General features: G+C 48.9%; 3 protein-coding genes across 3 annotated transcripts; 1 reads left to right on the top strand and 2 right to left on the bottom strand.

Moving 5' to 3' along the window:
- Positions 1 to 43,669: 43,669 nt before the first annotated feature.
- Positions 43,670 to 49,728, bottom strand: LOC123127855 (hsp70-Hsp90 organizing protein). Its single transcript, XM_044547709.1, has 7 exons — positions 48,667 to 49,728; positions 45,385 to 45,673; positions 45,160 to 45,245; positions 44,500 to 44,723; positions 44,339 to 44,405; positions 44,193 to 44,252; positions 43,670 to 44,109 (listed from the first exon to the last, which is right to left on the bottom strand). Exons 1-7 carry the CDS (start codon positions 49,570 to 49,572, stop codon positions 43,996 to 43,998), a joined length of 1,746 nt encoding a protein of 581 aa, XP_044403644.1. The 5' UTR covers positions 49,573 to 49,728; the 3' UTR covers positions 43,670 to 43,995.
- Positions 49,729 to 49,984: 256 nt separating this feature from the next.
- LOC123127856 (vacuolar-processing enzyme beta-isozyme 1) lies at positions 49,985 to 55,351 on the top strand. The gene is made up of 9 exons (XM_044547710.1): positions 49,985 to 50,416; positions 51,293 to 51,457; positions 53,003 to 53,159; positions 53,239 to 53,324; positions 53,398 to 53,597; positions 54,008 to 54,056; positions 54,132 to 54,338; positions 54,664 to 54,870; positions 54,957 to 55,351. Exons 1-9 carry the CDS (start codon positions 50,192 to 50,194, stop codon positions 55,137 to 55,139), a joined length of 1,479 nt encoding a protein of 492 aa, XP_044403645.1. The 5' UTR covers positions 49,985 to 50,191; the 3' UTR covers positions 55,140 to 55,351.
- Positions 55,352 to 55,359: 8 nt separating this feature from the next.
- On the bottom strand, positions 55,360 to 57,415 carry LOC123127857 (plasmodesmata-located protein 8). Its single transcript, XM_044547711.1, has 3 exons — positions 56,566 to 57,415; positions 55,706 to 55,807; positions 55,360 to 55,617 (listed from the first exon to the last, which is right to left on the bottom strand). Exons 1-3 carry the CDS (start codon positions 57,401 to 57,403, stop codon positions 55,613 to 55,615), a joined length of 945 nt encoding a protein of 314 aa, XP_044403646.1. The 5' UTR covers positions 57,404 to 57,415; the 3' UTR covers positions 55,360 to 55,612.
- Between the last annotated feature and the right edge of the window lie 14,096 nt (positions 57,416 to 71,511).

Raw genomic sequence — 71,511 nt, 5'->3', positions numbered from 1 at the left:
ATAACACCGATATGACGGAAACTAGGGCGGCAAGAGTGGAACAAAACACTAGGCGAGAGGCCGAGCCTTCCACCCTTTACCAAGTATATAGATGCATTAAGATAACAAGGCGATATAATGATATCCCAACAAGTAAATAATGTTCCAACAAGGAACGGTCTCCAATCTTCACCTGCAACTAGCAACGCTATAAGAGGGGCTAAGCAAAGCGGTAACATAGCCAATCAACGGTTTGCTAGGACATGGTGGGTTAGAGGTTTGACATGGCAATTTGGGAGGCATGATAAGCAAGTGGTAGGCATCGTAGCATAGGCATAGCAAAAGAGCGATCATCTAGCAAAGCAAAGATAGTAGTGATTTCGAGGGTATGATCATCTTGCCTGCAAAGTTGTTAGAGTTGACTGGATCCTCGAAAGAAAACTCAACGGGCTCCTCATTAGCAAACTCATCTCTCGGCTCTACCCAAACAAGACAAACAAGAAACAAGGACACAATCAACCACGTGCAAGGCTCAACCAATATGATGCAAAGATGGTATGCTATGCGGGATGCAATATGGGATGCATATGCAAGATTTGACAAGGAATGCATGAACCTGGCCTCAACTTGTAAATCCAAGTGTGCCACTGGAAAGATGAGATGAAATCGCTTGAAAACGATATAAAGAACACCGGAGTCGGAGTTACGGTTTGGGAATGGCAAGCAATTTAAATATGACCATGTTCTGCGATTTACAGCAAGTAGCCATCTAAATGCAACAAGATGAACATGCTACAGCACCCAAACATGGCATCAAAATACATGGCAGGGATCCATTCATGATGCTTAACAAAAGACTAGCACTGAGCTATGGCCAATTCATCCATTAACAGGTTCAAACAAGCATGGCAAAAATGCATTTGGTAAACAGATTTCAGACTTAGTGAAATCAACACTTGTCTAGAATTTCAGATCAGGTAGCCCACTTTGGAGCATGAAAACTATATGCTACAGGACCTGAACATGGCCAAGTAAAGAGGCATGGAGCTACTCAAAGAGATTAACAAAAGTCCCTTAGTGACCTTGAGCCAAAAGGGATCAGAAAATACATTTGCAAGCATGTGAACATGGCAAAAACATAATCAGTTCTCAGACTTAGTGAAAACTGGAGCATGCTGAAACAGATATCGAGTAGGCATGTTTACGAGCTCGATGCACTCACTACAGATCAAGTAGTGACAATCTAAGCATACAGCCATCAAGAATACACAAAATACAAGCTAGACATGGCAAGAGCAATAACATAGCATGTATGGATCAACTACAACATCCTCGGCAAAATTGCTAACAAGTAGACAATCTGCCCAAATTCACGAAATGACAAAAGTAGAGCTCGATTGACTCAAGCTAGGGTGCTCCATAATTTCAAACAAATACATGGATGGATAGAGCATTACAAGATTAACAAAACATCCTTACTGATCATCCTTAAAAGAGGCACGGATCGCTAGGAAACAACATGAACATATGGCATATTGAGATAAACAGCTCAAGGACTTAGTGGAAATGCTAAGTCCCTGAAATCAGCATTAACGAATGCACCACTTTGTAAGCTTGTGCTAGTCACCACACACATCACAAAAATACATGGGTTGCACCTCTGGATAGATGGCAAAACATATAACAAAACTCATGTAGAACTTCTGGGCATATCATGCACACAATAATCATGGCAAAAAATGACAAATATCTAAATGGAGCAGCAGATCTGACAATTATCTCAAATAGTATTCTTCTAAAAGCATTTAGGGCATCAAGATGAACTCAAATGAAAATGATGCAATGAGATGAAATGATGTTCTCTCTGAGACGAACATTTTGATATGCTACATGCCCAAAATGGATCTACGGATGAGAAGTTACGGCACGATGAATAGGGCAAAATATCTAGGGTTTGAGGCAAAAGTCAACCGAGTTTTTGGATCTGGATCCAGATCTGGCCGCACGGGTTACGAGGTTCGCCGGAGAGGGACTTGAAGCTCACCGAAGTTCGTCGGGGAAGAAGGCCGGGGCGAGGGTGGCCGGAGCGGGGCGCTGCTCACCGGGGCCTTGGCCGGCGTGGAGGAGGCGTGTCGTCGGCGGCGAGGCCTCAGGGAGGCGGCGGCAGGCGGCGTCGGGCGGTGAGGCGAGGAGGCACGGCGGCCGGCGACGAGGTGAAGCAGGGCGGCGGTCGGCGGAGTCGGGAAGACGAGGCGGCGCGTGTGGGAGGCCGGTCGGGCCGGTCGGGCGACAGGGAGGGCCGGCGCTGGGCCTTCGGGCCCGTGTCGGTGGCGGCGGTGAAGTGGGGCGCCCGCTGCCACGTGGCGTGCCCCGGTTGGCAGCGGCGGTTTTGTCCGGTGGGGGTCGGACGTGTCCGGGGGCGGTGGTGGATGGATCTAGGGTTAGGGGGAGAATGGAACCGCGAATTTCGGAGGGTGGTCTTTATATAGAGGTAGAGGGAGCTAGGAGTGTCCAAATGAGGTGCGGTTTTCGGCCACACGATCATGATCAAACACTCTAGATGATGGAGAGGGTTTTGGTGGGTTTGGGGCCAACTTGGAGGGGTGTTGGGCTGCAACACACACGAGGCCTTTTCGGTCCCTCGGTTAACCGTTGGAGCATCAAACGAAGTCCAAATGGTACGAAACTTGACAGGCGGTCTACCGGTAGTAAACCAAGGCCGCTTGGCAAGTCTCGGTCCAATCCGGAAATGTTTAATCCCCACACATGAAAGAAAGGTAGAAATGACCACCGGAGGAGAACAGAGCGCCGGAATGCAAAACGAACAACGGGGAAAAAGCTCGAATGCATGAGATGAACACATATGCAAATGCAATGCACATGATGACATGATATGAGATGCATGACAACGACAACAACACACGGAGACAAAAACCCGAACCCGAGAAAATAAAATAACTTAACGCCGGAAACGGCAAGAGTTGGATTACATATTGGGAAAATCATATCTGGGATGTTACATTTCCACTAGAGACAACGAGGCAGAGGTGGAAGTGCTCACTGGAGTTATTTATTTTGCTTCCCCCAGATTTCCTGACATCACGGTCCCACACCATTGTCAACCTATGTAGTACTAGTCAATAAACGAGATAATTGCACAAGAAGCGGCCGACATCTGGGACCAAGCAGCTCGAGCAGTATTTGTGTTTTTGAGGTGTGAGCACTACAGAGTTTTTCGATGTTTAGCCCAGATATTAATTTTTCTCCTCTGAACAACAACGAAAACATCACTGCAGGTATTAACTGGGTGGCTGTGGCCTGTCTAGCCCAGGCCAGATATCCAGCCCAGATATTAATTTTTTTCAAGCTGAAAATGGCTAGCCCAGCTATACTTTTTTTAGGAATACCCAGGCAAGGTCAAGTTGTTATTCTCCGCCCCGCTGGGCTGCAAACCTTTCCCAGGAGGGATGCATTAGGCTTAACAAGAAAATGGGCTTTAAGAAATAATAAATGGGATGTAATTATAAAAACTGGGCAGTAACTATAAAAAAATGCACCAAACACGTGATTACTTTATAAAATATTATTTTTGGATATTGAAAATTTTAATTTCATTAATTGTTGCGAGCGCAATGTTTCATTGGATTTTTATGTAATATAAATTTATATTGAAACTGTATTTAATCTGACTAGAAATTTCGGGATAAAAATATTTCGGATCCCATCAAAATGTGGGAAATTTTATTGAATTCTGTTTTGAACGGTTGGTTGAAATGGGTTGTACTTTTAACAAACTGTAAATGGGCTGTAGTAAATTCAATTAGAATTCAAAAATGGGCTACACATTCTTACAAATCTCAAATGGGCTATAAGTTCTCTGCCACATACTTCTGGCCTTACTAAGTTGACGCGTCCCCTAAAAAATAGAGTTGACACGTATGCAAGGCTTTGTCAACTTATAGTCAACACACGGTTCTAGCAGCAGTGGCCGTTGGATGTCCATCCAACGGATGCCGTGCTTCTTCTTCAATCTCGGTTATTCTAGCTTCACCCACCCAAAAAATGATTCCTCCCCCTGACATCTGGGGTACACCGTTTCAGAAGCTGACCTGTGGGCCTACTAAGTTGACGTACCAAGGGCTTTGTCAACTTAGTCAATATAAACGATTCTAGCTGCAGTGAGCGTACGATGTCCATCCAACAGCCATAGTGCTTCTTCAACCTCTGGTCTTCTTGCTCCAGCCGCCCAAAGTAGCGCCGGTCGTGCCGCCTGCTCCTGCCTCCTGTGGCCGGCTGTGCTGCCGTGGAGGCCTCACCGCCCCTACTATTCCCACCGCTGGCCAGGCCCTATGGCGACGGCAGCCTCACACTGCAGCCGATGAGTGAACCCTCATACTCCTCTCCGCGTGGCCATCCACTGCCGCGTCTTCACCGGCTCCGTGTCGTCGCCTTCCTAGGCCTCGCCGTCGTCCACCGCCCTGGTGCTCTCGGCGCGGCGTGGTCAACGTGGAAGGAACGACTTCCATCGGACGTGGACTGTACATGGAGAGGCTGACAGGTGGGTCCACGGCGGCAGCAAGGAAGTGCCTCCTTATTATGCGGAAAATAATGATTCCTCCACCTAACAGTAGGGACCCACCGGACGGGCCACCAGTATTTTGCGAAAAAATTGTTTCCCCCTGACAACTGGGACCCATCGGACGGGCCACCGTATTTCAAGAAAAAAACGCCCCCCCGCCGTCAGCTCGGACCCACCGAAAGTGCCTCCTTATTACGCACAAAAAATGAATACTCCCCCGGCTAGCTGGGACCCACCTTGCTGGGAGGCTGACTTGTGGGCCTACTAAGTTGACGGGAATGAAGGGCTTAGTCAACTTAGTCAATATGAACGATTCTAGCTCCAGTGACCGTACGATGTCCATCCAACGGCCGTAGTGCTTCTTCAACCTCTGGTCTTCTTGCTCCAGCCGCGCAAAGCAGCGCCGGTCGTGCCGCATGCTCCCGCCTCCTGTGGCCGGCTGTGCTGCCGCAGAGGCCTCACCGCCCCCTACTATTCCCACCGCTGGCTAGGCCCTGCGGCGACAGCAGCCTCACACCGCAGCTAAACCAGTGAACCCTCATAGTCCTCTCCGCGCGGGCTTCCACTGCCGCGTTGTCCCCTTCCTAGGCCTTGCCGTTGTCCACCGCCCTGGTGCTCTCCGCGCATCGTGGTCAACATGGTCAAGGAACGACTTCCATCGGAAGAGTACTATACGTGGAGAGGCTGACAGCTGGGTCCCCGGCCACAGCACAGTTTTTTTGTGATTTGCCAAGTAAGTCGCTTTGTCAGGCCTGTTGGGTTGCAAATCTTTCAAGACAAGGAGAGATTTCATTTGGCTGGCCGAGAAAATGGCCCATCAGTAATGAGAAATGGGATGTACATTTTTAAAACACATCAAACCGGCAATTAGTTTCAAATATCTTATTTTTCATTTCAAGATTTTAAATTACATTAATTTTTATGCGTGGAGAATTTGTTGGATTTTATATTGATATACATTTATTTTTAAAATCAGTTTGAATGTGAGTCAAAATTTTGGGATTAAAAACAGTTCGACCGCACCGAAATATGCAAAATTTCGTATAATTTTTTAACCGTTGCCATAATATGGGCTGTAATGCTAACAAAAAGAATATGGGCTCCAAAAAAACCTTAAGAATTAGCAAATGGGCTGTAAATTATTAGAAATAATGGCAGATGGGTTGTATGCTGTTTTCCACAGATTTGAGGCTTTCCTAAAAAAAGGTTGACGCACAAGCACTAACTGTTGGATGTCCATCCAACGGTCGTCGTGCTTCTTCAATCTCTGCTCTTTCTGCTCCAGCCGCTCAAACAAGGGCCGGCGGGACTGCCTGCTCCCTCTTCCTCGTGGCCGGCTGTGCTGCCGCGCAGGCCTCACCGCCCGACCGTACTCCCATTGCTGGCCTAGCCATCCCTCTACTCACACCCACCTGCTGTTATTCTCCGGCGACAGCAGACGAACCAGTAAACCCTCATACAATCATACTCCCCACCGCGTGGGAAACAACTGCCGAGTCTTCCCTGCCTCTGTGTCGTCCCCTTCCTAGCCCTCGCCGTCGTCCACCGCGCTGGTGCTCTCGGAGCGGCGTGGTCAACGTGGTCAAGGAACGACTTCCATCGGACATGGACTATACGTGGAGAGGCTGACAGCTGGGTCCACGGCCGCAGCAAGGAAGTGCCTCCTTATTGCACGGAAAATAATGATTCCTCCACCTGACAGCTGGGACCCACCGGACGGGCCACAGTATTTCGCGAAAAAAACGTTTCCCCCTGGCTGCTGGGACCCACCAGCTACATCTTCGCATGCAAGGAAGTGCGTCCGGGCAAAAAAAAACGATTCGCCCCCTGACTGCTGGGACCCACCAGCTACATCTTCGCAGGCAAGGAAGTGCCTGACAGTCGGGACCTACCTGGTTGAAGCATACGTAGCGTTGTCATTCTGGTCGCAAATGTGTACGTACATATTGGTTGATGTAGAGGCGCGCACGTGTCGTAGTAGAGGCGCACACGTGTCGTAGTAGAGGCGCACACGTAGCATGTGCACGTACATACAGCGGCCAGGGTGCAAGAAAGAAAATACGGCCACGTATGTGTACATACGGGCGGGGTCTCGAATGCCTACTCGCGCATACGTACGGCCAGGGCTCGTGTACATTTCTGGGTCAGAACGAAGAAACAACGTCGTCGTCGTGTTCATGGGGAGGCAACGGAATGTGTCGTGTTCATCGGGAGGGCTTGGACGGAACATGCGATGGAAACGAGGCCTGGCGTACCGCACAATGGAGGAAACGGACCTCCTACATTCGGAACGGGGTCCTGTTGATCGGGAGGGGTCTGACGTACCGCAAAACGGAGGAAACGGACCTCCTACGGTCGAAACGGGGGCCCTATTGATCGGGAGGGGTGTGGCGTACCGCAAAACGGACGAAACGGACTTGTGTTGGAGCGCTACGGTCAAAACGGGGGTCCTGTTCATCAGGAGGGGTGTGGTGTATCGCAAAGCGGGACTCCACGGGATACTGTTCATCTCCACCGTCGACCCCCTCCAGCCTCCATGAGCTACTGTTCATCCACCGTTGACCTCCTCCAGCCTCCACCTGCGACTGTTCATCCATGGGCTCCTGTTCATCCAGCCTCCACCGCGCGCTACTACACCGGCTACTGTTCAACCAGCCCTCTCCACGGGCTCCTGTTCAACCACCCCCACGGGCTACTGTTCATCTTGTCCTCCACCATCTACTGTTCATCCTGCCCTCCACGGGGTGGTCCTGTTCATCCAGCCCTCCACGGGGTCTTGTTCATCCAGCCCCAACCGGCTCGGTCGATCGGGGTCCTGTTCATCCAGAGGCAACACCACGGGGTCCTGTTCATCCACCCCCACCGGGAACTGTTCATCCAACCCCCCCCCCTCCCCGCAACGCTCACTGTTCATCCAGAGGCAGCATCAATCGGCTTCAGTTAGCAGCAGTAGCGAAGGAATCGCTTGATCGGGTTCAGTTAACAGCCATCGATCCATCGCTCGGGTTCAGTAACGCGTAGCCTGCAATGCAATCGCTCGGGTTTAGTTAGAGCCCAACGCCTCGCTCGGGTTCAGTTAGAGCCAATGCCTCGCACACACGCGCGTACGTGTACAAGAGAAACGCGCATCGCTCGGCCCCCGACCTCCCACCGTAACCGGGAACTCCCCGAAATTTTCCTCGCCCTCGCTTCTACCACGGTTTTTTCCGTCATGGACGGCCCAAAGAATGTCATGCAGCTGCGTCTCCGGCCCGCCCAGGATGAAAAGCCCATTTTCTGCCATGATTTTTTGTCATAGAAGTAGGAGCCCACCACATCTATGATGATACCAGGTTTTGTCACAATTATCGTCATAGAAGTGTCATATGTATGACAGAAAAAAAATTCATTCGGCCCAAAATGTCACGGATGTGTCTTTTTTTGTAGTGATTGCAGGAGCAGATGCAGACGTTATGAACGTTTGGCAAGCTCGGTATGATGACTACTTGATAGTTTAGTGCACCATGCTTTACAGCTTAGAACCGGGACTTCAAAAACCGTTTTGAACACCACAGAGCATATAAGATGTTCCAAGAGCTGAAATTGGTATTTTAGACTCATGCCCGAGTCGAGAGGTATGAGACTTCTGACAAGTACTTTGCCTACAAGATGGAGGAGAATAGCGCAACCAATGAGCATGTGCTCAGAATGTCTGAGTACTACAATCACTTGAATCAAGTGGGAGTTAATCTTCCAGATAAGATAGTGATTGACAGAGTTCTCTAGTCACTATCACCAAGTTACTGGAACTTCGTGATGAACTATAATATGCAAGGGATGATGAAAACGATTCACAAGGTCTTTGTGATGCTGAAATCGGCGAAGGTAGAATACAAGAAAGAGCATCAAGTGTTGATGGTTAATAAGACCACTAGTTTCAAGAAAAAAGGGGCAAAGGAAAAGAAAGGGAACTTCAAAGAATGGCAAGCAAGTTGCCACTCCTATGAAGAAACCCAAAGCTAGACCTAAGCCAGAAACTGAGTGCTTCTACTGCAAAGGGAATGGCCACTTGTCGGAGTAATGGGCCACGTGTAGGCTAACCCAGGCCCAAAACCTTTCAAGACATTGAGGCAGACTACGCCCCTCGAGACCCCAGGACGAAGAGCCACCTTCTGAGAGTCGGCAGCGAGGCGGCCGGCTGCCCACTCGCGGCCGAGTCCTAGGGACGACTTCAGGATGAGCCGAATCCTGACTGGCGACTTCCAGAGAAGCCGGTCTTGGGGAGTCGGCCCGCGACGCCAACAAACCCCATGCCCTCATAAAGAGGGACGGGGCGGGGAGTGGCCACAGTAAGGTCCACTCCCACCCCTTTTCCAAGGGCAGGCGTGGCTATAGTACGCCGTACCCGCGGAGATCTCCGCGCGGCGCGACACTATTGCCATGACGGCCCTGACATCAGCCCCAGGGGGCGGAGCCCTGTGCCCACGACGGCCTGCTGGTACGACCCATGGATGATGGGTCCCACTAGTCAGCGGGCGTACGGAAGACGGCGAAAGCACCACCAGTCGGCCCGGATGGGAGTCGGCCACCAGAAGTCGGCCGGCCCCTCCCACGGGCCCCACGCGCCATTAATCAGACACGACAAGTAGTGGCCACAGTGATCGCCCGCCAGACGGCGGAGCTGTCGCCACGACCTCATGACCGAGCCTGCATCTTTAGAGGCACGGCAATAGTAATCTGTAGCTGGCAAGACCCGCCCGTGGCGGACGCGGCATGTCGGCTCCGTACCGAGCCAGTCGGCGGGCCCCAGGAATCGGCGGATAAGACGGCGGCCAGAGAGACTGACGGCTGGGCCCGCGCCCAGCCGGATTACCATTGTACCCCTGGGGGGTAGGCCTATATAAACCCCCCAAGGGCATCCATGCAAAGGGTTGGAATCCATTAGCACTAGACCAGATCATATAGGAAGGAGAGAGCTAGCATTGCCTTCTCCTACCTCCAGGAAACAACTCAAGGAGCAACCGTGCAAACACTTTGCCATAGTGATCATGCGGAGACCCCGTAGAGCAGCAGTAGGGGTATTATCTCCCCGGAGAGCCCTGAAGCTGGGTAAGATTCGCCGGCGTGCATGTCTTCGCCTTATCCCGTTTCCAGGCACCGGCGACGTTCTACTCGCCCCCACCATGATAAGCCATCCTTTGGCATATGTCGCACCCAACCCCCGACATTTGGTGCCCACCGTGGGGCCTGGTGCACTGTCGTCCGGAGACCTGCTCTGGACGGGAACCCTTTTTCTCCCTGGCGAGCGCAGCCAGCCCGACACGCCAGACGGAGTTTGCACTGACACGCTGCACGGCATTGAGATCGCCTATGCAGCCAGCTGCCTCGCCGATCTTGTCGGCGAGGTTTGCCTCTCCGACGAACCTGCATCCAACACAGGCACGGGCGGCCCCGAGAGCCTCCTCGCGGGCCTCCTCGACCAACTCCACGTCGCCGACGAGCCAGCCGTGGACTTGGAGTCTGTAGGCACCACCGACCCGATGCTGCTCGACTCCGACACCACGTCGCTCGACGTGTTCCCCACCAATGTGGTGGTCTATGACGAGCCTCTCCCTCGCGCGGAGAGCGACAGAAGCACCGTCATCGAGGTGCTCATCATCGGTCATGATGAGCCTCCCGGCGGAGGAGCGCATGACCCACTTGGCGCGACACTACAAGACCTGACTGCGCCCATTCCGGAAGACGCTGACGCGGAGACGTTGGAGGCACGCCGCCTTCAGCTCGTCGAAGGCGCGAAGAAGCTGCCTAGCATGAGACGCTTGTCAGAAGCCTACCAGCGTGAGATGGATCGCGCTGTGGGTGGCTCGCCAGCCCTAGCTGGGCCCAGCCGCCTTGGCGCGGTCCAGCAGCGCGGCGTGGCCATCGACAACCTGTTCGGGGCAAATAGCCCTATGTACGCCACGCCTGCAGAGAACATTCGAGCCGCCCAGGCGGCGGCGGACGAGCTGGACAACTTCGAGGGCGAAGAGCGCCGCCTGATAATGGAGCGAGTCCAGCGGCTCCTCGACGCGGCTGCTGCGCAGAACGAGGCCGGCTGCCGCACGGAGGCGCCGCAGCGGCAAAACGACGACCTTCGCCGAGATCAAGGCGCGACGTCTTGGACGCCGACTGGTGGCGCCCGAGGAAGGAAAGACAAGGATCCGGCCGTCAGCCACAGTCAGACTCACATTACCATAGAGCGCGACCGAGACGGCCGCCCGAGAGCAGTGGAACGACGGGACGACTGTCCACCTCCTCCTCCTCGCAAGGAAAGGCGAGTCTCCCCGCCGCCTGTTGACCATCCACTCTCGGCGACCGCCTTGGCCGCCAAGAGGGAGTCGGAGAAAACGATGCCCACCACCGGATCGACCGACTTCACCGATCCCTGGCGCTGGAAGAAGAAGACGAGTTGGGTCCGCCTTGTTTCAGGCCCCGCATTCGAGACGAGCCCTTTCCCAAAGGGTTCACGCTCCCAAGAGACATGCCCAAGTACACCGGCTCCGTGAAGCCGGAGGACTGGCTGGTTGACTACTCCACGGCTGTCAACATAGCGAACGGCACCAAGTGTGTCGCCGTAAAATATGTTCCGCTCATGCTCGAGGGCACGGCCCGGACATGGCTGAACAGCTTGAAGCCCCGTAGCATCAACAGCTGGGTCGACTTCACCGATGCATTCGTCCGCAACTTCACAAGCACATACAAGCGTCCTCCCAAGCCTCGTCAGCTTTCCTTGTGCATGCAAGGCCCCAATGAGTCGACTCGTGACTACCTCACGCGTTGGGCCGAGCTTTGGAACTCCTGCGAGGGGGTGCACGAGGTGCAGGCTATCGAGTACTTCACCGCCGGGTGCAGAGAAGGCACCCTCCTCAAGCACAAGCTCCTCTGCGACGAGCCAGAAACCCTCGACGAGCTGCTGATCATAGCAGACAAGTATGCCACGGCTGACTCCTCCATGAAGGCGGAGATTCAAGTTAGCGCGACTGGCAAAGTGGCCCCTCACGCTCCTAGAACTCCGGCAGGAGACGCCAGTCGGCGGCAACAGCAGAACAACCACAAACGCAAGGCCCCGCAGCCGGCAGGTCGCGACAGTTGAAGACCAGTAGACGGATGGGCAGCCTCCACCCAAGCGACAGAAAGGTGGCAAGCCCAACTGGTTGTCGGCTTTCTCATACGAGCAGACTATGGATGGTCCTTGCAAGTTCCATAGCGGCGTGAAGCCGTCGAATCACACCACCCGGAAGTGCCACTAGCTCACCAGGATCGCCAAAGGAGACGACCTCCTACCTCCCCCGCCTGCTGGGCAGTAGCCTCCGCCTCCGCCCCAGTAGCCGGCTGTCAGGCCAGTCGGCGCAGTACAAGACGAGTACCCCGAAGAGCATGGAGCCTACGTGATATTTACCAGCATGGCTAATGATCGATGCAGCAGGCGGCTGCAGCGACAAGAGGTGAATGCAGTAGCATCAGAGACACCAGAGTTCATGCATTGGTCCGAGAAGCCTATCAGCTGGAGCAGGGCTGATCACCCAGAGGTGATGCCGAGTCCGGGCTCTTATGCCTTGGTATTGGATGCCACATTTGCCACGGATAGACGAGCTGCTCGTTTCTCGTGAGTTCTGATAGACGGAGGTAGCAGCATCAACATCCCGTACAAGGACACCATGGAGAAGTTAGGAATCAAGCAAAGACAACTTCAGAACAGCCGGACTGTGTTCCACCACATTGTTCCTGGGCTTTCCTGCTCACAAATCGGCAAGATCCTGATGGACGTCCTCTTTGGAGACAAAGATCACTTCCGCCGAGAGTCAGTTTGGTTTGAGGTGGTGGACCTCGAGAGCCCATACCATGCATTACTTGGCCGACCCGCCCTGGCCAAGTTCATGGCGGTCCCCCACTATGCCTACCTCAAAATGAAGATGCCCAGTTCCAGGGGGATTCTGACCGTAGCCGGCGACTACCGGAAGTCGTTTGCCTGTGCAGCTAAGAGTAGTCGGCTGGCCGAGTCCTTGGTGATCGGGGCCGAGAAGCGTCTCCTTGACCGGGTTGTGGCGATGGCCGGCAAGCAGATAGAGGTGTCACCTAACCCAAAGGAGTCGGAGGCTGAGGGTTCATTCAAGCCGGCCAAGGAGACAAAGAAGATACCCTTGGATCCGGAGCACCCAGAGAGGTACGTTGTCGTAGGCGCAAACCTCGACAGCAAATAGGAAGGCGAGCTCGTCGATTTCCTCCGTGAGAATTAGGACATCTTCGCATGGTCCCCCGAAGACATGCTAGGTGTGCCGACGGAATTCACCGAGCACAAGTTACATGTACGATCTGATGCAAAGCCGGTCACGCAGCCCTTGCGCCGCCTATCAGAAGAAAAGAGAAGAGTTGTCGGAGAAGAGATAGCCCGACTCCTAGCAGCCGGCTTCATTATGGAAGTATTCTTTCCAGAGTGGCTAGCCAACCCGGTCCTGGTACTGAAGAAGAACAAGCAGTGGCGAATGTGTATTGACTACACAAGCCTCAACAAGGCTTGCCCCAAGGACCCGTTTGCTCTACCAAGAATTGATCAGGTGATAGACTCCACAGCCGGATGCGAGTTGTTGAGCTTTTTGGATGCATATTCAGGATATCACCAGATCAAGCTGAACCCAGCTGACTGACTGAAGACCGCCCTCATCATGCTGTGTGGAGCCTTCTGCTACCTCACCATGACGTTCGGCTTGAGGAATGCCGGCGCCACCTTTCAGCATTGCATACAGAAGTGCCTCCTCAAGCAACTCGGCAGAAACGCCCATGTCTACATGGACGATGTGGTGGTGAAGACGGAAAAGCGTGGAACACTGCTGGAAGACCTCAAGGAGACCTTTGAGAACCTGCGCTGATTCCAGATCAAGCTCAACCCTGAGAAGTGCGTCTTTGGAGTACCAGCCGGCCAACTCCTTGGCTTCCTGGTCTCTGAACACGGCATAGAGTGCAACCCTGTAAAGATCAAGGCCATTGAGAGGATGGAGGTGCCCAGCCGATTGCTGGACGTGTAAAAGTTCACCGGATGCTTGGCGTCCATCAGCCGATTCATCAGTCGGCTGGGCGAGAAAGCTCTCCCCTTATACCAGCTCATGAAGAAGACCACTTTTTTTGAGTGGAACCACAAGGCGGACGAAGCTTTTCTCCAGTTGAAGAAGATGCTGACTACTCCACCCGTTCTGGCGGCTCTGACTCCTAAGGAACCTATGCTCCTGTACATCGCCACCAGCCGGGTAGTCAGCACAGTCATTATAGTGGAACGCAAGGAGGAAGGCAAGGCACTACCTGTCCAGAGACCGGTATGTTACCTGAGCAAAGTACTGTCGGCCTCCAAGCAGAACTACCCCCACTACCAGAAGATGTGCTATGGCGTGCACTTTGCCGCCAAGAAATTGAAGCCTTACTTTCAAGAGCATCCAATCATTGTGGTCTGCACGGCCCCACTTGCCGAGATCATCGGAAGCCGAGATGCTTCTGGCCGAGTGGCCAAATGGGCCATAGAGCTGGCTCCCTACACCATCCACTACCAGCCCCGCACCGCCATCAAGTCACAAGCACTGGCCGACTTTCTCGTCGACTAGGCCGAGACCCAGTACCTACCTCCAGCGCCCGACTCCACCCATTGGCGGATGCATTTCGACGGCTCCAAGATGCGCACCGGCTTGGGAGCCGGCGTTGTCCTCACTTCTCCTAAAGGCGACAAGCTCAAATACGCACTGCAAATCCATTTTGCCGCCTCCAACAACATCGCCGAGTACGAGGCGCTCATTCACGGGCTCCGGCTTGCCAAAGAACTTGGCATTCGCCGGATCCTGTGTTATGGCGACTCGGACTTAGTGGTACAACAGTCGTCTGGCGACTGGGACGCCAAAGATGCAAACATGGCGAGTTACTGTTTCCTCGTGCAGCAACTTAGTGGGTATTTCGAGGGGTGCGAGTTCCTCCATGTGCCAAGAAACGACAACGACCAAGCAGACGCCTTGGCACGAATCAGCTCTACCCGACAAGCAATACCATCCGGCGTCGCCCTTCAACACCTCCTCAAGCCGTCTGTCAAGTCTTCACCAGAATCAGACTCCATCTTTGTGCCGGCTCCTCCTGAAGAAGTCGGATCCGACTGCAGAGCCCGGGCAGACGGTACGGGGATTTTGGCAGACGGCTCCAAAGCCGCCACAGTCGAGGCCGGCCCAGGGACTGCAGAACCCGGCCCGAGGACTGCGGCGGCCGGCCCGAAGACTCCAGAACTCGGCCCAAGAGCTGTGCCAGGCAACCCGGGGACTTTGTTAATCCAGCAAGCAGTTGCTGACTCCAGCCTGCCGCCTCCCAGCCCAGCCGCCCTCGTCCAAGTCGCAGTTCTGGCGGTCGAAGAAATAGCAGCACCCTCATGGGCCTAGCCCATCCTCAAATTCCTGGTGAGCAAAGAGCTGCCGACTGATGAGACCTTAGCTCGGCAAGTACAACACCGAGTGGCAGCCTACACCATAGTCAACAGAGAGCTGGTCAGGCACAGCGTCACTGGTGTCTACCAGCGCTGCGTAGAGCCAAAGCAAGGCCAAGCAATTCTCAAAGACATCCATCAAGGCGAGTGCGGCCACCATGCGGCTTCAAGAGCACTCGTCGCCAAAGCTTTCTGACATGGTTTCTTTTGGCCAACGGCCTTAGAAGAGGCCAAGGAATTGGTCCAAAAATGCAAAGGGTGCCAGAAGTTCCGCTCCAAGCCGCATCAGCCGGCTTCTACACTCAAGACCATCCCCATTGCCTGGCCTTTCACAGTTTGGGGTCTAGACATGGTGGGACCATTCAAGACGGCACGAGGTGGCTTAACTCACTTACTTGTCGCGGTGGACAAGTTCACCAAGTGGATAGAAGCGAAGCCAATCAAGAAACTGAACGGTTCGACTGCCATGACTTTCATCTCCGACATCACAATTCGGTACGGCATACCACACAGCATCATCACCGACAACGGCATGAATTTTGCCAAAGGCGCCTTGGCCCGTTTCTGTGCGACACAGGGCATCCGGCTGGACCTAGCATCCGCCGCCCATCCACAGTCAAACGGCCAGGTGGAGCAAGCAAACGGCCTCATCCTATCCGGCATGAAGCCCCGACTGATCGAGCCTCTGGAGCGCTCGGCTGGCTGCTGGCTCGACGAGTTGCCAGCCATCCTATGGAGTCTGCACACGACTCCAAACAAGTCAACCGGCTTCACGCCTTTCTTCCTCGTCTATGGTGCTGAAGCCATCATCCCAACGGACATAGAGTATGATTCCCTGCGAGTCACCATGTACACCGAGGAAGAAGCAGAAGAAGCACGACAAGACAGCGTCGACCTGCTGGAAGAGGGCTGGCTGTTGGCACTCAGCCGGTCCAGCATCTACCAGCAGAGCCTGCGCAGATACTACAACAGGAAGGTCAGGCCGAGATCTTTCCAGGAGGGCGACCTCGTGCTCCGATTAATCCAGCGAACAGCCGGCCAGCACAAGCTGTTGGCACCTTGGGAAGGCCCCTTCATCATCAGCAAAGTGTTGGGCAACGACTCCTACTACCTGATCGACGCTCAGAAGCCCCGAGCACGCATGAGGGACGACTCCGGCAAAGAGACAGAGCGGCCATCGAATGCAAATCTCCTCCGAAAATTTTACAGTTAAACGTAGTATGTATCACGCTACCTTTTGTATTAAAAGTACCAAGACTTCGGGCCCCCCGAGAAGAGCTCGGGGACTGCCCTCTTTTATCTATATGATAAGAAATATGCCTTCGAGTATGTTACTCTTTGTTATGCCGCTTGGCACCGGGTTCGACTAGTCGGCCCGGGGACTTGCCGACCTGCGCTATGAAATGCTTCCTGCAGCCGGACAAGTAGTGTGTGGCGTCTAAACCGTCTCTTGCCAGAAGCCGCAGCTCGCAGAGCGACTGTCTGGTGGGCAGGAGTAAGGAAGAATGGGCGTCCACATGAAAAATGGCTAAGGACTCAAAGCACAAACCTAGCTTAAGGCCGGCTTCCAGCCTTTTTTCGCAAACCGACTCTTGAATAGTTGGCTTGCCGCCTTCTATCCGACTTGTTAAACAACTCTAAAAACGGCTAAGTACTTGCCTTCCCAAAGTGACCAAGAATTTGATCCAGCAGCAGTCCGCAGAGCGGCTGTCTGACTGACAAAGCCGACAACTGAGGGAAGACGGCAAAGGAAAAAGCCAAAAGAACAATGAGCAAGAAAGATAGAAGTCGGATGAATATTTACTAACAAAGGCCCTTGGCCGAATCTTCGAGCAGAATTTCAAAATACACCCCGCGGGTGGAATTGTGCGAATTAACAAGTTCTTCAAAAACTATTAGAACAGATAAAACAAAGACCAGGTGGCAGCCTAGGGGGCGGCAGACGGGTTTGGAGGATCGGAGGAGACGGCGGTGTTGGATATTGGGGCGGCCGGCTGGGCGGTCTCGTCTTGATCACCTCCGGCAGCAGTCGGCTCGGGCGGGCACGGCTCGTTGCTAGAGGCACGGTCAAGCTGAGGCTGGCCGTCCGCTCCGTCTTCCGGTGCCTCCGTCTCGCTCCCGTCCTCCGCCTCGTCTTCCTAATCGACGCTGGAGCCGATCACCTCTGCCGAGTTCTCGCCGTAGTCGGGGTTCAGCCCAAACCACTCCGGCGGCACCTCCTCGCCATCTTCAGCCCGCTCGGGGACAAAGATGCTGGTGTCAGTGTACTCGGCGATCGCCGCCGCACGCTTGACAAGGGCGTCTTCCACGACTGCCAGCTCCGACTGGGCCTCTGACTGGAGTGTGGCCAGCCGGTCTAGGTCCAGCTCCGGATACCACACCTTGACGAATTCCAAGGCTTGGCGCACTCCGGCCCGGGCCGAGGAACCCTTCCAGGCCTCAAGACGGCCAGCCGCGACCTTCAGCCAGTCGGCAGTCCGACTGGGGGTGCACGGAGCCTGCACGTCTGGCCACAGGGTAGCGATCGCTTGGGCGCTGACACATTGAAGCCGGCGCAACATCTGGTGGGCCGGCCGTAGGCGAGCCCCAATGCTCAGAATATGCTCGTCAAGAGTCCGAGGGGCATCAGCGGCGATCTCCGCGCCACCCGCCCTCCGCTCCTCGCGGTCGGCCTCGATAGCTTGAATCGCGGCCTGCGAGTGGCCGGGAAAGAAGTCTGCCAAGACGGAAAGAATGAAGAACAAGTCAAAAAAACCAGGAGTCGGCTCGACATATAGTCGGCAGCTCGAAGAAGGAAAGCAAAGATGCTCACCGTCGACGAGGTCCTCGATCTCGTGGAAGCCGGAGACCAGCATTGCCTCCTTGTCGGTCCAGGAGGAGCGCTCTCTCGCGAACTCGGCCCGGAGGGCGGCTTCCGCCTCTTCCGCCTCCTTCTGCGTCTTCGTAAGAAGCTCCTTCTGCTCTGCCAATTGTGCGGCCAGCAAATCGCACTCTGCGGCGAGCTTGCTGCACCCCTCCCCCTTGGCACGCAACACGGAGTTGGCTTCGCTCAGCTGCTGTTGAAGAGTGGCGTTGGCCTCTGAAGAGAAAGAAGAAAGAAGGCGTTAAGTCATCAACGAAGAAGGTCACCGGGGAGATTCGGCCCGACTTCTCAGCAGTCGGCCCGAATCTCGGGGACTACAGCCCGCGGGTGCGCCAGCGCGCCCCCGTAAAGAAGAAAAAGGACTCACTCCGGCTCTCTGAAAAGTCGGCAGTCCGCTTTCCCAGCTCTTCAACGTTGCGGTTGAAGGCGGTGACACGGAGGTTGTGATAGTCCTACAACAAGTATTTCAGAACAAAGGTTAGTACCCGGAACTTACCAATTGGAGTTCCGGGCCGCCTGCTCAGCAGCCGGCCCAAAACTCGGGGACTACACCCAGTGGGTGCGCTGGCGCGCCCCCATAGAGAGGAACAAGAAAACAAGCATACCCGGATGGCTGCCCGCGACACCAGGTGCAGTTTTGGATGGCGTCGCTCTCTGCTCGCAGCTTCGTCTGGACATCCAGAAGCGCCTGGTTCAGCGGGCCCGTGCCACCTCCTCGTACCCACCCAATAGGCGCGGCGCTCATCGCTTCGGCGTCTGGAATCGTCGAGCTGGCGGTGTCGGTCTCCAAGGGGCATGGCGCCGAAGTTGCCATCTCAAGACGGCGGCGCGTTGGCGAGCCGACTTGAAGGAGTAGCCTTGCCACGGCCTCATCTTCAGTCGGCGGCAAGGGCGGATCCGCCGGCTGTTTGCCTTGCACGCTTCTAGACGGCGGCGGGGGGCGGCTGTGGCAGCACGACCGCGTCCAGCATGGGGGCGTCGCCGCTGCCCCTCTCCACGATCGGGAACTCGCCACCGGCTTCCCCTGACTACCCCATGAACTTCGGGGGGGGGGCGGCACGGAGTTCAGAGGGGTGACGAACACCGCCGACCGCCGGGGCGCGACTTCCTTGGCTGGCCGCTTTGCCGCAGCGGCGGCCTCGGCCGCCTCCAACTTCCTCAGGGCGGAGGCCTCCGCCTTCTCAGCCTCCGCTTTCTCTCGGCGGGTGGCCTCGTCCTCCTCGCGCTTCTCCCACGCGTTCTGCTCCATCGCCTCCCGAAGGTCGGCGGCGGGGTCAATCCGCCGAGTGGTGGTAGACGTCTCCACCGACCCCATAACGGAGGCGGCGGGAACCCTCTCAAGAGTGAGGGGAGCCCTGAGGCGAGAAAAGCATATGAAAAACTCAGACAAGATCAACAAAGTGAAAATAAAGATAAGGGATGGAGGCGCTTACGCAGAGACCAGCGGCGGCTTCTTCACTTCCTTGCGGAAGCGGCTGGCTTCGCGGCCGCCTCTTCCTGCTTGGTCGCGGCGGCCACTCCCTTGAACTTCTTCGACCGGCCACCAAGCGTACTCGGCCCGGCCCAGCGCTTCTTCGCACCGCCTTGAGCGTCCAAGCCGGCGGAGGAACTCGCGCTTGGCTGGCCGGCTTTTGGCTGGTGATGCGGGATGACTTCTCCCTCGGCCTCGTCGTCAGGCCAGTCGGCAAAAGTGGCCGAAGGCCTAGAGCCGCCTGCTTCTCCTCCTCCTCCTTCGGCGTCGGCTTCCATGGCCGCCGCCCCCAAGTCAGGGTCGTCGACGTCGCTCTCCGCCCGATCGGGGACAAACTGACGAGCCGGCCCCGTGGTGCTAGCCGAAGGAGGGACGAGAGGGTTCTGATTCAAAACCAAAAACAGTCAGGCTTGACAAGTCGGACTCGGCAACAAGAGAAACAGAAGAAAAAGGAAGACGACTTACAATAGGCGGGGGGTTGGCGCGCGAATACGGCTCCTTACCGAACCGCCAGTCCACCGAGAGACCGCAGTTCGTGATGTAGTTCACCGTGTTCGCCATCTCCGCATGAGGCATGTCCTTGGAGCACATCCGACTCGGGTCCCAATGACCGCTCATCTGGCAGATCAGGTGAGGTCGGCCTTGGAGTGGAAGGACTCGGCAGGCCACGAAGGCGGCCAGCAAGTCGGCCCCGGTCAGGCCCTCCGACTGCGTCAGCACTCGGAGTTGCGCGACGGCGGCGGCACCAGCGGGAGACAGCGTCCTGGCTCGGTGTGACCAGCTGGGGAGCCTTCCAGCCGGCAGGTTGACCCAGTCGCCTTCTGGGGCGACGTTCTTCACATAAAAATATGACCGCTGCCACATCTTCACCGACTTAATCAGTGCGATGGTGGGAAACAGATTGTCGGCCACTGATCTCCGCATTGCGATGAATGCACCGCACTGGGCCGGCATGCCGGCGACGTGTGTGCCGAGCTTGGACTGGAAGAACTCACCCCGGAGCTCGATGGTGGGGAGAACGCTGAGGAAGCCTTCGCACAGGGTGGCGAAGGCAGCCAGCAGTACCACTGTGTTCGGAGTAAGGTGGTGCGGCTGGAGCCCGTGGAACTCCAAGAAGGAGCGGAAGAAGCCGCTCGCCGGCAGTCCCAGGCCGCACATGAGGTGCGAGCGGAGTATGACCCGCTCGCCCTCCTCCGGCGCCGGCGATATCTCTCCCTCCGGCGCGAGATGGACCCGCACTAAGTCCCTGCCAGGCAGCCGCCGTGTCTGGCGGAGGATCTCGATGTCGTCGTCGTCAACCTCGGAGCCATTCCACACTCCGGAGTGAACAACAGGAGGCGCAGCGGCGGAGGAGGAGCTCATCGCTGCGGGCGCGGCATGGTTCGGAGCAGCAGCGGCAAGAGGAAGAAGAAGCAGGAAGGAGCGAAAGGAAGTGGGGAGAATGGGCGCGCATGCTTCGCCGCCCCCCTTCCCCCGCCTACTTCTAGGCTCGTGGGCTGAGAAGTCGAGGGGGCGGTCGTGGGATTAACTGCGCCCGGGACCCCACGACCCCCACGATTTACCACACGAAGTTACCACGTGCAATAACCGCGCGGGAACCCCAACCGTCCGTGCGGCCGCAACGGATCCGTTCGCATGCTTAGGCGCGGTAGTGGAGGGCCCCGCCTATAGACCTGTCATGTCGCGCGCATGGGTGATCAGACTAGCTCCGCCACGTGGCGCCTCGCGATGGGTCAACCACGGGCGGCAACCCGGAAGCTTATCAGGCATGCCGCCTGAACTCCGCCGCAACGTTCAAACTTTTTTAGGGGCAAGTCGGCCTTGAGCAAGTCCGACTCCAACAAGTCAGCTTGACAGAAGACGGCTAGCGAAGCCCAGATCTAACAGTCGGAGAGAAGAAACTGTTGAGGCTCCACGACATGTCGCCCTCGAAGCCTCACCAGCTTCGGGGACTACTATCGGAGTAATGGGCCACGGGTAGGCTAACCCAGGTCCAGAACCTTTCAAGACATGAAGGCAGACTACGCCCCTCGAGACCCCAGGACGAAGAGCCGCCTTCTGAGAGTCGGCGGTGAGGCGGCCGGCTGCCCACTCGCGGCCGAGTCCTAGGGACGACTTCAGGATGAGCCGACTCCTGACTGGCGACTTCCAGAGAAGCCGGCCTTGGGAAGTCGGCCCGCGACGCCAACAACCCCATGCCCTCATAAAGAGGGACGGGACGGGGAGTGGCCACAGTAAGGTCCACTCCCACCCCTTTTCCAAGGGCAGGCGTGGCTACAGTACGCCATACCCGCAGAGATCTCCGCGCGGCGTGACACTATTGCCATGACGGCCCTGACATCAGCCCCAGGGGGCGGAGCCCTGTGCCCACGATGGTCTGCTGGTACGACCCAGGGATGATGGGTCCCACCAGTCGGCAGGCGTACGAAAGACGGCAAAAGCACCACAAGTCGGCCCGGATGGGAGTCGGCCACCAGAAGTCGGCCGGACCCTCCCACGGGCCCCACGCGCCATTAATCAGACACAACAAGTAGTGGCCACAGTGATCACCCGCCAGACGGCGGAGCTGTCACCATGACCTCATGACCGAGCCTGCGTCATTAGAGGCATGGCAACAGTAATCTGCAGCCGGCAAGACCCGCCCGCGGCGGACGCGGCCTGTCGGCTCCATACCGAGCCAGTCGGCGGGGCCCACCAGTCAGCGGGCCCCAGGAGACGGCGGATAAGACGGCGGCCAGAGAGACTGACGGCTGGGCCTGCGCCCAGCCGGATTACCATTGTACCCCTGGGGGTAGGCCTATATAAACCCCCAGGGCATCCATGCAAAGGGTTGGAATCCATTAGCACTAGACCAGATCATATAGGAAGAAGAGAGCTAGCCTTGCCTTCTCCTACCTCCAGGAAACAGCTCAAGGAGCAACCGTGTAAACACTTTGCCATAGTGATCATGCGGAGACCCCATAGAGCAGCAGTAGGGGTATTATCTCCCCGGAGAGCCCTGAAGCTGGGTAAGATTCGTCGGCGTGCATGTCTTCGCCTTATCCCGTTTCCAGGCACCGGCAACATTCTACTCGCCCCCACCATGATAAGCCATCCTTTGGCATATGTCGCACCCAACCCCCGACACCACTGGAAGCGGAGCTACCCCAAATACTTTGCGGATAAGAAGGATGGCAAAGTGAACAAAGGTATATTTGATATACAGATTATTGATGTGTACTTTACTAGTGTTCATAATAGCCCCTGTGTATATGATACTGGTTCAGTTGCTATGATTAGTAACTTGAAACAGGAATTGCAAAATGAACAGAAACTAGTTGAGGGCAAGGTGACGATGTGTGTTGGAAGTGATTCCAAGGTTGATAAGATCACCATCACACACTCCCTTTACCTTCGGGATTAGTGTTGAACCTAAAATAAATGTTATTTGGTGTTTGCGTTGAGTATAAATATGATTGGATCATGTTTATTGCAATACGGTTATTCATTTAAGTCAAAGAATAATTGTTGTTCTATTTACATGAATAAAACCTTCTATGTTCATACACTCAATATAAATGATTTGTTGAATCTTGATCGTAGTGATACACATATTCATAATATTGAAGCCAAGAGATGCAAAGTTAATAATGATAGTGCAACTTATATGTGGCACTGCCGTTTAGGTCATATTGGTGTAAAGCGCATGAAGAAACTCCATGCTGATGGGATTTTGGAATCACTTGATTATGAATCATTTGATGCTTGCGAACCATGCCTCATGGGCAAGATGACTAAGACTCTGTTCTCCAGAATAGTGAAGCAAGCAACTGACTTATTGGAAATAATACATACTGATGTATGCGATCCGATCAGTGTTGAGGCTCACGACGGGTATCGTTATTTTCTTATCTTCACAGATGATTTGAGCAGATGTGGGTATATCTACTAATGAAACACGAATCTGAAACATTTGAAAAGTTCAAAGAAATTCAAAGTGAAGTTAAGAATCATCGTAACAAGAAAATAAAGTTTCTACGATCTGATCGCGGAGGCAAATATTTGAGTTACGAGTTTGGCCTTCATTAACAATGTGGAATAAGTTTCACAACTCATGCCACCTGGAACACCACGGAGTAATGGTGTGTCCGAATGTCGTAACCATACTTTATTAGATATGGTGCGATCTATGATGTCTCTTACCGATTTACCACTATCGTTTTGGGGTTATGCATTAGAAACAGCTGCATTCACGTTAAATAGGGCACCGTCTAAAAATCCGTTGAGATGACACTGTATGTACTGTGGTTTAGCAAGAAACCTAAGCTATCGTTTCTTAAAGTTTGGGGTTGCGATGCTTATGTGAAAAAGTTTCAGTCTGATAAGCTCAAACCCAAATCAGAGTAGTGCGTCTTCATAGGATACCCAAAATAAACTAATGGGTACACCTTCTATCACAGATCTGAAGGCAAGATCTTTGTTGCTAAGAGTGGATCCTTTCTAGAGAAGGAGTTTCTCTCGAAAGAAGTGAGTGGGAGGAAAGTAGAACTTGATGAGGTAATTGTACCTTCTCTTGAATTTAAAAGTCGCTCATCACTGAAACCAGTTCTAGTGATGCCTACACCAATTAGTGAGGAAGTTAATGATGATGATCATGAAACTTCAGATCAAGTTACTACCGAACCTCGTAGGTCAATCAGAGTACGTTTCGCACTAGAGTGGTACGGTAATCCTGTTCTGGAAGTCATGTTACTAGACCATGACGAACCTACAAACTATGAGGAAGCGATCATGAGCCCAGATTCCGCGAAATGGCTTAAGGCCATGAAATCTGAGATGGGATCCATGTATGAGAACAAAGTATGGACTTTGATTGACTTGCCCGATGATCGGTGAGCCATTTAGAATAAATGGATCTTCAAGAGGAAGACGGACACTGATAGTAGTGTTACTATCTACAAAGCTCGAATTGTCGCAAAAGGTTTTTGACAAGTTCAAGGTGTTGACTATGATGAGATTTTCCCACTCATATCGATGCTTAGAAGTCTGTCCGAATCATGTTAGCAGTTGCCGCATTTTATGAAATCTGGCAAATGGATATCAAAACTACATTCCTTAATGGATTTATCAAAAAAAGAGTTGTATATGATGCAACCAGAAGGTTTTGTCAATCCTAAAGGTGCTAACAAAGTGTGTAAGATCCAACGATCCATCTATGGACTGGTGCAAGCATCTCGGAGTTGGAATATACGCTTTGATGAGTTGATCAAAGCATATAGTTTTATACAAACTTTTGGAGAAGCCTGTATTTACAAGAAAGTGAGTGGGGCTCTGTAGCATTTCTGATATTATATGTGGATGCCATATTGTTGATCGGAAATGATATTGAATTTCTGGATAGCATAAAAGGATATTTGAAAGGAGTTTTTCAAAGAAAGACATCGGTGAAGATGCTTACATATTGAGCATCAAGATCTATAGAGATAGATCTAGACGCTTGATAAATTTTTTCAATGAGTACATACCTTGACAAGTTTTTGAAGTAGTTCAAAATGGAACAGTCAAAGAAGGAGTTTTGCCTATGTTGCAAGGTATGAAGTTGAGTAAAGACTCAAAACCTGACCACGGTAGAAAATATAAAGAGAATGAAAAGTCATTCCCTATGCCTCGGTCATAGGTTCTATAAAGTATGATATCCTGTGTACCACACCTATTATGTACCTCACCATGAGTTTGGCAAGAGGGTACAATAGTGATCCAGGAGTGGATCACTGGACATCGATCAAAATTATCATCAGTGGAATAAAGAAATGTTTCTCAGTTATGGAGGTGACAAAGAGTTTGTTGTAAAGAGTTACGTCGATGCAAGCTTTGACACCGATCTGGATGACTCTAAGTCTCGATCTAGATACATATTGAAAGTGGGAGCAATTAGCTAGATTAGCTCCATGTAGAGCATTGTAGACATATAAATTTGCAAAACACATAAGGATCTGAATGTGGCAGACCCGTTGACTATACTTCTCTCACAAGAAAAACATGATCACACCTTGGTACTCTTTGGGTATTAATCACATGGCGATGTGAACTAGATTATTGACTCTAGTAAACCCTTTGGGTATTGGTCACATAGCGATGTGAACTATAGAGTATTAAATCACATGACGATGTGAACTATAGGTGTTAAATCACATGGCGATGTGAACTAGGTTATTGACTCTAGTGCAAGTGGGAGACTGAAGGAAATATGCCCTAGAGGCAATAATAAAGTTGTTATTTATATTTCCTTATATCATGATAAATGTTTATTATTCATGCTAGAATTGTTTTAACTGGAAACCTAGTACATGTGTGAATACATAGACAAACAGAGTGTCCCTAGTATGCCTCTACTTGACTAGCTCGTTAACCAAAGATGGTTAATTTTCCTAACCATAGACATGTGTTGTCATTTGATGAACATGATCACATCATTAGAGAATGATGTGATGGACATGACCCATATGTTAGCTTAGCATAAATGATCGTTTAGTTTTATTGCTATTTCTTTCTTCATGACTTATACATGTTCCTCTGACTATGAGATTATGCAACTCCCGAATACCAGAGGAACACCTTGTCTGCTATCAAATGTCACAACATAACTGGGTGATTATAAAGATGCTCTACATGTCTCTCCGGTGGTGTTTGTTGAGTTTGCATAGATCAAGATTAGGATTTGTCACTCCGTGTATCAGAGAGGTATCTCTGGGCCCTCTCGTTAATGCTCATCACTATCAGCCTTCCAAGCAATGTGACTAATGAGTTAGTTGTGGGATGATGCATTATGGAACAAGTAAAGAGACTTGCCGGTAACGACATTGAACTAGGTATGATGATACCGACGATCGAATCTCGGGCAAGTAACATACCGATGACAAAGGGAACAACGTATGTTGTTATGCGGTTTGACTGGTAATGATCTTCGTAGAATATATAGGAGCCGATATGAGCATCCAGGTTCCGCTATTGGTTATTGACCGGAGATGTGTCTCGGTCATGTCTACATAGTTCTCAAACCCGTAGGGTCCGCAGCTTAATGTTTGATGACGATTTGTATTATGAGTTATGTGATTTGATGTACCGAAGTTTGTTCAGAGTCCCGGATGAGATCACGGACATGACGAGGAGTCTCGAAATGGTCGAGAGGTAATGATTCATATATTGGAAGGCTATATTCGGACACCGAAAGTGTTCCGGGTGATACTGGGTCACCAGAAGGGGTTCCAGGCAATCCCCGGCAAAGATATGGGCTTAATGGGCCAAGTAAGGGAACACACCAGCCCACAAGGGGCTGGTGCACCCCCTATAGGGCCAGCCACGTGGGGAGAAAGGAAAAGGAGAGGAGGAAAAGGAAAGTATGAAGTAGGACTCCTACTTCCTTCCCCTCCCCCCTCCTTCCTTTCCCCTTGTCCAAATATGGTAAGGGGGGGGGCGAATTGGATTAGGGGCCCAAGTAGGATTCCTCCTACTTGGGCGCGCCCTAGGGTGCTTCCCTCCCTCCCCCTCCTTTATATACATGGGGAGGGCACCCCTAGAACACACATCAATTGTTCCTAGCCGTGTGCGGCGCCCCCCTCCATAGTTAACATCTCGGTCATATCATCGTAGTGCTTAGGCGAAGCCCTGCACCGGTAACATCATCATCATCGTCACCACGCCGTCGTGCTGACAAAACTCTCCCTCGGCCTCAACTGGATCAAGAGTTCAGGGGATGTCACCGAGCTGAACGTGTGCAGATCGCGGAGGTCCCGTGCATTCGGTACTTGGATCGGTTGGATCGCGAATACGTTCGACTACATCAACCGCGTTACTAAACGCTTCCGCTTTCGGTCTACGAGGGTACGTGGACACACTCTCCCCGCTCATTTCTACGCTTCTCCTAGATAGATCTTGCATGATCGTAGGAATTTTTTGAAATACTACGTTTCCCAACAGACGACAGTTCGGCCAGTAGTCTGGCGCCCGATGATAGGTCAACGTCGGAATCATCCTGCTCGTGTTCCATGAGTCTGGCATCGAGCCCAGACCTCGATTATATCCGGTTCATGGAAGGGACGCCGCCTCTGGAGTCGTCAGACGACAACCAGACGAACGAGGAGCCGTCGAAGGACGAAGAAGAGGACGACGATGATGATGAGGGGGAATGGTCGAACAAGGAGGAGGAGGACGGCGACAGCAATGATGATGATGACGGCGGTGGCGATGAAAAGCCAACGATCAGCGGCAAGAAGTGTCCTCACCAAGACAATGTCGTGGGGCCATCCAACAACAACAACAACAAGAAGAAGGACTAAATTAAGCAGACTGTATATATCTCTGTTTATCCCGTCAATCTCATCGCAGACGGTTAGTAATATGTATTCGACAAAGATCTTCTACATTATCGCCCACAGGTTGGTTTGTTGAACTGTGTGACCTGACGAGCACACAATTCACAAAAAAAGACCGTATGGGCTGTCTATAATGATCGCACACAATTCTGATTACCGACCTATTTGCCGGGTATCACACACATCTTGTTACGTTGAATCGTATGTGTTCACCTCAATCATCGCAAACAGTTCATCAGAGTGAATTGTATGTCGTATATCGCACACACCTTGATCTGGCTGCCCGTTTCTATTGTTCTGTCTCATCGCAAACAGTTCGTACAGATCAACTATATGCCCCTCATCGCACACGCAACTAAAATCGGAATCGTGTTTGATGTACCATCCATCGCAAACATTTTGCACCTTTTTGACGGGTTTTTTACATCGACGTTTGTGATTAATGCATCACACACAGTTTCGTCAAAGGGTCTCTGATCGTAGTGTCGTGTTAGCAGCATACTGCAGTAGTGTCTCGCATGGCGCCACCTCTGATTACATCTGCCTATTAGTCGTGCATGCTAGAGTTTGTTCCACAATGTTGGTTGCCAATCCGTAGTTGAGTTATGTGTGTTTGGTGTAGTCCCGGTTGGTTGTTGTCTTTGTGGTAATGACCACTTAGTATGCTAGCAAGCTAGCAAGGTTCGTGTTTTTTCTACGCTCAAGTTTGCAATGCCCATTGATGGTGTTGATGCCAAGCCTCGAAACATGAGTTAGCCGGTGAGCGGCTTGGGTGCGATGATTTATTAATGCAGTGATATATAACATTCGGCGAACAGTGAAAAGCCGTTGACACTCCACATTGATAGTTGTTGAGTAAGCGGGTGTTGTTGTTGCAATCCACTTGTTTTCGGCATGGTGATGCCTTTCAATGGTGCTGGGGGGATACTTGTCGAGTAAGTGGGTGTTGCTGCTGCAATCATCTACTTGATCCCGGCACGGTGAGGCCTTTCGATAGTGCCGAGGGCACCCTTGTGTAGTGCTTGAGTTTATCTATGGTGATTGACCACATATAATATCGGTTTATTAGTGCTTTGTCAAGTTCGCGTGTCTATTCCATCCGTTTTTCCATTTCCTTCCTTTCATTGTAATATTCTCGAGTTTACGGAGTAAGGTTTCGGCTCAAATGTTTAACTAATGCCAGTGTAGGAGAAATTAGAAGCCTAGTTTTCTAGTTGTGATATTTTTAGGTAGTGCCAGATATATTCCAGTTGAGAATTTTTTTGGTAGTGCTAGTTATTTTCTGATTTGCTTGTCACTCAACGTGTACGTTCACGTTGCGCATGCATGAAGGAGAACACCTTTTCAAAGAAACACTAAATGAAGGAATCATTTCGGGTGTGCTAATCAGATAGTAGTGCAAGACCGCAAGGCTGACGAGACATGAAAGATGGCTACTCTTGATGTTTTGATAATTTGCCCGACCGATTGACATGAACGATTGAGATTGGCATGCATTCATGGTTGATGTTTCACTGAAAAGAAATCGATAAGGCGACAAACTCGTTCATCGATTGATCTTTGATTTACGTTTACCGTATGACAAATCTGTGCCGTCCTATCTTATTGCTTAAACTTGTATACTTCCTATATCATCTCGTATTTTTTATCATGGTATCACCTCGGTTTCTATCCCTTGCTGTCAAAAGTAGGGGATTAAATATTGAGGAACCTCAGTTTTTACGCATTTGTCACACAAAACTATAATGTTTAAAAATGATTGGACATAAGGAAAAGTTGTGCCTGCAACCCATAAATTTTAGAACAATATGTAACATTTTGTGTAAAGAACTCGAACATCGATGTGCCTGTTAGCGCAAACTAAAAGCGCAAACGAAACCCTGGGCCTGACTTAAAACAACTTCCTGCTGACTGAGAAAAAGTTTTAAACCCATCCCTTGTGTCCCACAAAAGCCTAAAAACAAGTACTGTCAACCTTAAAAAGGACGGCGACGGGCCTCCGCTCCACTCAGTCAGAAGTTAGCCCAGATATAAATTTGGATCACAACTTAATAGGTTGTCCGAGCTTGCGAGCCCGCCTTGTGTATGTGTGTCTCCTCGTCTCCTGTCACGCCTTCCTTCGAGCTGCGGTGGCAGCTCCGGTGTGGCAGCGTGTCGAGGCAACGGTGGTTGTTCCCCAGCGGTGTCTTCCTTCGGCGGCACGACGGCCTGGTGGTGAGGTGGGTGTGGGGCGCCTCGCAATGGGCTTTTGCCTGCGCTGCTCCGACCTTGGCGGCCTTGGGGCTGCATTCTCCAGTGTCTATGGCTTGCCACGTCCCGACGGCTATCGCCTCGGCTGTTGGGGTCTGCATTCTCTCCAGGGACTAGCTTGTCGGAGTTGTCAGCCGCTGTCGTTTCCCTGTGCTAGTCCTCTCTGCCTCGTCGCCTCCTCGATCTACTGTACACCTTCATGCCTCACTCTTATGCGAGAGCCCCGCCAACCCCCTTCTCGACATGACGATTCCTACCATCGACATGCCCCCCTCATCTCCGTATCCGGATCAGGCAACTATGAGATTACTTACACCCATCCATGGAGAAATCCTGGCTCGGCTTGCCTATGCTGGCAGCGAAAATACTCGCGGGTGTCGTTCCCCTTCTTCAAGACGCTGCCATGGCCTTCATCTGCGTCCCTTTTTGAGCTCAGGGGAAACCCTAGGTCCGATTCTTCAGGCGCTAATCTCCTTCATGAAGGAGCTATATTGCTTGTTCGCGGCGTCCCGGGGGGTTGGCTTTGGCGATGTTGGATGTCACGTTGGTCTATTTCGTGATTGGTTTTCAGGGCGAGCATCCTTGTTCCTCGGCTTTGGGCACCATGTTCATTTGTGTCATGTCAAAACTCCCGTGTCTACAAAACATACCAGCTTCAATCCAACTCTTTTTTAACATAGTACAGACGCAAGCGCTCGTAAATACGTGCATACACTCAACCCTATGAACACGCACACCCCACCCTTATGAACACCCCCGAGAGACTGAGCCGGCATATCATCTTGAGATTTTACAAAGTCGCCGTAGGTGCCTCGTAGTCGACAGGAACATATCCTCCCACTGAACATGTGTCGCCGGAAATCCTGAAATAAATTCAGGATAAATGCGAGCACCAAGATTTAAACCCTAGTGGACTGAGATATCACTGTTCACCTAACCATCCAGCCAAGGTTGGTTTGTAGCTTCAATCCAACTCCTTTTGGCATGATGTCCACCTAACTTTTAGTATAAAAACTGAAGTTCATGCGCTGATTTTCACCATTCACTTAGGCGTTGTTCGGTATTGCTCTGCCCCACAACTCCTGAGCAGATTTGGCGGAGCTACAATTCACTTAGGGCATGTTTGGTAGCCTGCATGAGGCCCGGCCTGGCTCGTGCAGGACGAAAACGGGCCGATTGGTTGTCTGCTTTCACTGTTCGGCCCGCATGGCACGAACCTTAAAGCACTCCTGGGCCTGGCTCCCTGGGAACGCATGAATCAGCAGTTTCTCAAGGGCCAGGCCCGAGCGGTGCACGTGGGTGGCGACAGCTGCACGTGCACGGCCACGCTCGAGAAGTCGCGTTGCTTCCCGAAGCACCGTTAGTTATTAGCCTCGCCGCTCCCTCTCCCCACTCGCCCCCACTCTCCCAACTCTCACCGGCAGTGGCGGATCGAAGCAGATCAAGAAGACCACCAGACTCCATCACTGGCGAGCGGATCATCACTTGGCCCGTGGCAATGGCGGTAAGCATTTCTCTCTGTTCGACAGGTAGAACTTTTTCCCGTTTGATCTGGCGATAGATTCGATCCACGGTGAAGGGGAATGGGAAATAGGGGTAGATAAGCATGTAGAGGTAGTTCATACTAGTTCATACGAGTTCATAGTACTTCAAACTAGTTCATGCAAGATCGGAATAGAGGTAGATGCGGATGCAGAAGGGGGATTGGGGGATTGGGGGTACACAACAGACACCGGCTCACCGCGGCGGTCGTCACCGGCGTGCGGAGCAGCGGGTCGAGCCGCTGGCCTTCTTCCTCTTCATTGCCGTGCGGGCTGGCAGGTTGTCGTCTTAGTCCTCGGCGGAGTCGAGGTCGATCTGCCAGGTACGACGGCCTGGCTCCGACGCCCTCGCTGGCATCTGCACCGGTTCTTCCTCCTCCTTAGGCTACCCATCGATGACCGCCGGCGGCGCGATTGCCATCTCCCAGTACACTGTGGCACAACGGTCATTACGAGCCCAGTAGTTCTTGTACTTGCACCACTTCTTCCTCTATTTAGTGTCGTTGGAGATGGCCTGATTCCTGGCTCAGCGAATGATGTCAACTGCCATCGTGCCCTTCGTTGGGTCAGGAATCAGGGTCTTCAGCTCTTGTGCAGTGGACCTCATGAGCACTGCATTAGATTCCTTCTGCATGTCAGGCATGGAGCCGAAGTTCGAGCACACCTCCATGGTGTTCTCGAACTTGGTGCAGTCACCAGTCGACCACCCGAGGAAGAAGGCTCACCAGCCAATACCGAAGGAAATATGCCCTAGAGGCAATAATAAAGTTGTTATTTATATTTCCTTATATCATGATAAATGTTTATTATTCATGCTAGAATTGTATTAACCGTAAAATTAGTGCATGTGTGGATATATAGACAAACAGAGTGTCCCTAGTATGCCTCTACTTGACTAGCTCGTGAATCAAAGATGGTTAAGTTTCCTAGCCATAGACATGTGTTGTCATTTGATGAACAGGATCACATCATTAGAGAATGATGTGATGGACAAGACCCATCCATTAGCTTAGCATAATGATCATTTAGTTTTTCTACTATTGCTTTCTTCATGACTTATATATGTTCTCGGACTATGAGATTATGCAACTCCCGAATACCGGAGGAACACCTTGTGTGCTATCAAACGTCACAATGTAACTGGGTGATTATAAAGATGCTCTACAGGTGTCTCCGATGGTGTTTGTTGAGTTGGCATAGATCGAGATTAGAATTTGTCACTCCGTGTATCGGGGAGGTATCTCTGGGCCCTCTCAGTAATGCACATCACTATGAGCCTTGCAAGTAATGTGTCTAATGAGTTAGCCACGGGATGATGCATTACGGAATGAGTAAAGAGACTTGCCGATGATGAGATTGAACTAGGTATGATGATACCGACGATCGAATCTCGGGCAAGTAACATACTGATGACAAAGGGAACAACGTATGTTGTTGTGCGGTTTGACCGATAAAGATCTTCGGAGAATATGTAGGAGACAATATGAGCATCCAGGTTCCACTATTGGTTATTGACCGGAGATGTGTCTCAGTCATGTCTACATAGTTCTCGAACCCGTAGGGTCTGCACGCTTAAAGTTCGATGATGAATTGTATTATGAGTTATGTGATTTGATGACTGAAGTTTGTTTGGAGTCTTGGATGAGATCACGGACATGATGAGGAGTCTCGAAATGGTCGAGACATAAAGATTGATATATTGGTCAATGTTATTCGGACACCGAATGAGTTCCGAGAGGTACCGGATAATTACCGGAGTGCCGAGGGTTATCGGAACCCTCGGGGGAACTAATGGGCCTCGATGGGCCTTAGTGGGAAGAGAGGAAGGGCCAGGAGGGGCTGCCCCCCCCCCTTGGGTCCAAATTGGACTAGGGGAAGGGGGCGGCGCCCCCTTTTCCTTCCCTTCCCCCTCTTCCTTCCTTCTTCCCCCTCTTCCTTAGGTGGAAACGTACTAGGACTTGGAGTCCTAGTAGGATTCCCCTCGCCTGGTGCACCCTAGGAGGGCCGACCGGCCACCCCTCGCTCCTTTATATACGGGGGCAGGGGGCACCCTAGAACTCACAAGATCAATTGTCATCACCGTCGCCTCACCGTCGTGCTGATGGAACCCTCCCTCGTCCTCAACTAGATCAAGAGATCGAGGGACATCATCAAGGTGAACGTGTGCTGAACACGGAGGTGTCGTACGTCCGGTGCTTGGATCGGTTGGATCGCGAGGACGTTCGACTACATCAACCGCGTTACTAAACGCTTCCGCTTTTGGTCTACGAGGGTACATAGACACACTCTCCCCTCTCGTTGCTATACATCTCCTAAATAGATCTTGCGTGATCGTAGGAATTTTTTTGAAATACTGCATTCCCCAACAGTGGCACCCGAGCCAGGTCTATGCGTAGATGTTATATGCATGAGTAGAACACAAAGAGTTGTGGGCGATAATAGTCATACTGCTTACCAGCAATGTCTTACTTTGATTTGGCGGTATTGTTGGATGAAGCGACCTGGAACGACATTACATGACCGCGTTCATGAGACTGGTTCTACCGACGTGCTTCGCACACAGGTGGCTAGTGGGTGTCTATTTCTCCAGCTTTAGTTGAATCGAGTTTGACTACGCCCGGTCCTTGTTGAAGGTTAAAACAACACACTTGACAAAAAATCGTTGTGGTTTTCATGCATAGGTAAGAAAGGTTCTTGCTAGAAGCACGTAGCAGCCACGTAAAACTTGCAACAACAAAGTAGAGGACGTGTAACTTATTTTTGCAGGGCATACTGTGATGTGATATGGTCAAGACGGGATGATATAAATTGTTGTATGAGATGATCATGTTTTTTAATAGTTATCGGCAACTGGCAGGAGCCATATGGTTGTCGCTTTATTGTATGAAATGCAATCGCCATGTAATTGCTTTACTTTATCACTAAGCGGTAGCGATAGTCGTAGAAGCAATAGTTGGCGAGACGACAATGATGCTTCGATGGAGATCAAGGTGTCAATCCGGTGACGATGGTGATCATAATGGTGCTTTGGAGATGGAGATCAAAGGCACAAGATGATAATGGCCATATCATATCACTTATTTTGATTGCATGTGATGTTTATCCTTTATGCATCTTATTTTTCTTAGTACGGTGGTAGCATTATAAGATGATCTCTCACTAAATTTCAAGGTATAAGTGTTCTCCCTGAGTATGCATCGTTGCTATAGTTCGTCGTGCCAAGACACCACGTGATGATCGGGTGTGATAAGTTCTATGTTCACATACAACGGGTGCAAGCCAGTTTTGCACAAGCAAAATACTCAGGTTAAACTTGATGATATGTCTCCAACGTATCTACTTTTCCAAACACTTTTGCCCTTGTTTTGGACTCTAACTTGCATGATTTGAATGGAACTAACCCGGACTGACGCTGTTTTCAGCAGAATTACCATGGTGTTATTTATGTGCAGGAGCAAACGTTCTCGGAATGACCTGAAACTCCACGGAGCCACTTTCCAGAAAATAAGATAAATACCTGCCAAAGATGAAGGCCAGGGGGCCCACCACCTTGCCACGAGGGTGGGGGCGCGTCTGCCCCTCTAGGGCGCGCCCCCTACCTCATGGGCCCCCTGTTGCCTCTCCGACTCCAACTCCACCTCCATATATTGAGTTTTGATGAGAAAAAAATCAGAGAGAAGAAATCATCGCGTTTTACGATACGGAGCCACCCCAAAACCCTAAAACCTCTCGGGAGGGCTGATCTGGAGTCCGTTTGGGGCTCCGGAGAGGGGAATCCGTCGCCATCGTCATCATCAACCATCCTCCATCACCAATTTCATGATGCTCACCGTCGTGCATGAGTAATTCCATCGTAGGCTTGCTGGACGGTGATGGGTTGGATGGGATCTATCATGTAATCGAGTTAGTTTTGTTAGGGTTTGATCCCTAGTGTCCACTATGTTCTGAGATTGATATTGCTACGACTTTGCTATGCTTAATGCTTGTCACTAGGGCCCGAGTGCCATGATTTCAGATCTGAACCTATTATGTTTTCATCAATATATGAGTGTTCTTGATCCTATCTTGCAAGTCTATAGTCACCTATTATGTGTTATGATCCGTTAACCCCGAAGTGACAATAATCGGGATACTTACCGGTGATGACCGTAGTTTGAGGAGTTCATATATTCACTATGTGTTAATGCTTTGTCCCGGTTCTCTATTAAAAGGAGGCCTTAATATCCCTTAGTTTCCGTAAGGACCCCGCTGCCACGGGAGGGTAGGACAAAAGATGTCATGCAAGTTCTTTTCCATAAGCACGTATGACTATGTTTGGAATACATGCCTACATTATATCTATGAACTGGAGCTAGTTCTGTGTCGCCCTAGGTTATGTTTGGAACCGCATCCGGCATAATTCTCCATCACTGATCCATTGCCTACGAGCTTTCCATATATTGTTCTTCGCTTATTTACTTTCCCGTTGCTATTGCTATCATCACTACAAAATACCAAAAACATTGCTTTTACTACTGTTACCTTTTGCTATCGTTACCACTACTATCATATTACTTTGCTACTAAATACTTTGCTGCAGATATTAAGTTTCCAGGTGTGGTTGAATTGACAACTCAGCTGCTAATACTTGAGAATATTCTTTGGCTCCCCTTGTGTCGAATCAACAAATTTGGGTTGAATACTCTACCCTCGAAAACTGTTGTGATCCCCTATACTTGTGGGTTATCACTTGACGATCCTAGCATATGCAGATATGGCCTCGGAACACTGAGACCGAAAGGTCGAGCATGAATCATATAGTAGATATGATCAACATAGTGATGTTCACCATTGAAAACTTCTCCATCTCACGTGATGATTGGACATGGTTTAGTTGATATGGATCACGTGATCATTTAGATGACTAGAGGGATGTCTATCTAAGTGGGAGTTCTTAAGTAATGTGATTGATTGAACTTTAATTTATCATGAACTTAGTACCTAATATTATTTTGCATGTCTATGTTGTTGTAGATAAATGGCCCATGCTACTGTTCCTTTGAATTTTAATGCGTTCCTAGAGAAAACTAAGTTGAAAGATGATGGTAGCAACTACACGGACCGGGTCCGTAACTTGAGGATTATCCTCATTGTTGCACATAAGAATTACGTCCTGGAAGCACCGCTAGGTGCAAAGCCCGCTGCAGGAGCAACACCAGATGTTATGAACATCTGGCAGAGCAAAGCTGATGACTACTCGATAGTTTAGTGTGCCATACTTTACGGCTTAGAATCGGGACTTTAACGACGTTTTGAACGTCATGGAGCATATGATATGTTCCAGGAGTTGAAGTTAGTATTTCAAGAAAATGCCCGAATTGAGAGATATGAAGTCTCCAATAAGTTATATAGCTACAAGATGGAGGAGAATAGTTCTATCAGTAAACATATACTCATAATATCTGGGTACCACAACCACTTGACTCAACTGGGAGTTAATCTTCCTGATGATAGTGTCATTGACAGAGTTCTTCAATCACTGCCACCAAGCTACAAAAGCTTCATGATGAACTATAATATGCAAGGGATGGATAAGACAATTCCCGAGCTCTTCGCAATGCTAAAGGATGCGGAGGTAGAAATCAAGAAGGAGCATCAAGTGTTGATGGTCAACAAGACCACTAGTTTCAAGAAGAAGGGCAAATGGAAGAAAGGGAACTTCAAGAAGAACGGCAAGCAAGTTTCTGCTCAAGTGAAGAAGCCCAAGTCTGGACCTAAGCCTGAGACTGAGTGCTTCAACTATAAAGGGACTAGTCACTGGAAGCGGAACTGTCCCAAGTATTTGGCGGATAAGAAGGATGGCAAAGTGAAAGGTATATTTGATATACATGTTATTGATGTGTACCTTACTAATGCTCGTAGTAGCTCCTGGGTATTTGATACTGGTTGTGTTGCTCATATTTGCAACTCGAAATACGGGCTACGGATTAAATGAAGATTGACTAAGGACGAGGTGACGATGCGCGTGGGAAATGGTTCCAAAGTCGATGTGATCGCCGTCGGCACGCTACCTCTACATCTACCTTCGGGATTAGTATTAGACCTGAATAATTGTTATTTGATGCCAGCGTTAAGCATGAACATTTTATCTGGATCTTGTTTGATGTGAGACGGTTATTCATTTAAATCAGAGAATAATGGTTGTTCTATTTATATGAGTAATATCTTTTATGGTCATGCACCCTTGATGAGTGGTCTATTTTTATTGAATCTCGATAGTAGTGATACACATATTCATAGTATTGAAGCCAAAAGATATAAGTTTAATAATGATAGTGCAACTTGTTTGTGGCGCTGCTGTTTATGTCATATTGGTGTAAAGCGCATGAAGAAACTCCATGCTGATGGGATTTTGGAATCACTTGATTATGAATCACTTGATGCTTGCGAACCATGCCTCATGGGCAAGATGACTAAGACTCCGTTCTCTGGAACAATGGAGCGAGCAATAGACTTATTGGAAATAATACATACTGATGTATGCAGTCCGATGAGTGTTGATGCTCGCGATATGTATCATTATTTTCTGACCTTCATAGATGATTTGACTAGATACGGGTATATCTACTTAATGAAACATAAGTCTGAAACATTTGAAAAGTTCAAAGAATTTCAGAGTGAAGTGGAAAATCATCGTAACAAGAAAATAAAGTTTCTACGATCTGATCATGGAGGTGAATATTTGAGTTATGAATTTGGTCTTCATTTGAAACAATGCAGAATAGTTTCGCAACTCACGCCACTTGGAACACCACGGTGTAATGGTGTGTCCGAACGTCGTAATCGCACTTTATTAGATATGATGCGATCTATGATGTGTCTTACTGATTTACCGCTATCGTTTTGGGGTTATGCTTTAGAGACGGCTGAATTCACGTTAAATAGGGCACCATCTAGATCCGTTGAGACAACACCATATGAACTATGGTTTGGCAAGAAACCCAAGTTGTCATTTCTTAAAGTTTGGGGCTGCGATGCTTATGTGAAAAAGCTTCAACCTGATAAGCTCGAACCCAAATCGAAGAAATGTGTTTGCATAGGATACCCAAAGGAAACTGTTGGGTACACCTTCTATCATAGATCCGAAGGCAAGATATTTGTTGCTAAGAATGGATCATTTCTAAAGAAAGAGTTTCTCTCGAAAGAAGTGAGTGGGAGGAAAGTAGAACTTGATGAGGTATTTGTACCTTCTCCCGAATTGGAAAGTAGTTCATCACAGAAATCAGTTCCAGTGATTCCTACACCAATTAGTGAGGAAGCTAATGATGATGATCATGAAACTTCTGATCAAGTTACTACCGAACCTCGTAGGTCAACCAGAGCAAGATCCGCACCAGAGTGGTACGGTAATCTTGTTCTGGAGGTCATGTTACTTGACCATGACGAACCTACTAACTATGAGGAAGCGATGATGAGCCCAGATTCCGCGAAATGGCTTGAGGCCATGAAATCTGAGATGGGATCCATGTATGAGAACAAAGTATGGAGTTTGGTTGACTTGCTCGATGATCAACAAGCAATAGAGAATAAATGGATCTTCAAGAAGAAGACTGACGCTGACGGTAATGTTACTGTCTACAAAGCTCGACTTGTTGCGAAAGGTTTTTGACAAGTTTAAGGAGTTGACTACGATGAGACCTTCTCACATGTAGTGATGCTTAAGTCTGTTTGAATCATGTTAGAAATTGTCACATTTTATGATTGTGAAATTTGGCAAATGGATGTCAAAACTGCATTCCTTAATGGATATCTTAAAGTAGAGTTGTATATGATGCATCCAGAAGGTTTTGTCGATCCTAAAGGTGCTAACAAAGTGTGCAAGCTCCAGTGATCCATTTATGGACTGGTGCAAGCCTCTCGGAGTTGGATTATACGATTTGATAGTGTGATCAAAGCATATGGTTTTATACAGACTTTTGGAGAAGCATGTATTTACAAGAAAGTGAGTGGGAGCTCTATAGCATTTCTGATATTATATGTGGATGACATATTATTGATCGGAAATGATACTGAATTTCTGAATAGCATAAAAGGATACTTAAATAAGAATTTTTCAATGAAAGACCTCGGTGAAGCTGCATATATATTGGGCATCACGATCTATAGAGATAGATCAAGATGCTTAATTGGACTTTCACAAAGCACATACCTTGATAAAGTTTTGAAGAAGTTCAAAATGGATCAGTCAAAGAAAGGGTTCTTGCCCGTGTTACAAGGTGTGAAGTTGACTCAGACTCAATGCCCGACCACTGCAGAAGATAGAGAAAACATGAAAGTCATTCCCTATGCCTCAGCCATAGGTTCTATCATGTATGCAATGCTGTGTACCCGACCTAATGTGTGCCTTGCTATTAGTTTAGCAGGAAGGTACCAAAGTAATCCAGGAGTGGATCACTGGACAGCGGTTAAGAACATCCTGAAATACCTGAAAAGGACTAAGGATAGGTTTCTCGTATATGGAGGTGACAAAGAGCTCATCATAAACGGTTACGTCGATGCAAGCTTCGACACTGATCCGGATGACTCTAAGTCACAATCTGGATACATATTTTTATTGAATGGTGGAGCTTTCAGTTGGTGCAGTTCTAAGCAGAGCACCGTGGCGGGATCTACGTGTGAAGCGGAGTACATATATAGTTGCTTCGGAAGCAGCAAATGAAGGAGTCTGGATGAAGGAGTTCATATCCGATCTAGGTGTAATACTTAATGCATCGGGTCCAATGAAAATCTTTTGTGACAATACCGGTGCAATTGCCTTGGCAAAGGAATCCAGATTTCACAAGAGAACCAAGCACATCAAGAGACGCTTCAATTCCATCCGCGATCAAGTCAAGGAGGGAGACATAGAGATTTGCAAGATACATATGTATCTGAATGTTGCAGACCCGTTGACTAAGCCTCTCTCACGAGCAAAACATGATCAGCACCAAGACTCCATGGGTGTTAGAATCATTACTATGTAATCTAGGTTATTGACTCTAGTGCAAGTGGGAGACTGAAGGAAATATGCCCTAGAGGCAATAATAAAGTTGTTATTTATATTTCCTTATATCATGATAAATGTTTATTATTCATGCTAGAATTGTATTAAGCGGAAACTTAGTACATGTGTGGATACATAGACAAACAGAGTGTCCATAGTATACCTCTACTTGACTAGCTCGTTAATCAAAGATGGTTAAGTTTCCTAGCCATAGACATGTGTTGTCATTTGATGAACGGGATCACATCATTAGAGAATGATGTGATGGACAAGACCCATCCGTTAGCTTAGCATAATGATCGTTTAGTTTTTCTGCTATTGCTTTCTTCATGACTTATACATGTTCCTCAGACTATGAGATTATGCAACTCCCGAATACCGGAGGAACACCTTGTGTGCTATCAAACGTCACAACGTAACTGGGTGATTATAAAGATGCTCTACAGGTGTCCCTAATGGTGTTTGTTGAGTTGGCATAGATCGAGATTAGAATTTGTCACTCCGTGTATCGGATATCTCTGGGCCCTCTCGGTAATGCACATCACTATGAGCCTTGCAAGCAATGTGTCTAATGAGTTAGCCACGGGCTGATGCATTACAGAACGAGTAAAGAGACTTGCAGGTGACGAGATTGAACTAGGTATGATGATACCAACGATCGAATCTCGGGCAAGTAGCATACCGATGACAAAGGGAACAACGTATGTTGTTGTGCGGTTTGACCGACAAAGATCTTCGTAGAATATGTAGGAGCCAATATGAGCATCCAGGTTCCGCTATTGGTTATTGATCGGAGATGTGTCTCGGTCATGTCTACATAGTTCTCGAACCCGTAGGGTCCGCACGCTTAACGTTCGATGACGATTTGTATTATGAGTTATGTGATTTGATGACCGAATTTTGTTCAGAGTACCGAATGAGATAACAGACATGACGAGGAGTCTCGAAATGGTCGATACATAAGATTGATGTATTGGACGATGTTATTCGGACACCGGATGAGTTCCGAGAGATACCAGATAATTATCGGAGTGCCGGAGGGTTATCAGAACCCCCCGGGGGAACTAATGGGCCTCCATGGGCCTTCGTGGGAAGAGAGGAAGGGCCGGGAGGGGCTGGCCACGCCCCCTGGGTCCGAATTGGACTAGGGGAAGGGGGCGGCGCCCCCTTTCCTTCCCTTCCCCCTCTTCCTTGGGTGGAAACCTACTAGACTTGGAGTCCTAGTAGGCTTCCCCTCTCCTGGCATGCCCTAGGAGGGCCAGCCTCCCCTCCCCCTTTATACACGAGGGCAGGGGGCACCCTAGAACACACAAGATCAATTGTCTTTGCCGTGTGTGGTGCCCCCCTCCACAGTTACACACCTCGATCATATCGTTGTAGTGCTTAGGCGAAGCCCTACGCCGGTAACTTCATCATCATCGTCGCCACGCCGTCGTGCTGATGGAACTCTCCCTCGTCCTCAACTGGATCAAGAGATCGATGGACGTCATCGAGCTGAATGTGTGCTGAACGCGGAGGTGCCGTACGTTCGGTGCTTGGATCAGTTGGATCGTGAACATGTTTGACTACATCAACCACGTTACAAAACGCTTCCGCTTTCGGTCTACAAGGGTACGTAGACGCACTCTCCCCTCTCGTTGCAATACATCTCCTAGATAGATCTTGCATGATCGTAGGAATTGTTTTGAAATACTACGTTCCCTAACAAATACCCCAAGGGAAGGGGTTGTTGTTGGGGCTGGAGTTAGAGCTCATGGCGATGGGGAGGAGGAAGGTTGACAGTGAGAGAAGAGAGAGGGTGGGTAAGTAGTGGTGGGCGGGGTGAGTAAATATAGGGGCAATGGAGAGGAGGAGAAGAGCGACAATCATGCCATTTTACCTACATGCTCTTCAATAAGCCATGAACTCGATGTTGTGTCTGACTCCATGAATTATGTGCAGATCGAGGAGAGCAATGAGATGGGCACGGGGGTGCTCCCGGCCGTTGACAACAAGGGCAAGCAGCCCCTTCACCCAATACCCGACGAGGTTGTGCTGCCGCCCACCGCCGAGGAGGACCCGAAGACGCCTGAGGGTGGCGACAACGAGGGCATGGAGGAGCCCCCCAGCAACAAGCGCCGCAACTACGGCCACTACCATCAAGAGGATGGCCCAACTCACTTCTGCAAGGTCATCCTTGCACCGAAGCTTGAGTGCATCCCCGTGCCCCTGGACTTCACCAAGCACTTTGTCGCGGTGCCGACGGAATTCAAGCTCAGTAACAACACCGGCTGCTCCTGGAAGGTGACGGTGAAGCTGATGAACGGCAGGGTGACCCTGGATCAGGGTTGGGCCACCTACGCAGCCGTTAATCAGATCAAGATCGGCTACATGGTGACGTTCAAGCTCCTCCCGACACCCTCAAGGTCATCATCTTCGACAACAATGACATTGAGGTCGTCAACAAGTGCGGAAAGCACGACGAAGCCTTCGCCACCAAGGAGTAGGGCCGGGGCCTCCCTAAGTACTATCGAGTCTGCTTTGAACTGTTTTATGTTTATGGTTTATGCGTAAAACTGTTATGAAGTGTGGTACTGCTTATCTGAAATATACTCTGAAATAGTTGATCCTCTATTTATACTCTGCTCTTCTTATGATGTGTGCTACATGGTTGTGCCGAAGTGTGCTAATAACCTCACCAACTAGCCAAAAAAGTTACCACACTCCAGATGTTGCCTACAACCAAACACCATCTTTTGGATTTGTCCACTAACTACAGACAACCAAACATCAGGCAAATGGTGCATTTAAGACTGCATTTGCATAGCCAGACTGAGTTGAAAAGGCTATGCAATACAGCTACTGTTGGCTACGGCAAGTATTGCTCCGCTCCACAACTCCTTAGCAGAGTTAGCGGAGCTACAATTCAAAATGGTGGAGTTGCAATTTTCCCCGCTCCGATTATCGAACAGGGCCTTATTTGATTGTTTCAAAGCCAATGCTTCAGACTTCCTTCTTGAGCAGAGTTCAACCTCGTGATTGTATAATAGAGAAGGAATCAGTCGGAATAATTAGTGCTTGGCGCCAGTTACGAAGCCTTTTCAGGAAAGAAATCCACATTTGTTTCCTTCTTAGCTCCGCATCAAAATAAAATATCATCCAGACCAGAGGCGGCAATGAATTTTCTCCATTGACAGCATTTCCCTAGAGCAAGAAATAAAATACAATAACATTCTACTGTTGTCTGTCCACTGTGAAGGCAAAAACGGCTACAACTAATAATATGGGGCATTGCCCACATAAAACTGTAATAACATAATATAGCCGTAAACAGGAATAACGTTGTGGCAGGCTGTACTCACGAATCCAACAGAAAAGCCCCATGGCATAGAATAGAAGTTCGTTCACGCTGGGCAGAGAAGCAGTGTACAATGGTGACACAACCGAGCACAATCTCAATACAAACGCCCCTGGCTTCGTTCTAGCTTTGCTTGATCATCTCGTTTGGACTATTCCAGCGTTTATGAGCTTTTGGATCTTCTGTGCTACTCCAGGGTCCTTCAGATGATCCTGAGCAGCCCTAGGGTTCTCCTGGAAATCCATCAACACCTGCAAAACATTTCCAGCGTCGTTTGTATGAACAAATAGACCGAATGGCATTACTCTCACAACGAACTGACATTCGATGATACCTGTCGCATGATGGGATCGGTAAGGATGTTCTGGATTTCTGGGTCCTGCATAGCTTTACTCTACAAAAATAACAAAAAGGGTTAGCGATATTGAGTTTGTGGAACAGCCAACATAAAGAATCCCTGAAGTGCATCAAGAGGCTTACCTGTTTCTCCTGCAAATCCTCCTGACTTATGTCACCCCTGTTAGCCTTGTTGATCTGCTCAACACACCTGCAAAAGCCAACAGCAGTTAAAAGTTTGTTTATGCATATTTTCAAGAGATTATGTGAGTAGACTAAATGGTTGTATGGCCTAACTTCATTACCTCCTTATACCATCAAGCAGTTCCTGGTTATTTGGGTCAAGTTTCAACCCAGCCTGGTAAGTTTCCATTGCCTTTTCGTATTCCTTCATGAAAAACTGAACTGCACCTTTTCTTGTATACCCTTTGGTGAAGGTTGGGTCTAGCTCAATACACTTCTCTGCGTCTTTAAGACCTTCAGGCATGGCTCCCAACTTGGTGTAACATGCAGCCCTATTACTGTACACCTGTAGGTGAAGTGGTAAACCATAAAACAGTTAAAGCTGTAACAAACATATGTAAAATGATAGACAATACACAACTGCAGTCAACAAATGCAATAAACAGACATACATGACAACAAAAGGAAAAGGGGGCAGCAGTTGAGAGTTGATTGAAGGATGGAGTTCAGGTGCAATTTCAAAATTGTTAAAGGCATATGATCAAAGTGCCAAGTGTTCCGAAAAACAGGACACTTTAAAGCAAACATACATATTTCAGTGGTCTACAATCTGCTGAGTTCCATATGTTGTAGAGTTGCAAAACTTGCAACCACCAAGATTTTTCTATCATCACATTGTCCCAGAGGTTCCATATATTGGAACAATGAAACAAACTTTTCCGTCACATATATACTTAAGCTACTTCAAAGAAAAATAACCAACAGGGACTAAAAAAGTTTACCCTAGCATCCTTCGGGTTCCTCCTGATAGCCTCATTGTAATGCTTTATTGCTTCTGGATACTTCTGCTGCTTGAACATCTCATTACCTACAAAACCATCAGATAAGCAAGACTGCCACGAGCATAAAAAGCAACACTGAAGATAAATCTGCAACAAACAGATGCTACCAGAAGAAGATAAAAGGAGTGTGGAAGACTAATGATGACAACGCAATGCCACTCTTACCTTTCTCCCTCTCCTCATCAGCTAACTTTGGGTCATAATACTCTTGTTGCTCTAAGTCTTTCTTTGCCTTCTCAGCCTCATTTAACCTTTTAAGAGTGTCTGGATTCCGATGCTCAGTTAGAGCCTTCTGGAAAGTCTCAATGGCAATATCATAGTCCTTCGAGTTCTTAGCAAGTTTGGCCAGAGCAGTTCCTTTTCTTGTTAGTGCCCTTGCAACCATCTTGAAATCAGCACGAAGTTCTCTTCCCCTCTCCACAGCCTTATCACAGTCCTCAATGCACTCATCGTACTGCAGAAAGGAAATGATAAGACTACAATAAACAAGAAATAACATATATTACCAGGATATATTTAGTTGCAGAAAATAAGGAGAGGGACAGTAATCAGCTCTATGGACGGTCGCAAATCTGTAATCATAACACTACACTCTTCTTACTCGAAGTAAACAAAAGTGGCATGTTAAGGCAACACACATCCAAGAGCACACAGGCGCTTCTAAGAATCTTTTCCATAAGTATATTGTAGAAAACCTTCACGGATTGATATTAAGAAAATGCAGCTTTTCCCTCTAGGGTCATATCTATATTTGGTGTTCACTCTGAAACCTTTATGGATACACAATAGCCATAAACTGCAAAAGATGTGGCAACTGTATGGTTTGCTGCCATAATTGTGGCATGCCACACCTCCTTATCTACCCAAATTCAAAGCGCAAGGGTGTGTCATTATATTCAAATCAAAATGGAAACAGAACATTTCTATTAGTATGGCACCTGTATAATGTTAATTTGTATTACATGCACAGCTCCAACGCAGGGGTCGGTGATCTCCTAAGCCAATATAGCAGTCTGTAAATTAGTACAGGGCTACCTGTAAGAGCTACTCTAGCAGATGCGCTGTATTCCTGCTGCAAAATCGTTTTACCATTCCCCCTAAAGCAATTTTGCGGGAAGTGATGCGCCCCGGCAGAACAGATCCCACAAAAGCTTACTGCAAATTTAAAAACATAGTTCCCGCTACAAAGTTCATCACACAGGAATTCATCATATACATAGATAAAACGAGATCTAGCTGCAGGAGCGGCGGTGGCTCGGTGGTTGACACCGAGGAAGAAGAGAACGCCTCCGCCGACTGGCGGCAAGCATGGGCATGCTCCTCCTTCACTGCGGCGAGCCTGTCAGCGGCCCCTTCTCCGCATCAGTGTGTGGGTAGAGCTCCTCGTGGAGGCGGTTCAAGTGGGCCCAAGTGGCTTGCTGCAACTGCCAAGCCTCGACAGGGGAAGGAAGGAGCTGCCGGCCTCCACGTCGTCGTGGAAGATCTTGCACGGCGGCGACCCGCCACAACCACCACGCCTGCGGATCCCCCTATCACTCGCTGGAAAAAAGCTTTGTACCGGGTCCGGGTGGAATCGCTCTCCCGAGAGAGAGAGAGGTAGGCAGCGGCTAGCGAAGGAGGAAATGCAAGACGGGAGCCCTAAAATGCATGTCGTCTGGTAGATATAGCGGCCGAAGTGCAATTTTGCAGGCCACTCGTATAATTTTTACGGGCAGGGCTAAATATAGCGGACCTGTTCAGGCCACAAAACACGCAAAAACGCTCTATCCACCGGATCTATTTGGTTCCTAGAGTAAGAGCAACTCTAGCAGATGCGCTATAACCTCATCGACCCGTATAATTCCGGCCGACATAGCGTATTTGCGTTTTTTGCGGCCCAAATAGATCCGTTATATCTAGCCTGGCCCGTAAAAATTATACAAGTGGCCCGCGAAACAATCCTTCCGCCTCTATATCTAGTTGACACCAGCGTTTTAGGGTTCAGGCCTCGCATTTCCTCCGCCGCAATCCACCGCCTCCCTTACTATCTAAAGCGAGCAAATCCACCCGACATAGATCTTTTTTCTTGGCGAGCGATGGGAGGATCCGCATGCAGGTGTTGTGGCTGTGGCCTTGGCGGGTCGCCGCTGCACACTATCTCACGCAAAGACGCTCCAGCTAGCCACCCGTCAAAACCTGGCGGTCCAAGCAAGTGCGGCTGGCTCTCCCACAAAGACGAGCGGTCCCCTTGGGTCAACTTCCATCGCCTCCACAAAGAGCTCTAGCCGCACACCGTGTCATGCTGCAAGGCGGATGCGGAGCTCTCGCCGTGAAGCACATTGTCAAGGCCAGAGAAGAAGGGGCCGCTAATAGGCTCCCGCGGCAAAGGAGGAGCACGCCTACGCCTACGCTTGCCGTAGGTCGGCAGAGGCGTTCTTCCTCGGCGTCGACAACTGAGCACCGCCTCCCTATCTATTAGATCTAAGTTTACCCATACATGAACTTCGGTGTGTTGTGATGAACTTCGTAGCGGGAAATATGTATGATCTATGTTTTTAAATTTGCAGAGATAGCGGATCTGTTCCCCCGGGGCGAATCAGTTCACACAAAAAAAATTTAGGGGGAACCGTAAAACGATTCTGCGGGACAGGAATATAGCGCATCTGCTATAGTTGCTCTAGGTTAGGCACGCCACAGTTGCGGCTTTACACCCTTAATTATACACATGATCCAAAAGTCGTAGACTCAGATTCTCCGTTACATGTTGCCACAAGTGTGGTGCTCATTCTGCAAGCCACACTTTGCCTAAACATGGTTGTGGTGAATAATTTTAACAAAACAGGCCCTCATATTCTTCACAGACTTTGCTAGAAGTGTGGCAAGAAAAGTGTGGGAAGACTTAGCAGCTTCGCTTGCTTAACAAGACAGTATCAAGCGTGGCAAGAAAAGTGTGGTAAGACTTGGCAGCTTCGCTTGGTTAACAAGACAGTATCAAGCGGTGCACTTCTGAGATATCTAAGGTTGTAAATTGCAATTGCAATAGAAGTAATTAGCAAAGCGTCGGTCAAAAAGAACTGCAGACCGTCAATTATTCGCAACCCAGGAGAGACCAAGCAGACAAAATTCAATTCACATTATTTTCCTAACACTAACAGTATCAATAACTTATGGTTAGTTTTAGGCCTCTTTCAGTTGTCCTATTAGTCCCCAAGACCTCTTGTACCTAGAACCCAGACCATCTTACCTTGATGTTCATCAGTTTAGCACATCAACCAAACCGCTAATCCTCTCAACTGCTAGTCACTATATATATGCAGCACGTAGCATGACCTAATTGCCCGATAGTCAAAACTACTAGTACTACCAATGCTTACAGTGCAGCAACCAATCATATACAAACAGTAGGGGTGAACTGAAGATCAGATCCTTCACTTTAAGGCATGGAATCTGTACAATAATAAACCTCACCTTGCCCATTTCGATGTACACCGCTGCTCGGTTAGTGAGGTAGGAGATGTCCTCGTCATCAAGTTCCAAGGCCTTTGTGTAATGCTGGATCGCCGTCTCAAAGTCCTTCTTCTTGTAGGATGCATTCCCTGCCTCCTTCTCCTTCAGAGCAGCAGCTTTCCTCTCCTTCCGCTCCTTCTCCTCATCAGACACCTCCATCGGCTCCGGTTGTGGCTCAGGCTCCATCTCCCTCGCCTTTGTCTCAGGCTGTTGCTTCTGCTGCTGCGGTGGCGGCTGCGACGGCGAGGAAGACTGCGAAAAATCGGAGTCCTGGGGCGTCTGGATCTTGATGTTAAGCATGAGGCTGAGCACCTGCATCATGCGCGGGTCGGACAGGTACGTGTTGAGGCTGCTGGGATTCCGCTGCACCTCCCGCAGCATCTGCATGAAGTCGGACTGGTCGAGATAGGCGCGCGTAGCGGGGTCGGAGGCGATCTTGGTCCAGAGCTCGGGGCCCTGGAACATCTGGCCGATGGCGTCGGCGCCGCCAGACGGCGCGCGGCGCGGCGGGGCGCCGGCAGCCTTCTTGGCGTCAGCGAGGCCGGCCTTGAGGCCCTCGTTGCTGGGATCGAGGGCGAGGCCCTTCTCGTAGGCGGCGGCGGCGCTGGCGGCGTCGCCGAGGCCGAGGTGGGCGGCGCCGAGGCGCGAGTATCCCTTGGCCCAGTCGGGCTTGAGCTCGACGGTCTTCTCGGCGTCGGCGAGCGCGTCGGAGTAGCGGTGGATCGAGGCGAGCGCCGCCGAGCGGTTGGAGTAGAGAACGTGGTTGGCGGGGGCGAGCGCGATGGCGTCGGAGAAGTGCCCCGCCGCCTCCTCGAAGCGGCCTGCCGAGAAGGCCGCATTACCTTTGGCCTTCGCCTCGTCGGCCATGGCGGGCGGGCGGTCCGATCGGATCGGGGCGGGGGCGGGGTGGGGAAGCTTCGAGAAGGTTTGGCGGCTGGGTGGAGGAGGACAAATCCTGGGGTTAGATGGGGATTAAGGCGGAGCAGCAGGCCGGGCCGAGCGAGCTCGCTCAAGGGTTCCGGAACCTTCCCACGGCCACTCCAGCGACCCGACGAGCCGATGCGTCGTGGACTCCCGTCACGCACTCCCTGTTTACGTTTTGCTCATTTAGAAAGCGTATAGCATGTAACGACTCCGTCTGCCCCCTTCTCTTCTCATCGGTCCATCACGAAGCCTTGCTTATTGGGCCGGCCCGGCCCATGTTTTGAGATTAAGTTGGGCTCTGGTCCATTGTTTCGCTTGGGCTTGTTGACCAGGGGGGAGTAGTAGGGAGACGACGCCGCCGCCGAAAGCCGACGAGCCGCACCACCACCTGGCACCTCGCGCCACACGCGTCCGCTCTCCAGGCTGCTCGACCTCCCTGCATGGCGGCGCTGGCGCCTACTTTACCCCGCACCCTGCGCCGCTCTTCTCGCCCGTACGTTCCGGCTCCCCCGCGCGGTGCTCTTAGGCAGTAGTGCTACTGCGACCTCGCCTGCGCAGACGGATGGTGCCGCGGTGGTGCTTCGCGTTGCTCCTGCTGCTGTGTGCGGCGGCCAGGGCGCGGGCGGCGGCCGACGCCTCGAAGGGGAAGTGGGACCCGGTGATCCGGATGCCGGGGGAGGAGGAGCCCGCCACGGGCGACGAGAGTTCCGAGGAGGAGGACGGCGTCGGGACGAGGTGGGCGGTGCTCGTCGCCGGATCCTCCGGCTACGGAAACTACAGGCACCAGGTGAGCAGCTGACCGCAGTCGGAGATCATCGGCGTGGTGATGCGTGCGTTTGCGCGCGTTGTTGTTGCGTACGTAGTTCAATTTGGCTGGAAACGAGATGAGCGTGACAGCTGAAGGATTGGCGGTTTGTGGAAGTTCTTTTGCGGCAATCAGTGTGCAGTTCTGAATATTGCCGATATTATCCGTGTTGAGATGTTGGAGTTCGCAGATTTGGAGTTTTGCACGTTCAATCTCAATTTTGGGGGTCATGGGTTGATCGGTGATCCGGAAGCTCAAAGCTTAACTCTATTTTTTCCCCAAGTTGTGAAATCAACACAGTTGTTGGTACTCGGCGGCAGGTGCAGAACTTGACAACTCCAAGGTTTTCCTAGATAACTACTACTTAAGAATCACAAGAATCTCCAAATAGTATCCTGCTATCCCCAACTGCAGCTGTCTGTGCTTCAGACAGTGATGTTTTGTTCTGTTTCTTCTCTTGATCTTGTATACTACTGCTAGCTGTTTTCAGGAGAGATTCAGTATTGGTAGCAGCTTCATTCATAATGGGAAAAGGGTTTCTGATTTTTAGTGTTTGGGTAGAAACGAGATAAATTTTGCCACTGAAAAATAATGGTGATGCTGGACAGAATTTAGATGACAAAAGAAATAAGAGCTAGATATTCATTATGTGGATACTTGCACTTTTGATCAGATCACTAGTGCACACTGGAATTTTGGTGCAGCCCTGAAAGTGTGATTGAAACATTTTGCCTGTGGATACAATAATGTGTGCTTACATCTTGCTTTGGTTTGAAACTAGGAGATACCAGCAAGCAGCTATGTTTCCTGGACCATTTGTTGAACTCTTGATTTATTCGTGGTGTGTTGCTGTTGCAGGCCGATATATGCCATGCCTACCAGATATTGAGAAAAGGGGGCGTAAAGGAGGAGAACATCGTGGTTTTTATGTATGATGACATTGCCAACAACCCTCTCAACCCGAGGCCAGGGGTTATCATCAACCACCCAGAGGGCGAAGATGTATATGCTGGCGTTCCAAAGGTATGACTTGGTAGCTTAACTTGGAGTTGAACATTAGGATCACTAGTCATCAACCAACGCATTTCCATGAGCTAGTTTGTATGATATTATATTAAATTTAATCACGTAGTATATTCAAAATTATTAAATTAAGTAATCCCTCCGTTTCTAAATATAAGCCCTTTTAGAGATTTCAATACAAACTACATACGGATGTATATAGACATATTTTAGAGTGTAGATTCACTTGTTTTGCTCCGTATGTAGTCCATATTGGATTCTCTAATAGGCTTATATCTAGGAGAAATTTAAAATTGCAATGTAGAAATCTCCAAAATAGCATTGCATGTGGGCTAATGTATGCTGTTGTGTGCGTCCATATAACTCAGCCTCAACATTGCGAGTAGCTTATTTTGTGTTCTAGCTATTAGCTACTTACATGATGACGGTCTTACCATTATTTTTGTCTCCTGAATCCTGATGGGAATCACTAATATATTCTTGGGGAATAAACAGGCGTGTTGTTAGGCAAATACTTCAATATGTAGGTTATTCCCTTGTAGTCTATTGGTTTCGCTAATTAAGTTGTTTGGCTTTGTCAATTAGTACCTTTTACAGCACGTATTTTACTTCAACTCAATATTTACCTTTATTTCCAAGTAATTTAATGATTTTTATTACCAAGATATATGATTTGAGTTGCCTTGATTATTACCTACTCAACACTACCTCCTTGCTCATTCGAATCTGAAGTACTTTACTGCGACATCCTGCCTACAAACTGATCATCCTAACATAGGTCATTTTGAATCAAACATTTGTGTAGTCCTATGATTTGTAAATAGAGTTTCAAAGGGGAAAAGCGCAGCAAGTTGCGTCCTGCTGCTATCTTATATTATCACTATGCGCTATGGAGTTCTCTATTGCTTGTGTGCTGGTGGCAATAATCAGCTGGTTCCACTCCACTATCGCTAACGAAAGACTTATCTTCATTGATAATGCTCAAGTTATGCTGGATTTGGAAACAGCGGAATGCTGCCGTCTTCGACGGAGTTAGACTCGACACTGCAATGTTGTTTGGCACTATCCGTGCAGTGATGGGATTGTGGTCTAAGCCAGGGAGACGGTCTTCAGGCCACACTTTCAGTGGAGCGCGGTGCTTAGGTGAATGGCATGTGTTTTGGGCAGTTGCTTAGCCAGCCTCAGCGCCTCAGCCTATGCCCTGGGCCAGCCCTTAGAGCTGCAGTAGCTACAGTATACTAAGGATTCGACCGCCACGCCCCAGGCCGCGGCCTGGGCAGCCTGGGGCCTGGCTATACCCCTGGTTGTGGGGGCTGTGTGTGTTTCGGTGTACTTGTACGACTGCTCTACATAAATTTAACTATCACTGCATCAAGACACAAAAAAGTAGTTCAATATCGGTATGTTCTTTTCGAGCTTCATATGGCTCAATAATTGTGTATAGTAGAAGTACAGAACATATCTATTGCCCTTCTCTCAAGTTTGATGAAGATATCTATTGCCCTTCTCTCAAGTTTGATGAAGATAGCATCATTATAATTTCAGGACTACACTGGAGAGGCAGTTACTGCTAAGAACTTCTATGCAGTTCTCTTGGGCAATAAAACTGCGGTCACTGGAGGGAGTAAGAAGGTCATAGACAGCAAACCAAATGACCATATATTTATCTACTACTCAGATCACGGGGGTCCTGGAGTCCTTGGTGTGTGGAAGTTGTATCCGCTGCTTTGTTGTATTAGTTAGTTTTGTTCATCTTGTGTATTGACCTTTGCAAGTTTCAGGTATGCCCAACCTGCCATATCTGTATGCTGCTGATTTTATCAAGGTCTTGCAAGAAAAACATGCATCCAATACCTATGCAAAAATGGTAAGGCTGCCCATGGTTACTTGTTTGTGCTAACCGTTTCCTGTTTGACCGAAATCAGTGCTATAATTGGCAGGTTATATATGTGGAAGCTTGTGAAAGTGGCAGTATTTTTGAGGGTTTGATGCCTGCAGACCTCAATATTTATGTCACAACAGCATCAAATGCAGAAGAAAGCAGCTGGGGTACATACTGCCCAGGAATGGAACCATCGCCTCCTTCTGAATATATTACCTGCTTAGGTGATCTCTACAGTATTTCTTGGATGGAAGACAGGTATGTAACTTGTAACCTAAATTCACAATGATAGGATTAATTTACAGAGTACCAGTGTTTAGCAGAATAGGTTACAATGACCAGCAGCTGATGAGTTATATTTGGTTGCATTACTTTGCACTGCGTAGTACTCCCTCCGTCCGGAAATACTTGTCCGAGGAATGGATGTATCTAGATGTATTTTAGTTCTAGATACATCCATTTGTATCCATTTCTATGACAAGTATTCTCGGACGGAGGGAGTACCTCAAGGAGGATTTTGTAACAAGTCATGTCCATTCCTTCCTTTAGTTCCTAAGTACATGACATAGAACCTGCAAATCCGGATTACACAAGCTTGCTGAAGAATCTGTTTGTATATTAAGCATTCACTTAATGACGTGTTTGGTTATCTGCATGCTATTTCACAGTGAGACTAATAATCTGAAGGAGGAGACAATCAAGAAGCAGTACGAAGTGGTGCGGATTTATTTGCCTTTTTACCATTTTCATTTGTAATTGTAAAGATCCTGGTACTGAAAGTTTCATGTGCAGGTAAAGAAGCGAACCTCAGACATGAACAGATATAGTGCCGGTTCGCATGTTATGGAGTATGGCGACAAGACCTTCAAGGATGAGAAGCTTTACCTTTATCAAGGTTTCAATCCTGCAAACACCAACATTACAAACAAGCTATTTTTGCAAGCCCCAAAGGCTGCAATCAACCAAAGAGACGCAGATCTTCTTTTCTTGTGGAGGAGGGTATGTTTTAGTGTTATGTAGTCTTTCAGTTGGTTTGCTAACCTCTTCAACACTAATTGCAGTAATAGACTTCTGTTTCAGAAGGATGATTTACCTGAACTGAGCAGTCTACTGTCTATTGATTTAGAGCTTTTTGTTGCATTTTCCCTTGATATATCAGTTGCTATTTCTTGTTCACAGGAAATTCTCCATTTTAGTTGTACTTGCTACCGAGTTACTTTCATCGGAACCTACAGCACTGTGTCTGCGACTGATTAGTATTTGTGTTTAGTATTGGCCTCTGCCTTATGCCTATGTTAGCTGAAGGTTCTTGGTTTGGTTTCAGTATGAGCTGCTACATGAAAAGTCGAAAGAGAAGACGAACGTTCTGAGGGAGATCAGTGAGACAGTCACCCACAGGAAGCATCTTGACAGCAGCATCGATTTTATTGGGAAGCTTCTATTTGGCTACGAGAATGGACCTTCGGTGCTTCAAGCTGTCAGACCTTCTGGGAAGCCTCTAGTGGACGACTGGGATTGCCTGAAGAGGATGGTGAGTAGGAGACTCTTGTGTTGTGTACACCTGCATAGTTTCAGCTCAGTCCTTCTAATGTTTTGAATCTTGAGCGCCTTCTTCAGGTGCGGATCTTTGAGTCTCATTGCGGATCGCTCACTCAGTACGGTATGAAGCACATGCGAGCTTTCGCAAATATATGCAACAATGGGATTTCTGGCACAACGATGAAGGAAGCAAGCATCGGGGCTTGCGGCGTTCAGAACTCCGCGAGATGGAGCAGCTTGATCCAAGGGTACAGCGCTTGATCAACCAACCGGCTGAGGTGCATGCTAGTATGTTACTTGTCGTCGGCTTATGTGAATATGTAGTATTGTATGGGGCTATTATTAGTAGTGTATCATCTAAATAACCTTGAGGCCGACTATATAAGAATGTGGCCATGTCCGTTGCTTTAGCTGTGTGATGTATATTGTACGTACTAGTATTAATCCTGCATGGTGTGTGGTATGATGAACAATCAAGTAATGCGTTCACAAGCAGGCCTTTCTTTCTTGTCTTAATTATTCAAGAGCAGTTTTCCCCCTCAAAGTAAAATACTGTAGGAAAAACCGAGGCGATACTTCTGAGACAACTTGAAGATCAGTCGACCTATGCAAGTGCGAGTGTCCAGCCAGTAGGAGTCCTTTTGCTGGGTTTTTCCTTGGACTCCTGATGCCATGTCGTCCTGTCCTCTAGTCTCTAATGCTGTAGCTGGAGGTAACCTGGGCCGTGTGGGCTTCTAGCCTGCATTGCATTGGAAAAATGGTTTAAAAGTTTGGTAAAATTAAATAAATAAACTGAAGTTTGGGCTGACATAATCTAGAGGACTTACATGCTTTGCTGAGGAAAGAGATGAACACCACCAGGAGTGCTAGCCCGGCCAAGATGCCAATTATTATAGCCACGGTCCTCCCAAATTCGTCTCCCGAATAGTCTGTCACCAAAGCCAAGCAGATTAATAAGTCCATTCGAAACAAGTGCAGCACTCACAGAAAAGTGTCTCCTTTGTTCACAAGGAATATAATCAGTAGGCGTAGCTTCTATCATATGATCAGTAAATTTGTACGGAACACGTCGGTGTGTGTAAAGCGCCATGATATGAAAGTCACCCCCCACAACCATGTTTATACCAGTAATCACATCTAATCGTGTTTCGAACCCCACCATTACCTCTCACATCTAACAAAACGCTAGTTTGGAATATATTCCGCTTGTCCTCCTCTTTATCAACTTTTGATTGGAAGTTTACCAGTTCGGAATATATGCTCGTTGCCATTGCCCCATGCCCTCCATATCACCTTTTGACTGATCATCACTAATAATAGTTCTATATAGTGGTCTCCAGTTGCAATTGACGTCTAATTCGCGCATCCGGTGGGGCCACGGTATGCAAGTTCTCTATACATTTTTCACCGTTGTCTAATCTCACAGATTTGAATTCATGTGTTTGTCTCAAACTTCATTGATAAAACAATGTTAAACGTTAGGACTTCTGAAGAAAATCGTTTTTTTGGCTAAAAATAACTTGTCAAGGAAAGTGAGGACTTGTTGTGATCTGTTGAAGCTGAAGATGGTTTTACTCCTCCCCCGCAAAAAGAAAAGAGAAGAAGAAGATGGTTTTACTCCTACGGCGATGCTTAACATAGTTGGCATTGTACCACGCAGACGTATTCCTAAGAAAATAATACGTACCCTGTGAAGAGCGGAAGTCGTGTCCGTTTAGCCAGTACTTGACGTAGCACTGCTCCAGGTAGACGTCGGCGGCCAGCGCGGAGCCGCACGTGCCCTTGAGCTGCACCACCGCCTGCGCCAGGCACGCGGCGCAGTCCGGCGCCGCGATGTCGCCGAGGCACTGCGCCACGCCCTGCACCGTGCCGGAGCCGGTCAGCTTGTACCCCGTCGCGGCCCGCGCCTGCAGCTCCCTGAGCACGGCGTCGCGGCTCTTGAGGAACCCGGCGTCCTCGCTGCTGCCGGAGCTGCACTTGCGGTACGCGACGGTGTTGTCGGCCCGGCCGACGAAGTCGCTGGCGTCGTACCGCACGTAGCAGCCGTCCACCTGCAGCGACACGGCGCCCAGGCGCGCCACCGCCTCCCGCACGCACGCCACGCACTCGCCGCGGCCGAGGTCGCCGCGGCACTGATACAGGCCGTACGCGGCCGTGCGGGTCGCCTCCGCCTGGCCGACGCCGCCGCCGGCGGTGAAGCTGTTGTAGGCGGCGCCGGAGGAGGCGGTGGAGGCGATGGAGGCGAGGAGGGAGCCGAGGTTGCTCTCGAAGGCGGTGTCGCGCTCGTACTTGGACGGCGAGCACCCGGCGTAGATGAACGCGCCCGTCGCGGCCTGCGCGAGGCCCGTCGGCGCGGCGTGGAGGTGGAGGAGTAGCGTGATGGCGACGAGGGTGCCGAGCTGAGGCATTGGTGAGGAAGTGGCCTGGACAGTAACAGGGCATGCACACGCGCACGAGCTAGCTTTGGATTTGCAGCTGGGCGCGCGTGCCGTGGATGGCCTTGTGATTGTTGGCAAGAGATGCATATACGTTCGAGGTATGACAATATGGGTGTCTTTAGGGCGTATTTAGATGTGCTTTAGTTATTGCACATCTAAATGAGTAAATTAAGGATAAAAAGAAAAAGAAAAAAAGGAAATAAAATATTCACACGAATCTTATTATAAGATCAATGACATATGACTTAGATGTGCAATACTTATGACACATCTAGATATGCTTTAGCAAAACTGTAACAATATGTCCGGCTGAAACGGTCGGTGTGGTGCCGCTCGTATCAGAGACTCCATTTCTCTCACAATTATTTTCGAACGGAATACTACTCCCTCCGTCCCAAAATAAATGACCCAACTTTATATTAACTTTGTACTAAAATTAGTACAAAGTAGAGTCATCTTTTTGAAACGGAGGGAGTACTTTCCTGCCATTTCTTTTCTTAACACTTACTCCTTTCGTTTCATAATTATTTTTGTCGTGGTTTTACTTCAAAACATGAAGAAAATTATGAAACGAGGGACTAAGGGCATCTCCAATGCGGGACCTGCAAACCTCCCGCAACCATTCAGACTGCGCTATCCGAATCGAGGAAGCTATTCAAAACGGTCTTGTATCGGTCCACGGAACGGTCCGAACACGATTTCTTTCGCAAATTGGAAACAAACGTGGGGAGCTTTGTGGGAGTCTGTACATCCGCCTGGCCAACCAAAGGGCATCACCACTAGTAGAAAAAGGGTCAAATGTTCAGCTCATTAGTCCCGGTTTGTAATTGAGCCGGCACTAATATGATCATTAGTGCTGGTTTCAACGGCTAGCTGTGCCACTACCATTAGTACCGGTTCGTGGCGAATCTTTAGCATCGGTTCGTGCCACGAGCCGGTACTAAAGAGAGTGCTGACAGTATGTTGTCAGTCTGGGGCTCCTTCAACATCTTTAGTATCGGTTCGTGGCACGAACCGGTGCTAAAGGTCGTCCTATATAAACCCTTCGTCCACCGCGAGCGAGCTCTCTTTGTTTTTCCCATTTTTCCTTCCTCTCTGTTCTTTCCCCTCTACCTTGAGCTCATCTCACATTTTGCCCAAATTTTGTCAAGATTTGAAGGCCCCCATCCATTCAAGTGATCACAAAGGTAAGCAACTTTGTCCTTTCATCTCTCGTTGCTAGATTAGCTTTTGCAATGCTTTATATAGTCATTAATTTGTGGGTTTTAGTAATTTGGGAGGAATTATATGTGGTAGTTTATTTGATTTATATGCAATTTGAGCTTAAAATAACTCTTAGTTTGCATATGTAGGTGTGGTTTACTTAGTGCCTTCCCGTCTTCGTCCTAACCACCGTCGATCGTCCGCACCATCTTGTGGCCGGCACCACCTTGTGGGGTAAGCCCTCTTGTTCTTATCTTTTTTATATAAAAAGAATCATGTTTGTGTGATTTAGATATATAGTTACTTGTATAATTATCTTACCCGTATGCCATGGTTTTGATATCCGTCCCCGTCGGTCCTCGTCCGGGTTATGATTCGGATGTGGTATATTTTCTTTTATAACTATTTTGTTGCATTTCGTGTTTATGACAAATTATGCCCATCAAATTGATATAGATATTTTTATCTAGGAGGTATGTGAACCGGAAATTCCAACCGACCCTATTGTCGAGAGGTTAAATTTAGTTGAAAGAGAAAACGAGTATTTGAAAGAAAAATTAAAAAGAATTTAGGGGAAGAAGATGGAATTGGAGTTGCATGTTGCTGATGTTGTCGATGATCACAAGATCAAGATGGAGAAAATGCACTTGAAGATTAGAAAGATTAGGAAATATGCCATTCATAGTGAGGCTTGGTATCATTGTGTTGTTGGATCAATTGTTACCTTAGTTGCGATCTTGATCGCATTTGTTGTTGCATTTAAATTCTTTAGCTAGAGAGCTATTTATATGTTTGCTTTATGAGAATAAGTATTGTATGAACTTTATGTATGAACTTGTATTAATTTGGTCTATTCAGTGTTGTGTAATGAAGATGAGCCGGGAATGGATGTACAATGACCGATGCTCTCTTCAGTTCGTTGAGGGTGTGCATACTTTTCTGATTACGGCTCAGGCAAACAAGCGGGTGGATGGTTTTATGCCTTGTCCATGTGCTGGCTGTAAGAATGATCACAATTATTCTAACGCAAGAACCATTCACATACACCTGTTTGAGTCCGGTTTCATGCCCCACTATATTGTTTGGACCAAGCACAGAGAAAGAGGGGTTATGATGGAAGAAAATGAAGAAGAAGAGGACGACGATAGCTATCTTGGCCATGGGTTCCTTGAATACGATGATACAACAATGGGGGAGAAGTTGAGCCGGCAATGCCGGAAGAAGCTGAACAAGAGGCATCAGATGAGCCAACTGATGATCTAGGTTGGGCCATTGCTGATGCAGAGAGAACTGTGCAAGTGCAAAGGAGAAGAAGAAGTTGCAGCGCATGTTAGAGGAATCACAAGAAATTGTTGTGCCCGAATTGCGAAACTGACAATAAAAAGCTGGGCACCACACTGAAATTATTGTAATGGAAGGCAGATAATGGTGTATCTAACAAGGCATTTGGAAAGTTGCTGGTAAAGTTAAAGAAGATGCTTCCAAAGGACAACGAATTGCCCGAGAGTACGTATGAAGCAAAGAAGGTTGTCTGCCCTCTAGGGTTAGAGGTGTAGAAGATACATGCATGCCCTAATGACTACATCCTTTACCGCGGTGAGTACGCGGATTTGAACGCGTGCCCAGTATGCGATGCATTGCGCTATAAGATCAGTCGCGATGACCCTAGTGATGTCGAGGGCGAGCGCCCCAGGAAGAAGATTCCTGCCAAGGTGATGTTGTATGCTCCTATAATACCACGGTTGAAATGGTTGTTCCTAAACAAAGAGCATGCCAAGGCTATGTGTGGCACAGAGAATACCGTAAGAAATACGGAAAGTTGAGAGTACCCGCTGACGGGTCGCAGTGAAGAAAAATCGAGAGAAAGTACAGGAAGGAGTTTGCAGGTGACGCAAGGAACGTATGGTTTGGTCTAAGCGCAGATGGCATTAATCCTTTTGCGGAGCAGAGTAGCAACCATAGCACCTGGCCTATGACTCGATGTATGTATAACCTTCCTCCTTGGTTGTGCATGAAGCGAAAGTTCATTATGATGCCAGTGCTCATCCAAGGCCTTAAGCAACCCGGCAACGACATTGATGTGTACCTCAGGCCATTAGTTAAAGAACTCTTACAGCTATGGAATGAAACAAGTGTACGTGTGTGGGATGAGCACATGGGGAAGAATTTGACATAAAGGTGTTGCTGTTCGTGACCATCAACATTGGCCTGCTCTCATTAACCTTTCAGGACAGACAAATAAGGGATACCGCGCATGCACGCACTGCTTGGATGATACCGATAGTATATATTTGGATAAATGTAGGAAGAATGTGTACCTGGGACATCGTTGATTTCTTCCGAGCAGGCATCCCGTAAGAAAGAAAGGCAAGAATTTCAAAGGTGAGGCGGATCACCGGACGAAGCCTCGCCACCGTACTGGTGCTGATGTACATGATATGGTCAAGGATTTGAAGGTAGTCTTTGGAAAGGGTCTTGGCAGATAACCTGTTCCGAATGACGCTGACGGACGCGCACCCATGTGGAAGAAGAAATCTATATTTTGGGACCTGCCGTATTGGAAAGACCTAAAGGTCCGCTCCGCAATCGACGTGATTCACTTGACGAAGAATCTTTGTGTGACCCTGCTTGGCTTCTTAGGTGTGTATGGGAAGACAAAAGATACACAGGAGGCACGGGAGGACCAGCAATGTATGCACGGAAAAGACGGCATACATCAGGGTCATGCCAGCTACACTCTTACCAACGAAGAGAAGGAAATCTTTTTTGAATGTCTGCTCAGTATGAAGGTACCGTCTGGCTTCTCGTCGAATATAAAGAGAATAATAAATATGACAGAGAAAAAGTTCCAGAACCTTAAGTCTCATGACTGCCATATGATTATGATGCAACTACTTCCGGTTGTATTGAGGGGGCTTCTACCGGAAAACGTTCGATTAGCCATTGTGAAGCTATGTGCATTCCTCAATGCAATATCTCATAAGGTAACCGATCCAGAAATTATACCAAGGTTAGAGAATGATTTGGTGCATTGTTTTGTCAGTTTCGAGTTGGTGTTTCCATCATCCTTCTTCAATATCATGACGCACGTCCTAGTTCACCTATGCAAAGAGATTAACGTTCTTGGTCATGTATTTCTACACAATATGTTCCCCTTTGAGAGGTTCATCGAAGTCTTAAAGAAATATGTTCATAACCGTGCTAGGCCAGAAGGAAGCATCTCCAAGGGCCATGAAAATGAGGAGGTCATTGAGTTTTGTATTGACTTTATTCCTGACCTTAAGCCGATTGATGTTCCTAAATCGGGGCATAAGGGCAGACTGGATGGAAAAGGCACGCTAGGAGGGAATCAAATAATATGTATGGACGGGCATTCTCTCACTCAAGCACACTACATAGTTCTACAGAATTCCGCCTTGGTGGCTTCGTATATGGACGAACACAAGAATTTTCTATGCTCCAAACACCCGGAGCAGTCTGATGACTGGATTACACGTGAACAAAACGGGGACTTTCGCCGGCTGGTTGCAGACACGTGCCATGCATGACGCCGCTATTGAATATGACATGTACTTGTTGTCCCAGTTACCATCTTTGAATGTAATGACGTTCAAAGGGTACGAGATAAATGAGAATACATTTTACACGATCGCCCAAGATAAGAAGAGCACCAACCAAAATAGTGGTGTCCGCTTTGATGCAGCAACCAAGACGGGAAAGGAAACATATTATGGTTACATAGAGGACATATGGGAACTTGACTATGGACGTGGTTTGAAGGTCCCTTTGTTTCGGTGGAAATGGGTGAATATGACACGAGGCGAGGTAACGGAAGACCTGCAGTACGGAATGACAATAGTGGATCTCAACAATCTTGCGTATGAAGACGAACCATTCGTCTTAGCCAATGATGTGGCACAGATTTTCTATGTGAAGGACATGTCCACCAAACCGAGAAAAAGAAAAGATAAAGTAGCGAATGCATCATACGATGAGCCAAAGCGCCACATAGTTCTTTCTAGGAAAAGAAACATGTGCGAGTGGATGACAAAACAGACATGCCAGAAGATTATGAAAAGTTTCATGAAATTGCTCCATTTACCATGAATATTGACCCGAGCATCCAGTTAGATAATGAAGATTGTCCATGGTTACGGCGCAAAGGGACACACGCGAAGAAAAAGTTTCACATGGCCCAAAGATCCCACTCTGGGATGTGATCAGCTTCTCACTGTCATCACTTTCTTCTCTAGTGAGTTTCTAGACTTATATATATGGAAAGTCTCGATTCGAACAAACCGGTGGGAATCTTTGTAATAGTTAGGGTACTTATGTGTTTTGGCATTTGAAACGCGAAGAAATTTTATGTGCAAACAAATTCTTTCATGCATTTACTGATTTTTTCAGCTAAATGATCCTCAAATTGAAAAACACTTCAAATGAACTCTGAAAAGGTTGAAAGTTGGCATGGTATCATAATTTCACCCACATAGCATGTGCAAAAAAAGTAGAGAGGGTTACGGCAAAAATTGGATGCACTTCGTGTACAAAATGAACAATCTTTTTCGAAGTATCAGGGTTTCGGACAAAAACTCATCTGTTACAAAGGCATTTTATTTTTTAAATAATCTAAGTATTACCAAATTGAATATAATGATAAAACACACTAATATTAAACATAAGAAAAAAGAATCACTGAAAATCTATTTCTAAGGTTAAGTTATTCACAAACTAGTGATCCACACAAATTTCAAAAAATTCAAATTTAAACTATTTAAATTTGAAAACTACCGGCACTAACAGATAGTTTGTAATTTTTTGTACCTAAAGCAAAGATATTCACAAAGAAACTCTAAATACAGCAAAAAAACAACTCAGAAATAAATTAAAGAAAATAAATAAAGCAGAAAAGAAAAAGAAAAAGAAAAAACTAAATTAAAAAAGCCCACCTACTGGGCCACAGCGGCCTGCATACGACTAGAAACCCAACCTCTAGTTGGGCCAGGATGCAGGCCCGCTAGCCCAGTAGGCCCACCAGGGCATCACAGCAGAGGTAGGCCCAGAAGGCCTACTTTAGAGAGGAGCTCGAGACAGCAGCGGTGGCGAGGCTTATAAGCAGGTGCGGGCGCCCCTCGGCTAGCGAGGTGGGACTAAACTTCTACGCCCCTCACCTGGCATCGCACCACCTTTAGTACCGGGTGGTGGCTCCAACCGGTACTAAAGGGGGGGTCTTTAGTACCGGTTGAAGCCACGACCCGATACTAAAGGGGTGTCGTTCCCGCCGCTTGGCCTGGCCAAATTTGACCTTTAGTACCGGTTGGTGGCTACAACCGGTACTAAAGGTCCCTCCTATATAAACAACACTTGAAAAGATTTCATTCTCCCTTTGTTTCTTCCTATGTTTCTTCATCGACGATGCATCGCCTGCCCCGCTCGATCGACGCCGTCGCCGCCCCCGTCACGCGCCGTTGTCGTCGGCGCCCCCGTCCCCATCGCTGCCCCCGTCTCCATCGCCACCCCCGGCCCGTCCCCGTCGCGCCACCCCCGGCCCGTCCCCGCGTCGCCGCCCCCGTCGTCTCGCCTCGCCGTCGCTGTCGCCCCGCTGTGAGCTCTCCCCCCTCTCCCCCCTCTCCCTCGCCCCCGGCCACCATGGCCGCCCCTCCCCGATCCCACACACACACACACATGCATGATGGACACACACACACACACACATTTTCTTAAGTTAATTAGTATATATGTATTTTTGTATGTTTAATTAGTTTAGATGTTTTAGATTATTATTTTTTCACTAGTATATATGTATGAATGCATGTTAGATGGATATAATTAGTGTTTAATTAGTATGGATTTTTTGTATATAATGTTGTTTTTATATTTTTTAATGGATGTATAGAAGTTGCTTTCTCTGTTTTTAGTGGTAGATGCTTACTTAGTGTTTCTGTTGCATATCCTAGTATGGAAAAAAGTTGCATATAAAAAAGTTGCATAGGAAAAAGTTGACCATATATATATTTGTTAGACAAAGGACTAGGAGAAGTTGCATAGGAAAAAGTTGCTCAAAATTTCCTAATGAAATGACATTGCATATATAGGAATTTTTTTCATAAGAATTTGTTATCGACGTCAACGATGCCCGGCCCGCATCCTCGCCGTCGACCCGTTCGCGACGACATCCTGGTTCAGAGGACCCATGTCCGGGATTGGGCTCCCCCGGGCTGGCACTGGGAGGTGCTACCTTCAAGGGCTCGCCGCTTGGTGAGGAACCCGGCCCCGCGTCCCATCGTCGACCCTGAGCTCCTTTGGTAGCGTTCGCGTGGGCCACGTACGGTGCAGAGGGAGCTGGTGTCGGTGTCAAAACCGGCGGATCTCGGGTAGGGGGTCCCGAACTGTGCGTCTAAGGTCGATGGTAACAGGAGATAAGGGACACGATGTTTACCCAAGTTCGGGCCCTCTCTATGGAGGTAATACCCTACGTCCTGCTTGATTGATATTGATGAATACGCATATTACAAGAGTTGATCTACCTCGAGATAGTAATGGCTAAACCCTAGAGGTCTAGCTTGTGTGGCTATGATAATGAATCTCTTCCTCCAGACTAAGTCCTCCAGTTTATATAAGCACCGGGAGGATCTAGGGTTATGATGACCCACAAGTATAGGGGATCTAACGTAGTCCTTTTGATAAGTAAGAGTGTCGAACCCAATGAGGAGCAGAAGGAAATGATAAGCGGTTTCCAGCAAGGTATTCTCTGCAAGTACTGAAATAAGTGGTAACAGATAGTTTTGTGATAGGATAATTTGTAACGAGCAACAAGTAACAAAAGTAAATAAAGTGCAGCAAGGTGGCCCAATCCTTTTTGTAGCAAAGGACAAGCCTGGACAAACTCATATATAGAGAAAAGCGCTCCCGAGGACACATGGGAATATCATCAAGCTAGTTTTCATCACGTTCATATGATTCGCGTTTGGTATTTTGATAATCTAATATGTGGGTGGACCGGTGCTTGGGTACTGTCCTTACTTGGACAAGCATCCCACTTATGATTAACCTCTATTGCAAGCATCAGCAACTACAACAAAAGTATTAAGGTAAACCTAACCATAGCATGAAACATATGGATCCAAATCAGCCCCTTATGAAGCAACGCATAAACTAGGGTTTAAGCTTCTGTCACTCTAGCAACCCATCATCTACTTATTACTTCCCAATGCCTTCCTCTAGGCCCAAATAATGGTGAAGTGTTATGTAGTTGACGTTCACATAACACCACTAGAGGAGAGACAACATATATCTCATCAAAATATCAAACGACTACCAAATTCACATGACTACTAATAGCAAGACTTCTCCCATGTCCTCGGGAACAAACGTAACTACTCACAAAGCATAATCATGTTCATAATCAGAGGGGTATTAATATGCATATAGGATCTGAACATATGATCTTCCACCAAATAAACCAACTAGCATCAACTACAAGGAGTAATTAACACTACTAGCAACCCACAGGTACCAATCCCGGACTTGGAGACAAGAATTGGATACAAGAGATGACTAGGGTTTTGAGAGGAGATGGTGCTGTTGAAGATGTTGATGGAGATTGCCCTCTCCCGATGTGAGGAGCGTTGGTGATGACGATGGCGATGATTTCCCCCTCCCGGAGGGAAGTTTCCCCGGCAGAACAGCTCCGCCAGAGCCCTAGATTGGTTCCGCCAAGGTTCCGCCTCGTGGCGGCGGAGTTTCGTCCGAGGAGATGGCTTATGATTTTTTCCTCATCGAAAGACTTCATATAGCAGAAGATGGACATTGGAGGGCCACCAAGGGGCCCACGAGGTAGGGGGCGCGCCCAGGGGGGTAGGGCGCGCCCCCACCCTCGTGGGCAGGGTGTGGCCCCCCTTGTGAACTTCTTGCACTCAGTATTTTTTATATATTTTGAAAACGTCTTCCGTGGAGTTTCAGGACTTTTGGAGCTATGCAGAATAGGTCTCTAATATTTGCTCCTTTTCCAGCCCAGAATCCCAGCTGCCGGCATTCTCCCTCTTTATGTAAACCTTGTAAAACAAGAGAGAATGGGCATAAGTATTGTGACATAATGTGTAATAACATCCCATAATGCAATAAATATCAATATAAAAGCATGATGCAAAATGGACGTATCAGGTTACACAAGGTCGGCTACAAAGAAAGGAATCTACATATCTGGTCGCCAAGCTTGTCTTCCACGCCAAGGAGAGTCCTATACGGACACGGGTATAGTCTTCGGTCTTCGTATCTTCACAGCCCATCAGTCCGGCCCATGGCTAACAGGCCGGACATCCGAGGACCCCTTAGTCCAGGACTCCCTCAGCTGGCCCCATCGGAGGTGGTGCATCGCCGTGTTAGGGAGGAGGACAAGCACGTCCGTCGCTACATGGCTGCTATGGACGCCAGGTTCTCTAATACCTGGCATGTTCTTTGGGGAGATGACCGGAGCTATGATCATGTGATGGTTCCTTCTCTTTGGGTGTCCACCGCCCGCGCCTCAGGAACCGTGAGTGGCCTAGATTCTTCTGTAGTATTCAATCTTTATTAGCTAGCTAGCTAGTGATGTATTTGATATATATTATTCAAGACAATGTATTCGAGATTATATATATTATTCAAGACGATGTATTCGAGATTATGTACTATGATTCACTTTTTACTTATTGATTGCATGCATGCATTGTAATTTGAATACTAAGTTGTTTTATATTTCTTCTTGATTAGTTAAATAAAAGCTATGGCGGACAATATCGGCAGAGAGGAAGAAGAGGTCTTGTTCGAGATCATACACTCCCCTCGCGGGCCAGATGATCAGAATGAAGATGATGACAGCTCCCAATATCTGAACAATACCGGGGAGGGTGATGATATGATATTCGGTTGCGAGGACCGAATTGATGAAGTCATGAACCATGATGATGATGACACCGAAAATGATTATGATGATGCCGAAAATGATGATCTGGAAATAACAGAGACCGGCGAGGTATATTTATATATGCAGGAACCTTGTGATCATTACATGTTTTTAATGATTTGAAGATATATTAACGAATCGATCTTTCTTCTTTCAGCCCTCCGGATTGAGCAAATCTTCTACAGGTAGCAGGACAGTGCGAGGCCCGGGCAAAAAGCTGAGGATGGCGTAAAGTACAACATCAATGCCATCAAAGCTAATGGCGAACCTAGCGCGCCTAAGAACTTTGCGAACAAGTTCATTCGTCAGTGCGGAGTTCTTATGAGGGACCAACTCCCGATCTCCATTCAAGAATGGAAAGAGCCAACAAAGAAACATACAGATCTTACTTGGGTCGACGACAGAGCAAAATCAATGCTTTGGGAATCTCTCATGGAACATTTCACCCTACTAGATCATTTCACTGATGTAGATGTGCAGAAAGTCAAGGATGCTGCTCTTAGGAAGATGGCAATTGCAATCAACACCCACAAGAAAAAAATATGGACCAAGTACGTCGAAGGAGGAAAGAAGACTACAGAATTCAAGGGAACACTGGAGAAGCAAAGATAACACTAGCCCGCTTTCGTGAAATTCAAGGAATCATAATTATCTAAGGAACGGTCGAGAAAAAACAAGACCAATGCCGCAAAAAAAGTAGTTCCATAGGTTGTGGCCAGGTGTCTACGCGGTGGCAATGCCTAAGTGGGATAAGTATGAGCAAAAGATGCAGGCTGCATAGGTCACTCCAGTTACATTGAGCTGGGCCCCCAGGTGCAGAACTTGGTTCTATGCGCATGGGGGGGGCGTTGGACCCGAATACAGGCCAGGTTTCGAAGAAGGCATGTCTTAAAGGAGCCAAAGATAAGTTACTTGATGCAATAGAAGATGCTCGAAAGGGGTGTTCACGCCCAGCAGAGAGAACGACGAGCTTACGCAAGCCCTGGGAAATCCTGAACACCCGGGAAGAACACGAGGCAAGGGCGTTGTTCCGTGGTATGAGGGCTTTTCGGACTGGAACGCCGACTACAGAAGCCGTGCGAGAAGGAAGATGGAGGAGGAGAAGAAGAGGAAGCTAGAGGAGGAGCAGAGGAAGTTGGAGGAAGAGCAGAGGAAGCAGGAAGCAGAACGCCTTTAAGGCCTAGAATCAGCGCACGCGGACTTGGCACTCAAATTCCAGCGGCAGCAGCAGCAGATCGACTCACTTAGCCAGGAAAGGGGTCTCAGCAGCGGCAGGAGCTAGCGGATAATCCAGCACTGGATAGCACCGTCCCATCCATGCCGAGAAGCAGTGTGGGTTCCGCCCCGGACGACGCACTGCTCGATAGATACCCTGTGGATGACATCATGGAGAACACTAACCGTGAGCTACACTTCAAAATGAAGAACATACCCATGAAGGTGGCGGGCGCCATTGCTTATACAAGTTCCCCCGAAGAAACCTTCCATTGCAACCCGATTCCAGCTGGCTATGCTCGTGTCTAGGTTGATGAAGTGGTGGACCAATATTTGGGGCTAGAGCTTGACATTCCTGGATGTGATGAGGAGCACACACTGGGAGAGGCCAAACATCGTATCATCCTATGGAGAAAGGACTGCATCATCTTTCCAAGGCCACCGACACCGCATCAGCTGAATCCTCCTCGAAGTCCGCCACCGCGTCAGCAGACTCCCGCTCCTCCAAGTCCACCAACGCATCAGGCCACTCCTCCTCCTCCAAGTCCGGCACAGCGTCAGGCCACTCCTCCTGCTTCAAGTCTGGCACAACGTCAGGGCACTCCTCCTGCTTCAAGTTTGACACCGCGTCAGGCCACTCCTCATGCTTCAAGTCCAGCACAACATCATTCCACTCCTCCTGCTCCAACTCGGCCACGTCATCCGTCTCTAGAGCCTCGGCAATCGCGGAAGAGAGCCGCCGCAGCTATGGTGCGTAGCGGTACGAGTCGAGGTAGTACAGGAGGTACATGCGGAGGCAAGCGATTTCAATATGGTCCAAGCCTCACTCCTCTTCCTCTGAGGCATTACGACATGACCGAGGAGCAAAACGTAGCCACAGTGAAGGCCCAAGTGGACGTCCATTTTGGACTGAAACCGGCACCGCCGCCAAGGGAGAAAGTGCCAGAGAAAAAGTTTGACCACTTTGTTCGTATGGCTAACCACCAGCTCCCAAGCTTGTTGACTCAGACTATGAGCGCCAAATCAGGAAGGCACGTTGAGCATGACTACAGAAGTAGTCGAGCTCGAGCTCGAGCCAAGCAGCTGGCAAAAAATGCGGGAAAATCGTTCCCCAGCTGGGAGAACAGGCGGCGCAATCGATCCCCCTGCTTGTTGTGCCAACACATGAGAGTACCGGCACCCCATGTGGGCAAACCGTTCCCCAGCTGGGCAATCAGCTGGTAATAACCGACGAGTATAGAAGCCAGGCTAAAATGCTCGGTATCACTGTTGGACAACTCCTTGAGATTGAGCCCATGTCTCCGCTTAGAGAGGAGGACATAAAACGGAAAGATATCCACGGCGAACCTTTGGTCGAGCCTGAGGAGGTCAAGAAACTCCCAACGAGAATGTATGAATTGCATGATTGGTACATGAAAATTACCAAGAGTTCCAATCGAGAGTCCCTCATGGTGAAAGTCAAGGAGGAGCATTACTTTCATGGGCTAGCTATCTCTGTTGAGTATTCAGAACTATTTCAGCTATTCAATCAAGATGCACTCGACAAATCTATCATCAGTTGCTATTGTCTGTAAGTGATTTCTTTCTGTAATTTAAGTCTCAAGCTAGCTGTAGTGCTCATTGATCGATCATTACCTGTAACTATCCTCACTATATTCTTTTTTGTGGTATTATGCAGGATGAAGATGTATGAAATGAAAATGAAATGAAAAAACTAGACGCTATGGCATTGGGTTCATTGACCCAAATACCTGTTGGGGAACGTAGTAATTTCAAAAAAAATCCTACGCACACGCAAGATCATGGTGATGCATAGCAACAAGAGGGGAGAGTGTTGTCCACGTACCCTCGTAGACCGAAAGCGGAAGTGTTAGCACAACGCGGTTGATGTAGTCGTACGTCTTCACGATCTGACCGATCAAGTACCGAACGCACGGCACCTCCGAGTTCTGCACACGTTCAACTTGATGACGTCCCTCGAACTCCGATCCAGCCGAGTGTTGAGGGAGAGTTTCGTCAGCACGACGGCGTGGTGACGATGATGATGTTCTACCGACGCAGGGCTTCGCCTAAGCATCGTACGATATGATCGAGGTGGATTATGGTGGAGGGGGGCACCGCACACGGCTAAGAGATCAAGAGATCAATTGTTGTGTCTTTGGGGTGCCCCTGCCCCCGTATATAAAGGAGTGGAGGAGGGGGAGGGCCGGCCCTCTCTATGGCGCGCCCTAGGGGAGTCCTACTCCCACCGGGACTAGGATTCCCCCTTTCCTAGTAGAACTAGGAGCCCTTCCAAGTAGTAGGAGTAGGAGGGAAGGAAAGGGAAGGGAAAAGGAGAAGGAAGGAAGGGGGCGCCCCCCTCCCTAGTCCAATTCGGACCAGCCCATGGGGAGGGGTGCGGCCACCCTTTGAGGCCTTTCTCTCCTTTCCCGTATGGCCCATTAAGGCCCAATATGAATTCCCGTAACTCCCCGGTACTCCCGAAAATACCCGAATCACTCGGAACCTTTCTGATGTCCGAATATAGTCGTCCAATATATCGATCTTTATGTCTCGACCATTTCGAGACTCCTCGTCATGTCCCCGATCTCATCCGGGACTCCGAACTCCTTCTTTACATCAAAACACATAAACTCATAATATAACCGACATCAAACTTTAAGCGTGCGGACCCTACGGGTTCGAGAACTATGTAGACCATGACCGAGACACGTCTCCGGTCAATAACCAATAGCGGAACCTGGATGCTTATATTGGCTCCTACATATTCTACAAAGATCTTTATTGGTCAAACCGCATAACAACATACGTTGTTCCCTTTGTCATGGGTATG

Source organism: Triticum aestivum, chromosome 6A, assembly GCF_018294505.1.
Source record: "Triticum aestivum cultivar Chinese Spring chromosome 6A, IWGSC CS RefSeq v2.1, whole genome shotgun sequence".
NCBI classification, from domain to species: domain Eukaryota; kingdom Viridiplantae; phylum Streptophyta; class Magnoliopsida; order Poales; family Poaceae; genus Triticum; species Triticum aestivum.
Note: the sequence above shows the minus strand (reverse complement) of the source record. Positions and strands in the feature narration are given on the sequence as shown.

Bases quoted from the DNA above. Each gene is read 5' to 3' on its own strand.
- LOC123127855 (XM_044547709.1), bottom strand. From the start codon at position 49,572: ATGGCCGACGAGGCGAAGGCCAAAGGTAATGCGGCCTTCTCGGCAGGC. The intron at 45,674-48,666 runs GTGAGGTTTATT...TCCTTTCTGCAG, and splicing joins TGTACATCGAAATGGGCAAG to TACGATGAGTGCATTGAGGA. The intron at 44,253-44,338 runs GTAAGCCTCTTG...TTATTTTTGTAG, and splicing joins AGGATTTGCAGGAGAAACAG to AGTAAAGCTATGCAGGACCC.
- LOC123127856 (XM_044547710.1), top strand. From the start codon at position 50,192: ATGGTGCCGCGGTGGTGCTTCGCGTTGCTCCTGCTGCTGTGTGCGGCG. The intron at 53,160-53,238 runs GTGTGTGGAAGT...TGCAAGTTTCAG, and splicing joins CGGGGGTCCTGGAGTCCTTG to GTATGCCCAACCTGCCATAT. The intron at 54,339-54,663 runs GTATGTTTTAGT...GTTTGGTTTCAG, and splicing joins TTCTTTTCTTGTGGAGGAGG to TATGAGCTGCTACATGAAAA.
- LOC123127857 (XM_044547711.1), bottom strand. From the start codon at position 57,403: ATGCATCTCTTGCCAACAATCACAAGGCCATCCACGGCACGCGCGCCC. The intron at 55,808-56,565 runs GTACGTATTATT...CTTTGGTGACAG, and splicing joins CGACTTCCGCTCTTCACAGG to ACTATTCGGGAGACGAATTT.